The sequence below is a fragment of the Hyperolius riggenbachi genome, chromosome 2, assembly GCF_040937935.1.
Source record: "Hyperolius riggenbachi isolate aHypRig1 chromosome 2, aHypRig1.pri, whole genome shotgun sequence".
Lineage (NCBI taxonomy): Eukaryota > Metazoa > Chordata > Amphibia > Anura > Hyperoliidae > Hyperolius > Hyperolius riggenbachi.
The window spans coordinates 58796392-58868480 of record NC_090647.1 but is presented as its reverse complement, the minus strand read 5'-3'; the positions used below and the strand labels follow the sequence as shown (position 1 = coordinate 58868480).

Sequence of the window (72089 nt, the reverse complement as noted above, 5' to 3'; positions counted from 1 at the left end):
GAAGGGGTCAGGCGGAATTATTGGGGGGCGGCAGGGATTCATTTAGTATACAGCACGTTACTGTCAGCAATTGTCGTGCAGGGTGCCCCCTTGGGGTTTTTTTTTGCCCCAGGACCCCATTTCACCTAGAACCGGCCCCTGCTGGGAGGAGCGAAGGTGGGATGGTATCTGGAAATCCCAACCATTGTTTGTTTCCCCAACACTGATCACCTTTCTAAGGCCACTTTCCAACACGTGTCATGCCCAGTTTGGTAATAAAAAAACAAACAAAAACAAAACATGTATTGCTTTATTAGCATAAGCAGGCAGCTAGGTGGCTAAGTACTTAGTACTCTGCCCACGCAGCGCTGTTGTCCTGTGCCCGAGCCCAGTATAGAACACTGATTAAAAGGCATTTGTATGAGTTCTCTGTTTTGTTGTGAGTTTTCTGTGGGTGATCTAATTTCCTCCCACATGCCCAAAACACAGTGTTATGATGGGAATAGACGATGAGATTTTTCAGCAGATTTACTGCCCGATCGATTTTCCGATAGTTTTTCCAAACAATTTCCATATACTACTGTAAGAAATCGATCACCAAAAAAACGATCAAAAATCAGATCGAACATGTGGGAAATTATCTATCGAACCATCTATCTGCCAAAAAATCTCATGGAGTATTCCCAGCAATAATTTTACTAGCATCCCCCCAAAAATGGCCCTTGCTTGCTGTACAGCGTTACGGACATTAGAGTGATTGGGAATGGTGTTATTGGTTCAGTCATCTTCATCAAATGATGAGAAATATACCATATTTTTCAGACTATAAGACGCTCCTAACCATAAGACACACCCAGGTTTAGAGGACAAAACCCAGGGGGAAAAAATATATACTAAACATGGTGCATCCCTGGTGAAGGGGCATCGTGTGGATTATGCCCTCTTTGTACCTCATGCCGCCTTGTATCTCTTGTGTCTCCCTGTATCCTCCTCTGTCCCCTATGTGTCCGCCTCTGTCCTCCTTGTGTCCCCCTCTATGCCCCTTTGTGTCCCGTTGTGTCCTCTGTTTGTCCCCCTGTGTTCTCCTCTGCATAGGCTCAGTACAGGGTGTCCCCTATATTGCAGCAGGTTGGAAGTTCGTATTGGCAGCGCTCACAAGTCAGGAACTCCCTGCATTTGGACTATAAGACACAGTGACTTTTTACCCCACTTTTGGGGAGAAAAAGTGAGTCTTATAGTCCAAAAAATACAGTAAATGTATATTAATAATAACAACAACTGTAAGCTTAGCCAGGGTTAGGGACTTAGGTGAATGGGATTTTGTACTTTGTGAACTGCTGTGAAATGGGGCCCTAGTCAAGAGATAGATTTTGCCCACTGCTGATGGCTCACCCAGAGCCAGGACAAGGTCCTCCAGCACCCAAGGCTGAGGCACCAAAGTGCGCCCCTCCATCCCTCCCACCCCAGCCGTCACACACTGATTGCTATTAGACTAAGAGGCACCACAGGGCCCACAACCTCCCCAACACCTTAATATCTAGTTATATGGCTTGCAGTCACTGCTATGTATCCCCTATTCTTATTTATTTCTGCTTCAAACACAATTAGGAATGACAGCTGAATGAATTCTGCGCCCCTCCTACACTGCGCCCTGAGGCTGGAGCCTCTCCAGCCTATGCCTCGGCCCGGCCCTGGGCTCACCTAGCTTTTTAGTTAGATTTGGTGGGGCAGGCGTCCACCAGGCCCCTAGACTCTCTCCAGGCCCTAGGCAACTCTCCTTGTGGATGATCTGGCATTGCAAGGTAATGGGGCCTAGCACACTTACAGCGTTGCGTCACACAAACTCTACAACATGTTACTGTCAGACTTCGCTGTTCGCGTTCTCGGTGAACATATGGCGTGTTTAACCCACCCCCTATACATCATCATGGAGCCAAACTTTGACCCCTTATCTCACAGTCAGCAGACACATTTCTCTGTGTGGCACCCCACTGACACCGAGAGCTGTGCACAGTACTACTGCTATTATTGCTACATTAAGTTGCATGCACAGTACCACTCCAGTGCATTATTTGTAGGAATGTAATGTGATTTCTGCCCTATAGGGGTTAAAACCCGACTTTGTGTCAACTCTGTTGGTGGGACTTTTGGCATGGATCCCCCTCTGGCATGCCCCTATCCAGACCCCTTGAAAAAACGTTTCCATCACTTTTGTGGCCAGAAACAGTCTTTGTAGGTTTTAAAATTCACCTGCCCATTGAAGTCTATGGCGGTTCATGTTCACAAACTGAAAATTCGATGTTCGCGACATCTCTAGCGGCAGGGTGGCGCGCATGCGTGGAATATGACAGGGCAACCCGGGAATCCCTGCAACGTAGTTTCTGTCCAGCAGGGAGTATGTCACAGGGGGCGAGGGACGTTGAGGGGTGTGCAGCGCTATGCATATGACCCTGGGACATATGATTGACATTTTGTGCGTTGCCGCGCGATATGACAGGGCGGGGGAACCCCGCACGGAAAACACACAGGCCAAATGTAAAACTGGCCTAAAGTGAACCTGAAGTGAGAGTGATATGGAGGCTGACATATTTATTGAAGTTTAACAGCTTGCCGACTGCATCATGCCGATGGGCGTGGCCACAGCAGCAGCCCCAGGACCGCCTAACACCGATTGACGTAAAGTCCTGGGGCAGCGGTTTGCAGGAGATTGCGCGTGCATCTCCACTTGGTAGGTGGACCTCCGTTCCGCCTTCAGCCTCCCAACGGCAATCGCCACTCGGAGACTGTTAGACGGCAAAACCGCCGTCTAATATACCTGCACAGTGCTGCGATCTAAGGCGTCACACGGCTGTCCCCTACCCCTTGGGGGAAACAGAAGCGATCAGCGGCGGGGGAGGGAGGGAAAAATATTCAAGAAATAGTGTAGGTGGCGTAAATCACTTGTGTGCTGTGTTGTGCAGCCCTACAGTGAGGCCTTAAAGCTGCAGTGGCCTATTTTACAAAAAAATGGCCTGGTCTTTAGGGGGGTTTAACACCGCAGTCCACAAGCGGTTAAACAATACCAGTTGCCTGGATATCCTGCTGATCCTCTGCTTCTAATACTTTTAGGTATAGCTGCCGAACAAGCAGGCAGCAGATCAGGTGTTTATGGCAAAAATCTGACAAGATTTGCTGCGTTGCTTGTTTTAGGTGTGTGATCCAGACAATACTGATGCCAGAATTATCAGCAGAACTGCCCGACAACCGATACTGTTTAAAAGAAAATAAACATGGCAGTCTCCATATACCTCTCACTTCAGGTTCCCTCTCACTACAGCTGTAAGTTTGGAGAGCCCTCTGCTGTTTATAAGCAAGAATTGCATATAAAAACTGCAGCAAAAGCATGATTGTAAATAATAGCGACATCATGCAATAAGAGCAACAATACTACTACAAAATAAATAAAAAGAAGAAAGGAAAATGGAAACTTTTAACAACTAAGAGAACAAGGAGAGGGGTAATTAGCACACTAAACCTGTACCTTTTAACACTTTAAAAATGTGATATCTGCATCCTAAAGCAACACAAAGAGATGAGCAGGAATTCCAATTTTAAGGCAAGTTTTTGCACCACATGAAACCGTTCAGCCCAGGGGTGTTCCACTCATTTTAAAGCAAAGCTTTAGGGTTAAAAAAAAAGTTAGATACCACTGAAGGTTAGATACCACTGGTAGCTAGGTAAGATTATAGGCTTGCCTGAAGAGGTTAGTTTTCAGGTTCCGTCTAAAGACAGTCAGTGTGGGTGAGTGAAGAACACATTGGGGAAGGGAGTTCCAGAGGAGTGGGGAGATTCAGAGCTCGTTTCCACTGTTGCGGTGCGGAATCGCCTGGATTCCACCGCTGATGAAATCGCATGCGGATGCGATTCCCTATGTGTTTTTTGCCGCGAATTCGCATGCGAATTCGCATAGGTGAGGGTATATGTGATTTTAATCATGTCACTGCCTGTGTGAATTTACATTGTACCTATGCGAATTCGCGGCAAAAAACGCATGGGGAAAACGCATGCGATTTCCCTATTAAATACATTGCATGCGATTCGCATGCATTACACTCTCAGGCGAAATCGTTGGCTCTTTTGTGCGTTTTTTCACCGCTGAAAAAAACGCACATCACCAACGCAACAGTGGAAACAGGCCCATCCACTTGCATACCATGTGCGAATCCGCATGCGTTGGACGCATGCGGATTCGCGATAGTGGAAACGAGCCCTCAAGAGAAATCTAGGTGTCACGGAAGAGCCGTGAGAAACGCGGGCGAATTGGAAGGACCATTACAGGAATCAGAAATGACATCCCTAGGGTTTTTTTTTCTTTTTTTTTCTTTTTTCTCTCTGCCCCTCCTTCCACCAAAAGGGCCCTAGCCATCTGCAGAGAGTCCCTGGCTTCAAGCTGTGCTGATGGCCCATCCATCAGGTATAGGTGACAAGCACCATGACAGAAGCAATCTAGAGTGGAAAAACTCAGACACTCGGGCTCCTTCCCCAGCAGGGGAGCCGACATGTGGCTTGCTGCTGCCAGCTGCAAAAAGAACCTCACCTAGGGATGACCTGCTGTCAATCCCAGATGCAGATCATATTCCATAAACTGCTATATGTGTCATATTTTCTGTGTTGCCAGGCTGGCAGACCCTCCAAACTAACAGAGCATGTAGGGCCCTGTCTGGCACTGGTTCTGAGAACATTTCAGAACATTCTGAGGTAAAGACTGTCAGTTAGGCAGTTCGAAAGTGCCCTGATGCCACAGGGGTCCCACCCCTCATATTTGGTATCAGGCTGCTGGGTAAATCGAAGCAGACCTGAAAATATTAGTAAATCTGCCCTGACCTGTACGGTTCTGTGAGATAGAGCCCATATGTGGTTAAGACATGATTTCTGGTCCCCAGGACAAGGGGAGGACTCATCTCATGTTCTAAGGGGGTGTGTGGCCCTGCCCTCACTCCCTCCTACTGGATCAGGGGCATAAGAATGGGAGAGGAGACAAACTCAGTGTTCTCCACCCTGAAACTTCTTGAACTCATCTATGCCAGCTTGAGGATATGCTGGCATCCACCTGGTCTGAACTCTGAACTTTGATTGAAACCAAGAACTTTATGATTCTTCCCACAAAAAGGACATCTTTCCAGGAACTAAGTATTTTTTCTCCCTTCTTTTATTTTTCATACTGGCTATTACTGTTTTAATAATTGTTGATTTTAATAATTGTCTGTATATATTAATTATTTATATTGCTTTCAATAAACCGACGCTATCGTCAGTTGTTGTTCTAGCTACCCTACTATTCAGCACGCAAACAACTGAACCAGACCTCTAAAGAGATGTTACTATTGTTTGTTGTTGGCTAGACAGAATACAGCGTGTTTTAACCGTTTTTATTCGCAGGACCAGTCAGTCAGTAAATCGGGTCCACTGGCCCATACCAGTGGTGGTGGCAGATACCCTGGAATCGTGTGTAGGTTGTAATTACCCATATCTCACAGGCTCCCTTCTGGTTTGTCTGCGGTTTGTCCCAACGGTTCCTGCGCATTGACTGCGACCAGAGTTCGCACGATCCATGCGCTGGCACCGTTTGGAAGGCCATTTGCGGTCTGACCACCAGAGCTCATGTGACACTAGGGATGGTCGGAATGCCAATTTCTGATTCTGCGGTAAATCCGCATTCCGCCATTGCCAATTACCGATTCCACTTTCCGCTACCAATTTCCGCATTCCGATGCGGAATTTCCGCCGGAAATCACGGAAATTCCGCCCGACTTTAACATCGATTTTCTCAAAAACTATAAGGTCTTTTTGAAAACTTTTTTTTGGGTGTTTCTAGGACTTAAAGCTTTGCTATTAACCGCTAAAGTCGGCGGATTTTTACTGTAATGTAAAATGCAGATAATAGGCAGATGCAGATTTCCTGCATTTTACATTACAGTAAAAATCTGCTGACTTTAGCGGTTAATACCAAAGCCCCCTAAAGTCCTAGAAACACCATCAGGGTTTATTAAACTGAATGTTGTGAACAAGATGCAAAAAAAAGTTTTCAAAAAGACCTTATAGTTTTTGAGAAAATCGATGTTAAAGTCGGGTGGAATTTCCACGATTTCCGGCGGAAATTTCCGCTATTTCCGGCGGAAATCCGCCTACCGCACTTGCATTACCGATTTCCGCATTCCGATGCGGAAATGCAATTTCCGATCGGAATTTCGGAAATTGCATTTCTGCGGAATCCGAATGAGCATCCCCAGAGAAATCTTTTATTTGAGAATGAGAAGAGGGGACTAGAGAGGAACTGTATAGGTGGCAATGTTATCAGCTTTTTTTAATATAATTCTACTTTACTAAATATCAATATCAATTCTACTTTATTAACCTCCCTGGCGTTATGATTATTTCTGGTTTTTAGTGTCTGAAAGCAGTGCAATTTTTTTACAACCTTTCAGACCCTAAAAATAACAAAAGTTTGCTTTCCTAAAACAGAAAGAATTTGCGATAATTCAGGTTGGAGTGAGCTTGAGATGTCTCCCAGAGCAACACTGGACCCTAAAAATGACACCGCTAGATAGATCTGTGGCAACCCTGCACATTACACAACTTCTTCCACTAGACATTATCTCTCTGTACTCACTAGAATCCAAAAACCCTATTCAACCCAACCATTTAGCACAAAAATACTTACCGTATATCTATCTAACTGCAATGCTACTTCTCTTCCGCATCTTTGAAAACTTGAACTTTTTTAAACCAGTCACATAACTTAGGTGGAATGAGGTGTCTCCAATAAACCAGTATTAAAATTTTTGCTGCGATAAGCAACTGAGGCATCACTGATTTTTTATATTTCAAAATGGACATTGTTGTACCTTGCAGAAGCACCTTAAGGCTGGTTTCACACCAGGACGTTGCGTTTTAGGGGACGTTATGGTCGCATAACGTGCCCCTAACGCAATGCCTGGTGCTCTCTGCTGTGGACGTCAGAGTGAGCCGTGTTCTGCAGCTCACTCTGGCGTCCGTGATGCCGTGATGCGTACTCTTGGACGCATGCGGCATCACGTGGTCCCGCCGGCCAATCGCCGCAGAGAGCGGCCGCTCCAGGAAGTAAACACTGCACGTCACTGAGTGCAGTGAATATTAATTAGCCATGTGCCTGGCCGCTCTCCGCTCCTCCCCAAAATTACTGAGCATGTGCAAGCAGTCTAACGCGGCTCTGCCGCTTATAGAGTACTGCATGCAGTACGTTGTCCTATGGCGCAGCGTTACTAAGTAACGCAATGTGGGCACTGTGAACAGCCCATTGATTTTTCATTGCTGTGCGGTGGGGTGCGTCACAGGCTGCTCTAACATGCGCCTGTAACGTCCCACTGTGAAAGCAGCCTCAAAGTTGATCATTATTAACAGGGTGGATAACAACCTTACTAATAATCAAAAGCACACTATCCCAAAATTCTCTTAAATGTAGAGAACCCCAAAAGAGATGTAAAAGAGACAGGGGCGTATCTGGGTAATATAGTACCTATGGCAAACACTGAAATTGAGCCCCCTGCCCAGTCAGAGCCCCCTCCCCGATAAAAACAGCATCCTTTCTTGCGTACATGTGTTATGGGTGGGTTTTTTGGCTATGGATACTGCTGAAGTTACTTTTTTGGAAATATCTCATTTATTCCCTCTCTGTCCACTTTTCTAACACTAAGCCAAGTGCACCCTACATACATAAATTAAGTAGTCATAATTAAGTAGCCATATTCCCCAAATAAGAGAATGAATCTGATCTAAGGTCTGAGTGACAGGGAGGCACAGGGGGCAGGCATGGCAGCAAAGAGGAGGGGCAGGCATGGGGGTGGAGCACAAAAGCAGGGATGGCGCCCATGGTGCTGTGGCGCCCATGGCATGAGCCATGCCTGTACCCCTCTAGATACGCCTCTGAAAAGAGAACCCCCTACCACCACATCCCCTCCAAAACCTATCATCCACATCTGGAGACATCAAGGCTAATTTAATAGGCACCCTATACCATCTAGATAATAATTTAAAAATAATCACTTTTGACCTCGCACTCCCATATTTTAGATTTTCGTTGAGGGTCAATCGAGACATCCAAATGCTCCTCCCACTTCCTAAAATACAAAGGGAAGTCACTTACTGCATTACACAATAACATCTTATATATACATCAAAGAAATCCTATGTTTAGGTGCAGTTAAGGAGCTGTGGGCCCTGATGCAAGTTTTACAATGGGGCCTCCCAAGCACTCTATATATAACAATTGATACGGCGCTCCAAAACCTGCCAATAGCAACCACAGTGTCAAGAAGGGGATGGGGGAACAGCTTGTTAATGATTACTACTATTCAAAGTATATATAGAAGTAATTATTATGAGCACAGGACCAATAGAGAGCTAATACTGTAGTTGAGGGAGGGCCCTTCGGGCCCCGATGTGGTCGCAACCTCATGCATTGTGCGGCTGGGGACATACCACAAAACTGTGTGAAACTGCGGTTCTGCGGCAAGATGGGATAGAAGATGGAGGCTTTCATATGGACACGGGGCTATGGAGCAGTCCCACATAGGTAAGTAAATGCCTGCTGCACCACAACAGCCTGCACAGTTAATTAACCTACCTTTAGGCTTCTTTCACACTAAGACGTTGCGTTAGGTGCTACGTTAAGGTCGCATAACGTGCACCTAACGCAACGCATGGTGGTGGTGGCAGAGGACGTTAGCAAAGAGCCGCGTTAAGCGGCTCTTTGATGCGTCCGTGATGCGTACTATAGTACGCATGCGCTGGTGGAGACCACGTGAGCGGAACACTCCGCATCACGTGGTCCCGCCAGTGACGTCAGCACAGTGCAGTGAATATTAATTAGCCCTGTGGCTAATCACTGCGCCTGTGCAAGCAGGCTAACGCGGCACAGCCGCTCTAACGCCATAGCATGCTGCACTTTAGATTGACGTGTAGCGTTACAATGTAACGCAACGTGGGCACTGTGAACAGCCCATTGCAGTTACATTGCTGTGCGTTAGGGAGCGTTACAGGCTGCACTAACGTGCGCCTGTAACGTCTCACTGTGAAAGCAGCCTTAAAGCGGACCCAAACCAAACATTTTTTTAATTAAAAATATTTAGTTGCACCACTCTGACACATACAAAGATAAGTAAACACTCCTTCAAGCCTATGAACTATTTCAGTGCATGCTTTTCACCCTTCTCTTTTCATTACTAGGGTTACTAGGGTTATACAGGTGGCAGCCATTAGCAATTCCTCCATTGCTGGACACCATCTACTCCACCAGTTTGCCAGATTCTGTCCCGGCAATATGAAAGGAAGGGAGGGGTTCCTCCAATAAATGTAAAATATTTTATATTTGTCATCATGCAGCTGAAAAAAGGCTGCTGTTTATTATTATAATTTAGAAAATAGATTTTATTTCTGAAATCTTGTATTTTTAATTTGGGTCCACTTTAAGGGAGGATGTAATGCTGGGAACATACGTTACATTTTTTCACCCAATTTCCCGTGAGATCGATAGTACGAATTGAATCGCAACCAAAATCGGAAGCATTTTTCAGCACACTTGAGCAATTTTATGGGCAGAATTGAGTGTGTTCTCGATCGAAATAGTATTGGACATGTTGAAAATAAACGGTGAAAATTACTACTATCTTATCGTGTGTTGGCGCGATCGATGAAGCGGCTCGATTATGTGTACGATATGACACCACCCTTTCATGATCGCTAATGAAGTCGGAATGAAGAAACGTATAGTATGTTCTGTGCATAGTACTTACGGTTGATAGTAGTCTCAATCAAGACCATAGTCAAAACGGAACAGAAGATGTACACGTGTGTGGACGATAAAATGACCCGTACTGTTGATTTTTGGTAGCCCTGGGATCAGTGAACGGGAACATGGTTCCCGATCACCGATCCGTGTCCCCCGCAAAAAAAACGAAGCGCTCTCACAAGAGGATTCAATTTTTCTGCCCGGAAAAATTTCCGCATCCCCCTTGTACTTCCGCTTAGCGAGAAGCACAAGGAGGGAAAACAGAAATGAAGGTGGCCATCTTGTGGCCAAATAGTAAAACTACATCTACATATTTTTTACATTACAATTTACACATATAACAACATTAAAAATTAACTGTTTATGTCCCACACCAAAATATTACCCAAATAAAAAATTTTATGGAAAAAAAAAAATACAAGAAAAAAAAAGACATAAATAGTTACCTAAGGGTCTGAACTTTTTAAATATGCATTTGAAGGGGGTATAATACAAAAAAAATTTAAATTATAAGCTTGTAAATAGTGATGGACGCAAAACGGAAACAATGCACCTTTATTTCTAAATAAAATATTGGCGCCATACATTGTGATAGGGACAAAATTTAAATGGTATAATAACCGAGACAAACTGGCAAATAAAATACATAGGTTTTAATTATGGTAGCGTGGATTATTTTAAAGGTATAATGGCCGAAAACTGAGAAATAATGAATTTTTTCCATTATTAATCCTGTTAAAATGCATTTATAAAAAAATAATTCTTAGCAAAATGTACCACCCAAAGAAAGCCTAATTAGTGGCGAAAAAAACAAGATGTAGATCAATAAATTGTGATAAGTAGTGATAAAGTTACTGGCGAATGAATGGGAGGTGAAAATTGCTCTGATGCATAAGGTGAAAAATCCCAGCGGGCTGAAATAGTTAATTAAACTTTTATTTAGAGGACAATACAGGTAGTCTCTGACTTACGAATAACCTGCCAATAAGAACGGTCCAAGAAATGTATTTTTTTTTTTTTTTTTTAAGAAAGACTGTATAGTTTTTGAGAAAATTGATTTAAAAAAATGCAAAGAAAAAATAGTTTTTAAACTCGGTAAAATGACATTTTGCTGAGGTACACTATATAGCAAGCTCCAAGTTCTGTATACCCATTTTGTCCACGCAAACCTGTGATCCATCGCAGGGACACTCCGGAAGATTGTGTCCCTGCTTCTGCCAGTGAGCGTGTGCGTCCCTATTGCGTATGTGACATTAGGACATTACATCATCCCTAGGACAGAAGGAGGCACAAAGGTGGGGCAAAAGTGGCACACAGGGAGACACTGAGTGAACAGAGATACAGAGGTGACAGAGTAGGGGGACACTAAAGGCACAGTGGAACAGAGGTGACATGGAGGGGGGGGGGGGGCACTGGAAGCACAGGGGAACAGCGGTGACACAGAGGGGGGCACTGGAGGAACAGAGGAATAGCGGTGACACAGAGGGGGACACTAGAGGCACAGTGGAACAGAGGTGACGGGGGGGGGCAATGGAAGCACAGGGGAACAGTGGTGACACAGAGGGGGGCACTGGAGGCACAGGGGAATAGAGGTGACACAGAGGGGGACACTAGAGGCACAGGGGAACAGAGGTGAAACGGGGGGGGGGGGGGCACTGGAGGCACAGGGGAACAGAGGTGACACCGGGGGGGGGGGGGCACTGGAGGCCCAGGGGAACAGAGGTGACACTGAAGGGGGCACTGAAGGCACAGCGGAATAGAGGTGACACGGGAAGGGGGCACTGGAGGCACAGGGGAACAGAGGTGACACAGAGGGGGGCACTGGAGGCACAGGGGAATAGAGGTGACACAGAGGGGGACACTGGAGGCACAGGGGAACAGAGGTGACACAGAGGGGGGCACTGGAGGCACAGGGAAATAGAGGTAACACAAAGGGGACACTGGAGGCTCAGGGGAACAGAGGTGACACAGAGGGGGGCACTGGAGGCACAGGGGAATAGAGGTGACACAGAGGGGGACACTGGAGGCACAGGGGAACATAGGTGACACAGGGGGAACACAGGGGAACAGAGGTGACATAGGGGGGGGCACAGGGGAACAGAGGTGACACAGAGGGGGACACTGGAGGCACAGGGGAACAGAGGTGACACAGGGGTGACACAGGGGAACAGAGGTGACACGGGGAGGCACAAGGGAACAGAGGTGACACAGAGGGGGACACTGAAGGCACAGGGGGGCATAGAGGAGGTACGGGAACAAATGGAACTGTGTTTCGACGAACCTACAGTCCCTATCATGTTAGTTAACCGGGGACTACCTGTATATGACATTTATGCTTCAACAAAGGAGAATTTAAGGATAGATTCACAGTGGGGCGTTGCGTTTTGATGCCACGTTAAAGTCGCACCGCAAGCTTACAACGCAACGCACCCAAAAAGTGGCAACGCAGCGTTACCGTCGCATACAGCAGATACAGTAAAAAATACAGGCAATGAAAAGTATGCTTCCAAGTCATTACTGAGCATGTGCAAACAGTCCAACGCAGCTAATAACGTGTATAACGCACTGCATGCAGTACTTTTACTTAACGTGCAGCGTTAGACACCAACGCAACGTGTGCACTGTGAACAGGGCATTGATTTTTCATTGCAGTGAGTTATTCTGCGTTAAATGCTGTTTTAACGCGCGACTTTAACGTCCCACTGTGAACTTAGCCTAAGAGGCGATTTTCTACATTTTTGCGCACGACTGATTCAGCGTTTTGCATATTTCACTCATTATCCTTAGTTTTTTTTTCTCTGCGATTTTCTATTGCAATTTTTTGCGTACATACCATGTAAGTTAATTACATGATAATGTATCTGTTTTACTTCAAATTGGAATGCATTTTTTTACACAATATTGCGATTTCTTTTTTTTTTTTGCATTTCCATTGGCTTACACTAAATGCAATTGTGATGCCATTAAACTAAATTAGATGTGCAACGAACGTAAAAACTCAGTAACGCACGCCGCACGCAAATGAGTGTGAACTGCGATTTTTTTTTTTCCTCTTGTCTCTGGTCATTTCCAGAAACTTCTCCCACCAACTGCACCCTCCTCCTCACGGGCTATAACTGCTCTTACCAGACACCATAACAGCTAACTGCTCCTGCCATCCACCTCAGCAGTTACAACTGCCTTTTCTGCACACTTCCCTGAGAGGACATCACTGTAAGCCAACACCTGAGGCCTCCTGTGATTACACCTTACTAAATCAGTGGTGCTGCTTAAGATGGCGAGGCCTACCGCTAGCGGTCTGGTAAAGAGAACCACCCACCGGAGCAGAAGAAAGGGAAGTAGGAGCAGTGTGGTAAGAAGACCAGCCACACGGCATAGAACACCAAGCAGACGGCGCAGAAGATCATCCATGAGGCGCAGTACATCAACCATGAGGCACAGAGCCAGTGTGGCACGAAGACGATCTACACGGCGCAGAACACCAAGCAGACGGCGCAGAACATCATCCGTGCGGCGCAGAGCCAGTGTGGTAAAAAGACGAACTACAAGGCGCAGAACATCATCCGTGCGGCGCAGAGCCAGTGTGGCAAGAAGACGAACTGCAAGGCGCAGAACATCATCCGTGCGGCGCAGAGCCAGTGTGGCAAGAAGACGAACTGCAAGGCGCAGAACATCATCCGTGCGGCGCAGTGCCAGTGTGGCAAGAAGGCGAACTACAAGGCGCAGAACATCATCCGTGCGGAGCAGAATACCAACCACACGACGCAGAACCAGGCGCAGACGTCATCATCTCCATCATTAAGAATATCCGACAATTGGACAAGCTCCTGCCTAGCAACTAAATAAATTCAAACAAGCAGCATCCTTCTGTTCTGTGTTTTGTTATTATACTGTAGATCTAATTTACTGAAACCCCTGATATACAGCACACTAATGTTCATATCCTGGCTTGGATGCCATCATCTGGCATTAGATGTAAAAAGCTTGCAACATTTACCTGGGTTATCTGAAGTCAGTTGAGCATGAGAACATTAATATTAATTTTATTTCCCTTTTTCGCAGATATTAATATTACATTTCTATATTGTGAAAATAAATTGCAATAGCAGAATTGTTAACTAAAAGTTACACTTGCAGCCATAACCGCTCATAAAAAATATCTGATATTTTTTTAAGTGAGCTAGTTTTGCCCATATCAAACATGGCGACCTGTGCCTGGCTCCGGTGTGACGTCCGCGCTGTGCACCGGAAGTGCCTGAAGAGAAGTCTCCGGAGTTGCAGTGTGCTGAGCTTCGGGTTCCGGTGGTGGAGGGACGGGTGCCCCGGGGTGAGTGGCGGCTGGAGGGTGTGTATGGTGAGGGGTGACCGGAGATAGGGAGCTGTATGCGGCATGGGGACGTGTGGTGCTGCCAGGCAGAGACTGCACTCCCATTACTATATCATCATCTTTACAGAATGCCTTCACTGCCTATGGGGCACCGCTAACAGAGACTAGCTGACCACTCACGCTGGGGGTGCTTCACTCCTGGTTCTGGGTGTTACCCCCCCCCTCCCCCCCCCCCCCCCCAGGTTGCCAGTGTAGCCTACAGAGCAGGCATGGGCAGAAGAGAGATGGGGGGGACTGTGGCAGAATCTACCAGAGCTGTACCTCTATGTCCACAGCTAAGCCACTGACACCCAGAGCCTCAAATGTGTGCTTCATAAGTCATACATGACGAATACTGAATTAATAAGGGTAGTTAGGAGGTCACAGTACTGAGGTGTCACAACCTAAAACAAATGAGGGGTATGTAATCCTGGCCCAGAAGGGAACATATTGATATGTTTTATGTATAAAATAGATTCAGGTTCACTTTTAACTTCCATGGCGCCGCAGGGGATTGCATCGCCCCGGGAGGATTTTTTTTAATGAAATTTGTGGTATTTTGTTAAGCTAGCACTTGGCTAGCTAACTATGGTTCCCAAGTCCCTCCGGTCCCCTCCGATTGTCCGCGATCACCTCCGGTATACATACCCCCCAGGGATCCCACGATGGCGCAGCCTCCCAATCAGCACCCAGCTTCGCTATGGGGAGGATCGGAACTGCGCATGACGTCATGTCCGATCGTCACCATAGCGATGAGTGATGCTAATTGGGAAGCTGCGGCGGACGGGTGAGTGTTGCCGACGGCAATCGGGGGGCTCAGACTGGTGCCGGGGGACTTGGGGGCCACAGTTAGCTAGCCTAGTGCTAGCTAACATACAAAAAAAAACATTTCATTAAAAAAAATCCCTCCTGCGGACGCAGCCAATGCATCTGCGTACCGCCAGGGAGGTTAAAGCCAAGGAGACTTTAAACCAAGCCAATGAGCTCATAGTGCATCTGTAATGTTTATATTTACCTCAGTAGGGAGGAGCCTCTGGGTAATCCAGAAACTTCACCAAAGTCCACGACTTTTCTGCTGCTGGTCGGGATACTCTTTCTTTTCCTCGCCGCATCCCCCTTCGTGTTCGAGTGTAGACGCACAGATGGCTGCCCCTGCGCAGGAGCACAGAGCCGCTGCACAAGCCCCTCCATGCTACTGTACAGAAGCAGCCATCTGTGTGCCTGTGCAGTGTGAGCGGCCTTGAGCGACCCTCGACTTTAATGTCAAGGATTATTTAGAGGGTCCCAGCTCAGCTCATCCAGAGGCTTCCACCTACTGAGGTAAGTAACTTTTTGCCCTGTCCTAAATATAGGTACCCGTTGATTAGATGCATCTATGTAAAAATGGGTCATTAATAAGGACTTGCCATTTCTATTAGTGGTCTGTAGGTATTCTAATTGATTGTTTTTCTAGCTCTCCTGGGTGGTCAGTAAGTCTGGTGCTGTGGTCAGATTTTGCCTTCCTCTGAGTGTGTGAAAGTACACTGTGTTTGTGGCTGGTTTGCAAACGAAAAAAGAAATATGACTGTTTGTTTTAGGAACAAGCACAGATGCTTCCCACACATGAGGTCCTAGGGGGCAGTTTATCGCATACATATAATTAAGCCACTGGGACATTTGGGCCCAGGGTAAAGCCGAAAAACATCTCACCCGGCTCCTGCAAAAGACCCGGCACTTTAATTACTATTCTCCCTCCAGGTCGCTGTAGATAGTGCAGAAAGATGTAATTCAGCTTCCAGCTATTGCTGGTGGCCGAATTACTGTGTTTTATAGTAATTTGTGCTCCGTCTTTTGATGGCGCCCAAATTAAGGTGGGTACACACGTCAGATAAAAGTCTTTGGAAAATGAGATCACAGACCAATTTTACCCCCTTCCATATAGTATGAGAGCCATACTCTACACAGTCTATTCTATGGAGCTGAACTCCCCATCAGATAAAAATCTTTGCAAGGTGCTGTACACATGCAACAGATCAGTTCCTGCAAAAGATCTGTTCCTGCAAAATGCATTCATAGTCTATGATATCAGCAGATCCTCATACACACCTTGTTTAACAGACATTCATCTGCAGATCAGATCCACCAGGATGGATCTTCAGATCTGCAGATAATTGTCTGATCTACAGATGAATGTCCGTTAAACAAGGTGTGTATGAGATCTGCAGATATCCTAGACTATGAATGCAATTTGCAGGAACTGATCTTTTGCAGATACTGATCTGTTGCATGTGTACAGCATCTTTGTGTGCAGCATCTTTCAAAGATTTCTATCTGATGGGGAGTTCAGCTCAATAGAATAGACTGTGTAGAGTATGGCTCTCATACTACATGGAAGGGGGTACATTTGGTCTGTGATCTTTCATTTTCCAAAGACTTTTATCTGATGTGTGTACCCACCTTTTACTCAGTGAGCGCCGCTTTAGCCGTAATTCTTATTATGGCCTATGGTGGCGCCAGCTGCGCCGAAGTCTCCATCTCTCTCGTAAGAAAAGCTCTTCTAGGCTAATTCAGTACTGGCGCTCACTAATCGTGTCACAAGCATCACATGACTATAGATGGTGACAGTAGCCAATGGGAGCAGCTTGGCTGTAAGGAAGAGGCAGGCCTGAGTTTTGCTAAATACACATAAGAAAAGGAGGTAGCTTCAAAGCCAATAAAAACTTACACTGAAGTTAAATGTGGAGCAATCATAAGATGGCATCCTGTATAATGCTGTCACAACTCTATTCCTCTTTACAAGATTTGGTTCAATGAATATCAACAGTTTGGAGAATGCAAAGCCTGGCACTAGATGCGACTGGAATTTGAGTGGGCTAGCCTGGATTGTGTGATGCATCCACATGCACTTGCTGGTCAACAGATACCATGCAACTGGAGAAGAGGAACGAGGCACTGTGGATGCTTCTTCACCTTTAATCACCGATTTACATAGACAAATCGGTTAGCAGTGGGGGTTAACAAGCCCGACAGCCGTTTCACGTTGAACCCTTGCTCAGAGGCTGCAAGGATACGAGCCCCTGCAAAAGCGTTTAATGCAAAATGGCTGTCAGGCTTGTTAACCCCCACTGCTAGCCGCTTGGTCTATGTGAATCTGATTAAAGGTGAAGAAGCATCCACAGTGCCACGTTCCTCTTCGGTGTTCTCCCCAGAATTTCTTTCCAGCCGGGTGGCGTGAAAAAGTAGCCGGGTTGGGTGAGATGAGAGAATGCAGGGCCGACGCTTCTCTGCACAACTCTGCTTACAGCAGAGGAGGAGGTGAACTGATGACAGCCGGGTGCTAACCAAAACTAGCCAGGTGGAGAACCGGCTAAAAGAGCCTGGGGAGAACACTGCTCTTCTCCATCCAATTGCATCTTTATGAAAATGTATGTGCATGCTTCCACATAACTGTATGTTGTTTTTCTATTAGCAGTGTAGAAGATGACTACCGCGGCCAGGCCTACGTTTGAGCCAGCCAGGGGTGGCAGAGGGAAAGGCGAAGGAGATCTGAGCCAGCTTTCCAAACAGTATTCTAGCAGAGACCTTCCCTCACACACAAAGATCAAGTACAGGTAATATTACAATGCAGCATTCCTCTCCTGTGCATCAGGCCAGACTCTCGTGTAGAACGCGGTAAGGAAAAAGAATCTGCAGAATTCTGCAAACGTTGGTGCAAGTTCTCTCTGCCTTAGGGCTGGTTCACACGGACGGTTCTGCGGCTGCGATGGGCTCGGCGCTCCTCGTTGTACGCTGTCTGTTCAGATGAATGGACAGCTGTTAGTACGATTTCTAACCGGGTTTTTGTCTGGCTGGTGCTTAGCCAATCCTGGAAGCAACACCATGCGGGGGTTGAAAAGTGCAGCACGCTGGGAAGCCCCGCCGAAAGCCGACAGATGCTTTTCTGCACGCTTGCAGAAAAGCATTTGAAACGATACGTTGGGCTGCCGCGGGCGGCTGGTTCAGATGTTCATATGAACCAGCGCTTAGCTATGCAGATACTGAGCATTGGCCACAGCAGCTCACTTCCTGGAATCTGTCAAAATAATTGCTAAGTGGAAGGTTCTGCTTAAAGGGAACCTTTAGTGAGAAGTATATGGAGGCTGACATTTATTTCATTTTAAAGGGGAACTGAAGTAAGAGGTATACGGAGGCTGCTATATTTATTTCCTTTTAATCAATTCCAGTTGCCTGGCTATCCTGCTGGTCTATTTCTCTGCAGTAGTATCTGAATAACACCAGAAACAAGCATGCAGCTAGTCTTGTCAGATCTGACATTAATGTCAGAAACACCTGATCTGCTGCATGCTTGTTCAGGGGCTATGACTAATAGTATTAGAGGCAGAGGATAAGCAGGAGGGCCCGGCAACTGGCATTGCTTAGATGAAAATAAATATAGCAGCTTCCATATCCCTCTCACTTCAGTTGTCCTTTAAACGATACCAGTTGCCTGGCAGCCCTGCTGATCTCTTTGCCTGCAGTAGGGTCTGAATCGCACACCAGAAACAAGCATGCAGCAAATGTGCTGCATGCTTGTTCCGGGTCTATGGCTAAAAGTATTAGAGGCAGAGGATCAGCAGGACAGCCAGGCAACTGGTATTGCTTAAAAGGAAATACATTTGGCAGCCTCCATATCGCTATCACTTCAGTTGTTCTTTAGGGCTGGTTCACACGGGCGTCTGCTGAGCTTTTGCTTGGCATTGCGTTCAAACGCCAGCGTTTAAACGCCAGCGTTTAAAAGCTAGCTTTTGAAAGCTTTTGAAAAGCGTTCAAGGCTAGCAGTTCTGGTCTCTGCTATTGTTTCCTGGCGTTTACTGCCTCTGAAAGCAGCATGTTGCTTTTGAGACTAGACGCAACGCTGGGATCTACTGCCAGGCTTTCATGAAAGCCTGCAAAAGCCAGCTCTAAACGCTCCCATTCACTTGCATGGGATGGCAGTAGATCCCAAAAACCGCTGCGTCTGAAATGCTGCGTTAAACGCCACAAAAACGCCCGTCTGAACCAGCCCTTAAACCCAGCTCAGCATGTCAGCCAGGCAGCCAGCATTGTTTATAAGGCAGCCTCCGTATCCCATTCACTTCAGGTTCCCTTTAAGTTATTTGAGGCACATTTGAGTATAAATATTCTATAGGCAAGCAATGCGATGTGAACAAATATAAAATAAGCCATCTCATTGTCTTTCGTTGGTCTTAATCTCCAAACCCAATGTTTTCTTATTCGCTTTGGATAGGTTTTATTACTGTTTGTTTCCCTATTGTTGAATATTTTGACCACTTCCTGTTTTCAATGATCATGTTAACAGCATAGGGAAAAAGCTGGACTATCTCCAGCAGAAAGGAAGGCAAAACTTTCCTGTTTTTCAACTGCAGTAAAAATATATAAACCTAGACCCTTTTTGATGATGCACCTGTGAAATGTGCTATGTATTATTTCTCCTGTATTGTGACTGACCTCTGTCCTGCATGTCCAGGCAAACTACCCAGGATGCCCCTGAGGAGGTGAGGAGCCGTGACTTCAGGAGGGAGCTGGAGGAGAGAGAGCGTGTGGCTGTACGGGATAAGAACAGAGACCGCCCACCACGAGGTACCCCTCCATAGCTGAAGCATCAGGCTGACCACATACAATCTTATGCCTCTCCCATAGCATCTGCCATTAGAGAGGAACTATAGGCAAAATAATCATTTTTATAAATAATTTAGTCAGTATTTGCCCATTGTAAAATCTTTCCTCTTCCTGATTTACTTTCTGACATTTATTACTGGTGGCAACATTTTTAGTCCTGCCAGGTGATCTCTGTGGAATATTTGTTTCTGAGAATTCCCGAAGCAAGTAAAAAAGCTTGGTCTCCCAGAATTCTTTTGGGGGAGAATTCTGCATAGCTGAACAGCCTAGGCAAAGTATCACTGTGAGGGCGGGATTATATACCAATATACAATAATATTTAGATACAGGAAGTGTTTCTGATGCTAAAACTATATTAACCCCTTGATGACCATAGGCTTACGCCCCCTAGTGACCAGGCTATTTTGATACAATTTAGGCCACTGCAGCTTTAAGGGCTGGCGTACAACTCAGCACACAAGTTATTTAACCCCCCCCCCCCCCCCCCCCCTTCCTTTCTACTCACGAACAGATCTTTCTGTTCCTCAGGCTCTGATAAATAATAATAATATTAAAATAAACATGTTGGCAGGCAACATGTTTATTTTATTTTTTTATTATTATTATTTATTTATTTGTATATAATTTTTTTTTTTTTTTTATAATTTTTTTTTTTTTTTTTTTTTTTAACCGGTTCAGCGCCGCAGTGCCGAAAATCTCATGCATCCGAGCAACGTTCACCTCCCATTCATTCGCCTATAACTTTATTGCTACTTATCACAATGAATTGATCTATATCTTGTTTTTTCCGCCACTAATTAGGCTTTCTTTGGGTAGTACATTTTGCTAAGAATTATTTTTTTCTAAATCCATTTTAACAGGAAGATTAAGAAAGAAATGAAAAAAAATCATTATTTCTCAGTTTTTGGCCATTATAGTTTGAAATTAATATACGCTACCGTAATTAAAACTCATGTATTTTGTTTGCCTATCTGTCGCGGTTATTTCACCGTTTAAACGATGTCCCTATCACAATTTATAGTGCCGATATTTCATTTAGAAATAAAGGTGCATTTTTTCAATTTGCGTCCATCGCTATTTATAGGCTTATAATTTTAAATAATATAATAACATACTCTCTTGACATGCATATTTAAAAAGTTCAGACCCTTGGGTAACTATTTATGTTGTTTTTGTTTTTTTTTTTTATTGTATTTTTTTGTTTTTTTTAAATAAAAAAATGTATGTGGGTAATTTTTGGGGTGGGAGGGAAACTGCTATTTTCTAATGTAAAATAATGTAATTGTTTTATTAAAAATGTATGTGGGTGCAGTTTACTATTTGGCCACAAGATGGCCACAGTGAGCAAAGTCCTGGATGCGAACTATGTCGCATCCAGGAACTAAAATTCAGAGGAGTTGTTTCCTGGGGGGCAGAAATACCACGCTCTCTGGAGAGAAAGCGTCGGTATTTCTGCGGGGAAGTCAGATCGGTGAATGGGAATTATATTCCCATTCACTGATCTGGGGGCTAGCGGCGGGCGGCGGGTGCGCGCGCGGGAGCGCGCCCGATCGCGCGCACCACGCAGGGAACACAGCAGTGCCTTTCTGGACGAGAAAGCTCGTCCAGAAAGGCCGAACTGGTTAAATACCCATCCCTTCCTCCCCTCGCCAGCCAATCACAGCAATCGGCTTCTGTGCCTCCTAGGGGGACAATCGTCACACGGCTGTCCCCAGTACAGCGCTGCTGTAGATCGCAGCCCTGTACAATGTAAATAGACGGCTAGTCTCCCAGCCTAGAGAGATCTCCTGCAAAACCCCACCCCAGGACTTCACGCCATTTGGCCTTGAGGGGTCCTGGGCCATGCCAATTGGTGTAGAGCAGTTGGCAACCAGTTAAACATAAAAGTAGGTATTCTAAATAATTTTCTGCATTGTACCATATGTCGTTACGGTCCCAAGTCTTGTTGCAAGTCCCTTTTACATTCACTTCAATATCAGTTTTGTGTGTGTTTGATTGCAGATCATTCTGATTCATTTAGGGTAGGAACACACTAGGTAGAATCGCATGTGCGTTTTCCATAGCACATAGTGGAAAACGCATATGCGATTCTGCTTAGTTTGTTCCTACCCTTACTCTTCAAGTTAAAGTGGACCTGAATTCAGAAGTTCCACTGTGCTCTAAAAGATACACAACAGCATAATAACCTTCAAAGAAAAACATTTCTTCTTTACAGCTGATACGGATCCTAAAATAAGTTTCTACTTCCTGCTTTCATGTAAGCAGACATATTGTTGAAGTGTACCAGAGATGGCATACTGGCCCATATTTATACTTACCTGGGGCTTCCTCCAGCCTCATGAGCACTATGGCTTCCCTCGTCGTCCTCCTTGGCCCCTCTGTTCTGGCGCTACGACTGCTGGTTATCTACTCAGTCGCCACCAGTCAAGGTCTTCTGCGTATGCGCGGCACGGCCGTGTGCGCTCCCCTGCCGTGTTCCCATCCCCTGGAGCGTCCTGAGCCTGCGCAGTAGTACGGCACAGGCGCAGAACGTTCCTGGGGACGGGAACGCACGCGTGGTCGAGGCTGCGTCTGCATGGATTAATTGGAATCCTAGCGTCTTAACGGAGGAGCCGAGGAGGGCGGTGAGGAAGCCCACGATGCTCATGAGGCTGGAGGAAGCCCCAGGTAAGTATAAATAAGAGCTAGTGAACTATCTCTGGTTCACTTTAAAGGGCGTTTTGGACGCAACTTTTTTGGGATCTACCACTGTCCCATTCAAGTGAATAGGAGCATTTAGAGCTGGCCTTTGCAGGCTTTCGTGAACTCCTGGTGGTTGATCCCGGTGTCGCGTCGCGTCTCGAAAGCAACATGTTGCTTTCAGAGGCGGTGAATGCCAGGAAATCGGTGTAGGGATCCGAACCGCTAGCCTTGAAAGCTTCCCAAAAGCCTTCAAAAGCTAGCGGTTAAATGCTGGCGTTTAAATGCGGCATCAGGCAAAAGCTTGCCAGACGTCCGTGTAAACAAGCCCTAACATCCTCTCTTCAAATGAGCTTGTCTGCCGTGGCAGTCAGCTGCCGCTATGGGATTGAATAACAACTTGTGCTTGGTCACAGATGAGGGGGAATTAGACAGGCTAAACTCTCTAAATACATACGGGGTGCATTTCTCTGTTTTCCTTTTGTTCTGTGCAAGAGTTCAGGTCCACTTTAAGCTTAGGTTGTCCTCAGATTCCTATTTATTTATTTATTATTATTATAGCTTGGATATAGTGTGGGCTCAATCCTGTGCTTACAAATTGGCTGTTCTGCCATAGTAGTCAGCTGACACAACTAAGGGAATAATTTACAACTTGAGTTTAGTCACAGAGGAGTGGAGATTAGACAGGCTAAACTCTCTAAGGGCCCTTTTCCACCAGCACGTTTGCGCTGGCTGAATCGCAAAAAAGCAAACCGCTAGCAATTTTACAATCGCTACGGTTTGCTTTTTAACATAGGAATCGCGGTAGGTCATTTCCACTACCGCGATTCGTTTTTGACGGGAACGCGAACGCGCGGCGGAGCGATATTTGCCGCGATTTTGCTATGCAGTGCATAGCATAGCAAAATCGCGTCCGCGAACGTCGGGGAATCGCCGGTTTTGCGATTCAGCAATCGCTAGCGTTCAGCGTGAACGCTAGCGACTGCAGGTGGAAAAGGGCCCTTAATACATACAGTGTGCATTTCTCTGTTTTCCTTCTGTCCAGTACAAGAGTTCAGGCCCACTTTAGGGGTTGCTGTCACAATCGACACTCAACAGCATGTATTGTTTAGCAAACTGTTACGCTTTCTGTGCAGCACTCTACTGGCCTTTGTTAGTTGGAAGGTTATGGGGTAAGTTTATGAGAATGAACTGTGCAGCATCTCTCAGCACCACATGCGGTGTGATCAGGCCCAAAGGAAGTGTGAAGCAGGTTTTTACATTTGGTCCCAATCTAGTGCTGCCTTGTGTGATGTATTGGGAGAGTGCTGATGAGCCGCTGAGGTGTACGTCTGTCTGCAGATTGTAGATAGTGTCAGATAGCCCTTGTACAGCTTGTTCTGTATTTAATAAGTTGCTGTGTTTTTTGTTTCAGAGCACACATCATCTGTGTCAAAGAAGCCTCGTCTAGACCAGATTCCAGCAGCTAACCTGGATGCAGATGATCCCCTCACAGATGTAAGGTTTAGCTCTGTCACTTTGATCATTTTGTATTTTGAAATTCCATGTAAACAAGCCTGATCCAATGCTTAAAGGGACTTCGAGCAGTACGGAAACTATGGAAAGATGCATATCATTTTAAAGCTCTCTTTCTCCTCTTTCCAATGATATATAAACCGCCGCCCTACGCCTTTTAGTTTTCGCGATTTTCGCGATTGAAATTGCCGCGGCCGCGATTTCAATCGCGAAAGTAAAGAAAACTAAAAGACGTAGAGCGACGATTTAGGGGTCGTCAGAAAGAGGAGAAAGAGAGCTTTAAAATATCCATCTTTCCATAGTTACGTTGTATTACACAGGGCGACTTTTTCTCAAAGTCAGCAGCTCCATTCAGCAGAAAAAGTCGCCCTGTGTAATACAATGTAACTATGGAAAGATGGATATCATTTTAAAGCTCTCTTTCTCCTCTTTCTGACGACCCCTAAATCGTCGCTCTACGCCTTTTAGTTTTCTCTATTTTCGCGATTGAAATCGCGGCCGCGGCAATTTTAATCGCGAAAATCACGAAAACTAAAAGGCGTAGGGCAGTGGTTTATATATCATTGGAAAGAGGAGAAAGAGAGCTTTAAAATGATATGCATCTTTCCATAGTTTCCGCACTGCTCGGAGTCCCTTTAACATCTATCTATCAATCTATCATTACTTGAAAAGGACTTGACCGATTTGAACGAAACTTGGTACACAGATCCCTTACTACCTGGGATGATATGTTCTGGGGGTCTCGCGTCCCCCCTGCACACCTGGGCGGAGCTACAAACAGCAAATCAGATTTCACCCATTCATGTCAATGGAAAAAATGGAAAAGGCTGCCATTCTCACAGTAATCAAGCCAGAGTCCCCACACTTGGCCACTTGGTGACCGGGGTTACAAATCCAGGAAAAGTGGGTGGAGCATTAGACAGCCAATTAAATTTCAGCCATTCATTTTAAATGGGAAAATGTAAACTGCAGCCATTCTTACACTGCTTATAGCAGGGTTCTCAAACTTGGCACACTTGGTCACTGGGTGAGTGAGATTAAGATTCAGGAAAGTGGGTGGAGCCTACAACAGCCAATCAAAATTCACCTATTGATTTTCACAAACTTGGCACAGTTGGGCACTTGGTGACTGAGGTTGAAATTTCAGGGAAAGTGGGCAGAGCATAAAACAATCAAATATCAGCCATTCATTTTAAATGGGAAACTGTAAACTGCAGCCATTCTTATCCACTACTACCCACTTCAACTACAGTGGGATGCGAAAGTTTGGGCAACCTTGCTAATCATCATGATTTTCCTGTATAAATCGTTGGTTGTTACGATAAAAAATGTCAGTTAAATATATCATATAGGAGACACACACAGTGATATTTGAGAAGTGAAATTAAGTTTATTGGATTTACAGAAAGTGTGCAATAATTGTTTAAACAAAATTAGGAAGGTGCATAAATTTGGGCACTGTTGTCATTTTATTGATTCCAAAACCTTTAGAACTAATTATTGGAACTCAAATTGGCTTGGTAAGCTCAGTGACCCCTGACCTACATACACAGGTGAATCCAAATGTGAGAGAGTATTTAAGGGGTCAATTGTAAGTTTAACTCCTTTTAATTGATCTGAAGAGCAGCAACATGGGGGTTTCAAAACAACTCTCAAATTACCTGAAGACAAAGATTGTTCAGCATCATGGTTTAGGGGAAGAATACAGAAAGCTGTATCAGAGATTTCAGCTGTCTGTTTCCACATTTAGGAACGTATTGAGGAAATGGAAGACCACAGGCTCAGTTCAAGTTAAGGCTCGAAGTGGCAGACCAAGAAAAATCTTGCATAGACAGAAGCGATGAATGGTGAGAACGGTCAGTCAACCCACAGACCAGCACCAAAGACCTACAACATCATCTTGCTGCAGATGTAGTCACTGTGCATCGTTCAACCATTCGGCTCACTTTACACAAGGAGATGCTGTATGCGAGAGTGATGCAGAGGAAGCCTTTTCTCCGCCCACAGCACAAACCAAGCTGCTTGAGGTATGCCAAAGCACATTTGGACAAGCCAGCTTCATTTTGGAATAAGGTGCTGTGGACTGATGAAACTAAAACTGAGTTATTTGGGCATAACAAGGGGCGTTATGCATGGAGGAAAAAACACAGCAATCCAAGAAAAACACCTGCTATCTACTGTAAAATATGGTAGTGGTTCCATCATGCTGTGGGGCTGTGTGGCCAGTGCAGGGACTGGGAATCTTGTCAGAGTTGAGGGACGCATGGATTCCACTCAGAATCAGCAAATTCTGAAGACCAATGTTCAGGAATCAGTGACAAAGCTGAAGCTGCGCCGGGGCTGGATCTTTTAACAAGACGACCCTAAACACTGCTCAAAATCCAGTAAGGCATTCATGCAGAGGAATAAGTACAACGTTCTGGAATGGCCATCTCAGTCCCCAGACCTGAATATAATTGAAAATCTGTGGTGTGAGTTAAAGAGAGCTGTCCATGCTCAGAAGCCATCAAACCTGAATGAACTAGAGATGTTTTGTAAAGAGGAATGGTCCAAAATACCTTCAACCAGAATCCAGACTCTCATTGGAACCTACAGGAAGCGTTTAGAGGCTGTAATTTCTACAAAAGGAGGATCTACTAAATATTGATTTCATTTATTTTTTTGTGGTGCCCAAATGTATGCACCTGCCTAATTTTGTTTAAACAATTATTGCTCACTTTCTGTAAATCCAATAAACTTCGTTTCACTTCTCAAATATCACTGTGTGTGTCTCCTACATGATATATGTAACTGACATTTTTTTTTTATCCTAACAACCAACGATTTACACAGGAAAATCATGATGATTAACAAGGTTGCCCAAACTTTCGCATCCCACTGTACTTCTACACTTTGATTCTTTATGGGAGAAAAGTGCTATAGAAATATTAGAAGTAGTTAGAACCTCCACACGTGTGGTTTTTTTTTTTCACTTTTGTGTGTTGCCCCATTTGCTAAAAATCTGCTTACTTCCTGTGACATCACGGGTTTGAATTTTGAGGTAATGCTGTCAGAGTAAAGAGAGTCCCTAAGTAAAACCCTGACAGTAAGCTTTTACACGTATTCTACATGTGTTTTCATGCAGTCTCTGAGTTTTACCCACTTCCGTAGCCAAGTACGATTTTCCTTTTTTCTACTGGTCATCAGGGACACTGATAAAAGTAAAAACCCTGAATAGGATTTTAACTGCGGTCGGGCTTTATTCACATGGTTTTCTTATTATTAGACATTACTGCTTTATTGGATTTTCTTGTGAAGTTTGTAGAATGTCCTCAGTTACTACAATGAGACACTTCTGCTGTCCTGCTGTAATAAAGGCATCTGAATGACATTTATTGATATTTGCAAAAAAAGTCTCTGCACCTCCTTCTGATGTTCAAATGTAAATAAGCAGAGAGCTTTAACATCTTGCCAGCATACAGGAACAGAAGAAGGGTTGCTCTTTTTCTCTTAAAGTGAACCCTAGGCAATCCTCAGGTAAAATAACACTTACTTGCTTAATTGGCTCCTGACCGGCTCACACAGCTCTGCCGTTATATAGATGGCAGGGCAAGTGATCTGCGGCAGGGAGAGAGCAACATGTGCGGTGGGATGATTGAAATCTACGCCCTGGCAGAAAAAACTGGATCAAAACAGGACGTAGATTTCAATCATCAAGGTCCGGAAGCGGTTAAAGAACATGTGAGGCTAAAAAAGAAATGTGGTTTAACTTACCTAGGGCCCCTAGACGTCATTTGGGTCCCTTGACACAGCTCCGGTCTTCTCCAGGATCCACTGGCAGCCTGTAAGGATCGCCGACCCTTAATGGATTGGTGGCTTTGTGCACCCGCCCTGTGCGAGAGCGTGCCCACTTCACTGGGCGTGTATTGCCCCGCTCCCAATAGCACATTCACAGAAGGCATCAATCCATCAGGGGTCGGCGATCCTTACAGGCTGCCATGCAGGACCCCAGAGAAGACCAGAGCTGTGCCGCGGGACTCAAATGGCTTCTAGGGGCTGGAAGAAGCCTTAGGTAAGTAAAACTACATTTCTTTTTTTGGCCTCGTGTGTCCTTTAACCGCTTCCAGTAGCACCTGCAATATTTACCTTACCTGACTCTAGCGCAGGTGCAGTAGAGCGGACCCAGTCAGACTCAGCTGTGTCTGCCTGAGCCCGATCGGAAAGCCGCTACTGCACTGGAGCCGGGGAAGGTAACTATCTCCATGTCCACTGTTAGGGGGCTGCCAGCGCTGCAACTGAGGGACAGGGGATGCCTCATTAGGATCCAGAGGTAAATGTGGGGGGAGGGGGGGTTGTTACAGGTTTTCCATCTGTAAAAGCAGGGAGTTTCAAATCAGGATACCATTTATTAGCTAACATGGTACAATACTGCTATTACTGCAGTGAGTGATGGAGAAGCTTCTCCTGTTGGCAGCTGAACACTGGTGGTTCTGAGGCTATTTTGGACAAGGGTCACCTCCGCATGCTGCTTCCAGCTATCTATGGTGTTCTGTAGAATCTCAGCTAAGAGCTACTAATGTATTTTGATATTGCTCATTAGGAAGAGGAAGATGACGACTCTGACGCAGACAGCGATGATGATACTGCCGCCCTTCTGGCTGAACTGGAGAAGATTAAGAAGGAACGGGCAGAGGAACAAGCTCGCAAGGTAAGGAGGAGTTTCTGGAATGATGGGTTCTGGTGCTCCTATTCTATATGATTTCATGGTTTATAGCAATATGGATGCTTCCATTCTGTATGAGAAGTATCTGTGAGTTCAGCCTAGGAGCATGTGATCTGCTGCTTAGAATCTGTGTTTCTATGACAATAGCTCACCGTATGCGCAGCAATGCTCTGTTGTCAGGGGTAACCATGCACCAGTCACGGCTTGTCGCTGCTCCACCTCACACATCATTCATTACCGTCCACATATGTCTCATTATTGCTACTGAATGGTGAGACTGCCAGCAGGGGCAGCATTCCTGTGTTTTTTCCTCCTGTGTTTACAGTGTTCAGTGAATGTCGTCGTCATTATGACCTGACTTGTTGCTCTCTAGTAGTGTTTTAGTCATTGTAGTGTTTGTTACATTTTTGTATGGCATTGTCACATATCTCCCAACTTTTTGGGGTAAGAAAAAGGCAAAGCAAGTGGTTTCCGCACATGGGCACTGTTATAACACTAATGCTATATTGCGCACCCCACGCAAGGGTAATTCGGGACCGGACCCCAAATAAACGTCTTCCTCCGAGTTGCTGCACCTGCGCAATATTATGTGGGCACACTCCTGGTGACTGTGGTGCACGCATGCACAGAAGACACCAACCCATTGTGAGTATGCAATACTGCAGAGGCTGCCAGCAGGACCCAGGAGAAAACTGCAGCTGTGGGAAGGGACACGTGACATCTAGAGGCCGGAAGAAGCCCCAGGTAAGTAAAGAGAGATTTATTTCTTCACCTCCTGTGTTCTTTAAAGCGGTATTGTCACCATAAAAATCAAATTTCAACAGCAACTGGTCTGAGTATATTAAGGGATAAAGATGCTAAGCCTGCATTCAAAACTTTCAAAACTTTTTCTGCTGTTATGATTTGGAGTTATCACATACTTAAGGAACACTGGCCCTTTAGTAGTCGTTGCCAAAGAATTGCATGCTGGGGGTTCTTTTTTATCTATAATCTATTCCTCCTCTTCCCTTTATTTCCCTGCCAGCTTCTTATCTGAAACCTAATCCCCTACTCACTTGTGTTTACAAGCAAGGCTGAGGCGACTCAGCGATTGGAGGAGACAAGAAAAAAAGTAAAGGGCAGAAATGACATCACGAGTTAGCCTTAACTGTGGGCAAAAGACATGGCCCCCACCACTAACAGAATTCTCATCATTTACTATATAACATTCACTGAAATCAAAACGTGGACAGTATAATACATGTGTTATGTAAGTAGCTCAAGTATTTATCTACTTATATATGTGTTTTTTTCCCTGGCATAGTATGGCTGATCCTACTGCTTTAAGAACAAACCTACAGTCGCTATCTCTTTCATAGCCCAGGGACTGCCTGTATACCAAAGAATGCTCTTCGCAGTGTGCATTATTGTGTTAGCCATCATAGTAGAAGAGATGAGAAGAACTGCCTACTTTGGCAAAACCTTTTCTATTTTGATTGAGAGATTGTAACAATCAGAACTTACAGCAATGCAAAACACACTGTAAATATTGTAACTCTGAGTAAGCTTCCAGTAAGGCCCCGTTCACACTTGCGGTTGTTTGCCAAACGGACCGGATGACCTGACCGGATCCGGACCGGATCCGGATCGGAACCGTACGGTTCTGATCCGGATCCGGTCAGGTTGCATCAGGTGTTCATCAGGATGCGATCCGGATCCGTTTGGCAAAAGTAACGTAAAAAACAAAAAAAATGTTGGGGTCTGGGAGGTCAGCAGAAGGGGGACCTGTGGAATCAGGCCCTCTGCTGTTTAGCACTCACCTCCACCTGCGACATGCTGCCAACATCTCCGGATCCGGATCCAGCTGTGCTGCTCCACTCCAAAATGCTTGCCCACGTGTCCCCATCCAATATCGCCGCAACAATCCGCATAGGAAGTGGGGTAGAACATCCGGATTTCTCAGCCAGTGTGTTGTGCGCTCTCCGGTTCCCATTGGTTTGTATTGGCCGGATGGTGCAGTCCGGCTCCGCCCCGGATACGGCTGCCGGAGGAGCCGGATCAAAAAATAGCGCATGTTGGAACGGAGGCCGGAGTCCGGATCCGGCCCGGCTCCGGTCCGGCAGAACGGACGCATGTGAACGGACGCATAGGCTTTCATTGCTATGCCGTGCGTCCGTTCCGTCCGTTCTGCAAGCGGTGCGGCTCCGGCACGGCGATTCCGGACGGCCACCGCTAATGTGAACCGGGCCTAAATCCTATCATGTTGCATCCGATAATAATCGTAAACTGCGTCACATCGCTCTGCATGGATTGACAATCGCTCCGTACTTTACAATGGATCTGATTTGCTACCCCAGGAACCCGCAGTATAAACTCTTCTTTGCAAATACAACAGGAACAAAAACAATAAAAACAAGAAAAAAGGTTTAATAAACAGTCTGTAAATCAATGGCTTGGTATAGTGCGGCCGGTTAGAAAGGATTGAGGTAGACGGACCCCTAACTATAAGCTGTACCTTATTGGCTAAGTGAATGTGCTTTCAGGAGTAGTTTTCCTGGGCAGTGAGTTCACTTTAAAGGGATACTTAAGTGAAGGAGGAAAAATGAGTTTAACTCACCTGGGGCTTTCCTCAGCCCCCTGCAGCCGATCGGTGCCCTTGCAGCCCCGCGCTGATGCTCCTGGACCCGCCGGCGGCGACTTCCGGTTTCGCCGTCACCGGCCGACAGGCATGGGAACGCGAGTGATTCTCCGCGTTCCCAGCCTGTATATCGCCCCCTATGCTGCTATTGCGGCCACCTGGCATAGGGGGTGATATACAGGCTGGGAACGCGGAGAATCACTCGCGTTTCCATGCCTGTCGGCCGGTGACGGCGAAACCGGAAGTCGCCGCCGGCGGGTCCAGGAGCATCAGAGCGGGGCTGCGAGGGCACCGATCGGCTGCAGGGGGCTGAGGAAAGCCCCAGGTGAGTTTAAACTCATTTTTTCTCCTTCACTTAAGTATCCCTTTAATTACAAAGTGGTCTGCACACCTATGAACTTAAAGTGGATCCGAGATGAGCTTTTACTCATTGCATAATTGTGTTCCTTTCCTATTGTTTATAGGGCATTCCTCAAGCCAAATACTTTTTTTTGTTTTAATACTCTAATTCCCTATAAACTAAACAAGCCTTGCCCACAGCTTTTCAGAGGGCCTTGGCATTTTCTGACAGTAGCAAGGGCTCATGGGAGCTCAGTCTGGGCAGGAGGAGGCGGAGGTATTACTAGCCAGAAATTTCAGAGGCAGAGGGGAGGAGGAGGGAGGATGCGTTTTTTTTTCACAGGCTAAGCTGAAGATGCAGATAAGCTTGCCTGTGTGTAATGTTTACAAACAGAACATGGCTGCTGTCATTGTATCACAGGAAGAAATCATAAATTGGTGAAGCTGTTTGCAGCTAGATATGCTGCGTAAACTATCTAAACTTTAGAAAAACACACACACACACACACACACACACACACACACACACACACACGTTACTTGTTATAGTTCGGTTTTCATCTTGGATCCACTTTAAGGAGCAAAGACAATGGCATAAACGGGTGTGTGGTCATAAAGACGGACCAACAAAGGTCCTACCATACCAAGTAGAGAAATGGGCCAGCACACCAATGTCTGTTTGCAATCAAAATATATTGTAAATAGCTTGCAGTAAACATATAGATCCAAAATGTTTGTAGTACAAAGCACAAGACAAAAATCAAACAGTGGCTACAACAATGATCTTAGATGCAGCATATAGGTATATACAGTAGGCAAATACAGTAATGTACAATAGCCCTGAAAGCGCTGTTTCAGCAGCAGCCGGAGAAAAGACCCAATACCCTTTGAAAAAAGTACTATTTACCGAAACAGCGCTGTCAGTGCTGTTGGAACTATGCATTAGCTGGTTATTATTATTATTATTATTTATTGTATTTATAAAGCGCCAACATCTTACGCAGCGCTGCACAATAGATAAATGGGTTAACATACAGGTAGAACATACGGAAACTCACAACAAAACAAGATCATGCAAATGATTTGATAACAATACAGTGTCATAGGTCAAAATAGAGACTGTTCGAGTCTACAAGAGGGGTGGTTGCGAGTAAGATTGCATAATCAAGCTGGATACGTTAGGGAGGTGGGCCCTGCCGGAGGCTTACAATCTAAAGGGTGGGGTGGAGACAATAGGTGCGTCTTTTGAGAGGAGGTCTAACAGAACATATTATGGTGCTGGTGTAGGGGGGTATGCGAGCGTTAAGAGGTGAGTCTTGAGAGCTTGTTTGAAGGAATTAAAGGTGGGGGCGAGTCTGACAGCTGGTGGGAGAGAGTTCCAGAGAGTAGGGGCGGCCCTGGTGAAGTCCTGCAGTCGTGCGTGTGACTGAGTTATGCGTGGTGCGACTAGGCGCAGGTCATTGGAGGATCGGAGGGGGCGGGCTGGTATGTGCCTGTGGACCAGATCAGAGATGTAGGTTGGGCAGGTCTTGTGCACTGATTTGTAGGCAAAGCACAGGATTTTGAAATTGATCCTAAAGCTGATGGGGAGCCAGTGTAGTGCTTTACAGAGCGGAGTTGTAGAGGCGCTGCGGTGAGAAGAATGTATCAGTCTGGCTGCCGCATTCATTACCAATTTAAGTGGGTCAGTACGGTTAGAGGGGAGGCCAGATAAAAGAGAATTGCAGTAGTCTAGGCGGGAGATGACAAGGGCGTGGATGAGGAGTTTAGTGGTGTCAGGGGACAGGTAGGAGCGGATCTTGGAGATGTTGCGGAGGTGGAAGTTGCAGGATCTGGCAATACCTTGGATGTGGGCTGTAAAGGAAAGTTCAGAGTCCAGAGTAACGCCTAGACAGCGGGCTTGGGAGGTAGGGTGGATTATAGTATTTTCAATAGTGACATGCAGATCTGGGAGGGGTGCAGCTGTGCAGCTCAGTCTTGTCCAAATTAAGCTTCAGGTACCTGGCAGCCATCCAGGAGGAAATGGATGTGAGGCAGGCAGAGACTTTGTCCATGGTAGAGGAGGAGAGGTCTGGGGTGTGGAGATATATCTGGGTGTCGTCGGCATACAGGTGGTAATTGAAGCCCATGGAGGAGATGATTTTGCCAATTGAGGCAGTATAGAGTGAGAACAGTAGGGGTCCTAGGACGGAACCTTGAGGAACACCAACTGAGGGGTGTAGGAGTGGATGAGGAGCCATTGAAAAATGTTGTAAAGGAGCGGTTGGAGAGGTAGGAGGAGATCCAGGCTAAGGCTAGGTCCTGAATGCCCATTAGCTGCAGGGAGTGGAGGAGGAGGGAGTGGTCGACAGGAGAGGTCCAGGAGGAGCAGGATGGAGTATTTACCTTCGGCTTTGGCAAGGGCGAGGTCATTTACCACTTTGGTGAGGTCGGTTTCTGTAGAATGGGCTGTGCGAAAACCAGATTGCAGGGGATCGAGAAGGGAGTTGAAGTTAAGGAAGTTGGTCAGGCGTTGGTGGGCCAGGCGTTCAAGAATTTTTGAGGCAAAAGGGAGGAGAGAGATTGGGCAGTAGTTGGATGGCAGAGCAGGGTCAAGTGAAGATTTCTTCAGTAGGGGAAGCACAGTGGCCTGTTTGAATACGGAGGGGAAGATGCCGGTGGAGAAGGAGAGGTTGAACAGATGGGTGAGGACAGGGGCCAGATCAGAAAAATGTGGGCGCAGAGAATCAGATGGGACCGGATCTAGGGGGCAGGAAGTGGCAGGTGAAGTTGCCAGCAGCTGGTTGACTTCCTCCACCGTGACAGGATTGAAGGAGGTAAGGGAGGAGAAAGAGGAAGGAGTCGGATGTGGTGGGGAGGCGGGGGCGATAGAGTGGAGGAGAGAAATATCTCTCCGGATGGTTGTAATTTTGTTGATAAAGTAATTTGATAGGTCAGTGGCTGAGAGGGTGGAGGTTGGGGGGGGAGGTGTGGGGTTAAGTAGGGCATTGAAGGTGGCAAAAAGACGACGTGGGTTGGAGGCTTGGGTAGCGATCAAGTGAGTGAAGTATATCTGTTTACTATCAGCGAGGGCAGCATGGTACGTCTGCAACTTGGTTTTGTATCCCAGGAAATCATTGTTGTTGCGGGATTTCCTCCATTTGCGTTCTGCAGCTCGTGTCTCATTTTGTAGTTTTCTTGTGAGGGCAGTGTGCCAAGGTTGGGGGTTGGGGCGACTGTTGGTACCAAAGGTAAGGGGAGCCGCATGGTCTAAGGCTGCAGAGAGGTTACTGTTGTATTGAGCTGCCGCTTCGTTGGGGCAGGTTAGGCTGGGGAGGGAGGAGGAGAGAGACTGGAGGGGTGTGGCTAGTACATTGGGGTCAAGGTTGCGCAGATCTCTCTGCCAACGTCCAGTTTGGGGAGGGGGACAGGGGGTGCTGGATGGAGTGAGGGTGAAGGTGATGAGGTGGTGGTCGGAGATGGGGAATGGTGTAATGTCCAGGGTGGTAAGTGCGATGGCTTTGGAGAAAATTAGGTCCAAGGTATTACCAGCACTGTGGGTTGTGGCGTTAGTATGCTGAGTGAGGCCAAGGGAGCTGGTGAGCGAGAGAAGCTGAGTGGCAGCAGAGGTGGTAGGCTCATCAATTGGAATGTTAAAGTCTCCGAGGATGATTGTTGGGAGGTCAGAGGACAGGATGTGTGGGAGCCAGGAGGCAAGGTTTTCTAGGAAGTACTGGAGGGGGGGGGGCGGTATAGGACTGCAATAATGGCTGGGAGAGGATGGTAGAGGCGGATAACATGGGCCTCAAAGGAGGTAAAGTAAAGAGAAGGGGGAGGGGTAAGGACACGGAAGGTGAAGGATGGGGAGAGGAGTAGGCCCACCCCTCCCCCAGGCCTGTTATCTGGTCTTGGGGTATGGCTGAGGTGTAGACCCCCGTAGGATAGGGCTGCAGCTGCAGGCAGGTCAGAGGGGGTGAGCCAGGTCTCAGTAAGCGCAAGAAAGGTGAGGGTTTTTGAGATAAAGAGGTCATGGATAGTTGTAAGCTTGTTGCGGATAGATCTGGCATTCCAGAGAGCGCCAGATAGAGGGAGAGATTGTCTGAGTATGGGGCGGATGGGAATGAGATTGGGGCGAGAATGTTCGTGGGTATGGGGAGGGTGAGAGGTGCGGCGGGGAGAGGGGCTAGGTTAGTCAATTTTGACTAACAATTGGACTTTTGTGCACTGCCGTTTTGCTCATGCTAGCTTCTCTGTATATCCTGGCTCATGGACTATGTTTTTGCTCGGACACATCCGAGAACACTAAAAATAAAAAAAATCCACTTACCTGCGGTTTCCTCCAGCCCCTGGCAGCCATCCTCTGCCCTCGCCGCAGCTCCGCTCCATGTTGATTTTTCATATTTTTATTGTGAAGTCAGTTAATAGCACAGGGAAACAGTGTTTCACAGCCTATAGCGGCTTCTTCAGCTCAAAATATGTGCCAGTCACAGCAGTTGTAAGGGCTACTTCACACTGGGCGCTTTTTCAGTGCTTTGCTGCTGCTAATGAATCCCCATGGATACATTCACACTGCAGTGTTTGCGATTGCGATCAATCACAAATGTGCTGCATGCAATGTTTTGGGGGCGATTGCTCTGTGATTCTCGTTCTATTAAACGGGAATCACAAGTGCAAATCGCAAGATTTCACCCGCCAAATTGCAATTGCAGACACGAACGCGGTCGCTAGGAAGAGCCCAGAAGAACTAGCCCTAAGGCACACGTGCCGAACTCCAGGCCTGGAGGGCCAGATCCATGCCAGTGTTTAGGATGGACTGAGAAAGAAAGGAATGTGTTCTACCTGATGGACACACCTTTCCTGATTCAGACCCATCCATTCATTTGAGCTGTATCAAAAATGTGTGAGGCTTTCGGCCCTCATAGGACCGGTTTGACATACCTGCCCTAAGGCCTTTTGCTCCCTACATGCGACTTTTTTTTTTTTTTTTATAGAATTTGATTTTTGATTCCGATTTAAAAAAAAAAAAAGTACTGCATGCTGCTACGTTTTTAAAATCGGAATTAAAAATTGGATCATATAAAAAATCATAATTGCATGTAGTGTGCAAGAAGCCTAAGAGCTGTGAGCGTGGAAAGCCCCCATCCCCCCCAGAGAAGTGTGCATTATTTTATGGCGAACGATGGAGTGTAGCAGCGCTCTCACTTTTGGGTGGAGTACACAATCAGCCCCTAAAAAAACAAAACAAAAAAAAAAACAAATCTCAACATGTCTCATGGGCTGCGGAGGACGGGGGACACTTGTGCAGACATTAAAATGTCACCCAATGTGATCATAAAGCATTGTTTGGAGGACTGTTTATCCAAGGTCTGTGCAAGGCTTTGAAAATGGTCTGTCTGCTGACTTATGCATAAAAGTAATACTTGAAATAGAATTGAAAAGCATTATTGGACTAGCAGTGAAGTATTGTCTCCTTTCCGGGACTGTAAAGCTTTATTTAATTACACAGAGGGCACCTTGAGCAGCAGGCATCCATTGTGCGGGAGTGACTGCTTTGTCTAAAGGTAGCCATACACTGGTCGATGTGCCATTAGATCGACCAGCTTACAGATCCCTATCTGATCGAATCTGATCAGAGAGGGATCGTATGGCTGCCTTTACTGCAAACAGATTGTGAATCGATTTCAGCCTGAAACCGATTCACCATCTGCTGAGCTGCTCCTGCCGCCTGTCCCCCCCCCCCCCCCCAGTATACATTACCTGACGCTGGCTCCCGGGCATCTTCTCCGCATTGCACGGCTCTGTTCCGGATCCATTACGGCGCTTCCTGTGTTACTCCGTGACCAGGAAGTTCAAATAGAGCGCCCTCTATTAGAACTTCCTGGTCACTGCAGTGACACAGGGAGCGCCGGGATGGATGGAGCCGGAACAGAGCCGTGCAGCACGGAGAAGACGCCCGGGAGCCAGCCTCAGGTAATGTATACCTGATCGGATCGGCCGCCGCTAGCGACGCGCACTTTACCGGCGGGCGATCGAGGGTAATTTCCCGCACGGCGCGATCGACGGACCGATCCGATTCCGGGAGGGAATCGGATCGGCGGCTGCGTTTAACGCGAACGATTGGCAGCAGATTCGATCCCAGGATCGAATCTGCTGTCGAAACGGCCGGGAATCGAGCCAGTGTATGGCCTGCTTAACACACGCAGCTGCTGTATCTAATGCCAGCATCCTACTCTCCAGAGAGGAACTGTCCTCCAAGCATTCAGTTACACATTCCTCTGACATTCATAGCAATGCCTTTGTAACAGCGTCACACGCTGGTGATTCATGGCTTTCTTCAACTCTCTGTAGACAAACTATTAGATTTTGTGAAATTTCCCGTTTTCACCCTTGTAATCCACCTCGGGATATGTATGAAGAACATCAGGATGCTCTAAATCAGTGTTTCTCAACCTTATTCGGTATGTACCCCTTAAAATAGCTTCAATACCTTCATGTTCCTATTGATCAAGATTTGTTTTAAAGAAGGTTAAGATCCTAGTATATTTTGGTTACCTTTTACTGAATAAAACCTGGTTAAAGAGCAACTGCAGCGAAAATAATGTAATGAATAAAAGTGATTTAATTTTTACAATAATAATTGATAAATGATTAAGTCATTAGTTGCCCATTGTAAAATCTTTCCTCTCTCTGGTTTACATTTTGAAATGTATCACTAGTGGTGTCAGGTGATCTCTGTTGTAGGAGATGCTACTTTTTTTGGCAGTTGGAAACACCTGTTATTTCCCACAATGCATCAAGGCTCCCACAGTGTGATATCAGTACCTAGGTGCGGACATCACACTGTAGGAGGGGTTCCACCTCAATATCAGCCACACAGAGCCTTCTGATGATCTGTCTGAAAAAAGGAAAAGATTTCTCATGGGAAAGGGGGTATCGGCTACTGATTTGGATGAAGTTCAGTCCTTGGTTACAGTTCCTTTTTACAGCGGACCTGAACTCAGAACTTCCTTTTTCAGAAACATCATAAAAATCTTTAAAGAAAAACATTTTTTTGTTAAATCTTACAGAACACCTGCAATAAATCTGCAGTGTCTACTTCCTGGTTTCATGGAAGCAGAAAGGGTTAACATCCTGTGTTTACATATTGGCTGTGGCTGACGAATTCTGGGGCTGACACAGCTGAGAGCTCAAATTACACTTGTGATTACAGCAAGGCTTGGTGTACAGAGGCGCCAGAGTAGAATAAAAACGTTTAAAAACCGTCTAAAAGAGGGGGATGTTCAGGTGGACTTACCTCCCTCGAAAATATAAAACGCAATTGAGTCACAATATATCAATACAAAAATGTTTTTATTTAACTCCACTTAGTGCAACGCGTTTCGCAGATGTGGTCCCGCTTCATCAGGCAAACAGGAGTATAACTCAATGGGTCTAAATGCAGAAGTGAGCACCTCCTGTGAAGAGAGGCGCTCACTTCTTCATTTATACGCCTCTGTACACCAAGCCTTGCTGAAATCTTGATTCCACCCTCGGTGCAGAGGTGTTACCCCTTTTCCTATCTACAGAGAGCGACATCTTAAAAACCTGAGTGGGGTCAGGTTCTAATACTCCCCACCTGCACTTGAAGTGGTTGCCTATGGGTAACCCATGTTTGTGAGTATATCTAAATATCTTGCTTTAATCCACAACCAACTTAACAATACTACACCATATTGGGCTCTCGATTTCTCTTTGTTCTTCCAAGCATACACTTGTGATTAGTCTCAGAGGAGGGGGGAATTAGACAGGTCCTTCTCTCTAAATACACACCGGGTGGATTGTTCTGTGTTTTCTATGTGTCCTGTGCAAATAGTTCAGGTCCTACAGGCATGTGGTGGGACAGCTTTCTTCCTAGTGCAGCAACAACAACTTGGAACTAAATGCTCTCAAAACCATGGAGATGATAATAGACTTTAGGAGATCTCCCCCCCCCCCCCCAGCACCTCCCCTTAACCATAAATGGATCCACAATAACCCAAGTAGAGTCATTCAAGTTTCTTGGGTCCACGATCTCACACAACCTAAAATGGGACAACAACACTGCCACTATTGTCAAGAAAGTGCAACAGAGGGTGTACCATCTACGGCAGCTGAAAAAGTTTGGCCTACCTCAAAATCTAATGGTGCAGTTCTTCTACACTGCAATCATCGAATCCACCATAACATCATCTATGACTGTATGGTTCGGCTCCTGCTCAGCATTAGAAAGGGGAGGCTGCAGCGCATCATCCGATCAGCGGAAAGGATAATTGGCTGTAGCTTACCTTCCCTGCAGGATCTTTACGCTAGCAGGTGCAGAAAGAGAACAACCAAAATTGCCTCTGACCCCTCTCACCCAGCTCACTCCATCTTCCAGCGCATGCCTTCAGGAGTAAGATTCCGGTCAATCGCTACCAAAACCTCTAGACACAGGAACAGCTTTTTTCCTCAAGCGGTAGCCATACTTAATGCTGAACCACGTTAGAGCTGCTAGGACTGAAAGTAATCAGCACAGAACTGAAAATGAACAATTCTCACATTGCTTACTGCCACTATACTTATAATGTCCTTAACTTGTAATATACACACTGTCTGTCCTTGTATTGTTTTTGTTTGTGTTTGTTAAGCAACTGCCAAGACAAATTCCTTGTATGTGCAAACTTACTTGGCGAAAATAAATTGATTCTGATCTTTAGTGCATATACCGTCATTTAGGTATTTTTGTTGTGTTGGAGGAAGTGGGAAACGCCACTTTGAAAGATCAGTTACTGCATGTGTATCCGACCCCAGAGTACTTCCCGGTAGAGAAATATCCATCTGTTGTGCTGCCCAGGGAGTAGTCAGTCCATGACTGCAGTCCTGACCATCCTCACGTGTGTGCAGTAAGCTGAAGGAGCCTCTGGGGGGCAGCATCTTATCTGTGAGAAGTCTATGTTCACTTGTACTGTAAGATGGCTGCTAACCTCTATGTGATTACTTAAAGGAACTAGAACAGAAAGCGGAAGAAGAGCGGATTCGAATGGAGAATATTTTGAGTGGTAACCCCCTGCTTAACCTCACGGGCCCTGCACAGGCTCAGGCCATCTTTAAAGTAAAACGGAGGTAAATATCACAATGTTTGTCTCTATGTCAAAGTGCAATTCCACCTATTGGTGAGAAATGAGCCAACCCCTCAGTTCAGCTTTTTGCATATTCTTAGAATTCATGGCACATATGATCTGAGCTTGCTTAGCTTGTGTATCAGAAATGTAATGCTCAATTTTGCCACATTTTCTAAACTTTGTAAAAATTGGTAGGTTCGCTGTTCAACCTCAGTCTGAAAGAGGCTGAACTGCTGATCCAAATTTCAAGGCAAGATTTTTAGCTTCAGTATGCTTTTTCTAGATCAACATTTTAAAAACCATTTCTGCCGCCCAAATGTGATCCTCAGGTCCAGGCGGCTGCTCTGTTGCGGTGCCGCGCTTCGGCGCCCCCCAGTGCTGTCCGCCGGTAGCCCTGGGATCAGTGAACGATCCGTGTCCCCAGCAGAAAAACCAAAGCGCTCTTTCTAGAGGCTTCAGTCTTTCTGCAAAAAAAAAAGTTTCCCTGTCCTCCTTGTGCTTCCGGTGATCGAGAAGCACAAGGAGAAAAAATAAACTCAAGGTGGCCAAATAGTAAAACTACATCTACATATTTTTTACATTACAATTTACACATATAATATAAAAAATTAACTGTTTATTTCCCACACCAAAATATTACCCGAATTTAATTTTTAATGTAAAAAAAAAAAAACATTAATGGTTACTTAAAGGACTTCCGAGGCCAAAATTAATAAAATCACACTATACCTTTTTTTTTGCAGAATCCACGGAGGACGTCCTGCCCGTCCTCCGCTCTGTTCCGCCATCAATGCACGTCTTATTGTTCCCCTACGGCTCGGCCCGACCCCACCGAACGGGTCGCATGGATGCCACCTCTAATATGGCCGCCGCCTTGCTCCGCGGCTGCGCAGTACGCTTTGTCGCTAGCGCGACTGCGCAGCCTGTGTGCGCCCGCCCGACGTACGCTTGGGGAGCATGCCGGGACCTAGTACGCGGCGGGAGGCGGGCAATAGGCTGCGCAGTCGCGCTAGCGACAAAGCGTACTGCGCAGCCGCGGAGCAAGGCGGCGGCCATATTAGAGGTGGCATCCATGCGACCCGTTCGGTGGGTCGGGCCGAGCCGTAGGGGAACAATAAGACGTGCATTGATGGCGGAACAGAGCGGAGGACGGTCAGGACGTCCTCCGTGGATTCTGCAAAAAAAAGGTATAGTGTGATTTTATTAATTTTGGCCTCGGAAGTCCTTTAAGGGTCTGAACTTTTTAAATATGCATTTGAAGGGGGTATACTACGAACATTTTTTTAATTATAAGCTTGTAAATAGTGATGGAAATATTGGTGCCATACATTGTGATGGGGACAAAATTTAAATGGTGTCTTAACCAAGACAAACGGGCAAATAAAATGCATAGGTTTTAATTATGGTAGCGTGGATTATTTTAAAGCTATAATGGACGAAAACTGAGAAATAATGCATTTTTTCCATTTTTTCTTATTAATCCTGTTAAAATGCATTTATAAAAAAATAATTATTAGCAAAATGTACCACCCAAAGAAAGCCTAATTAGTGGCGGAAAAAACAAGATCTAGATCAATAAATTGTTTAGTGATAAAGTTGTTAGCGAATGAATGGGAGGTGAAAATTGCTCTGATGCATAAGGTGAAAAAATCCCCGAGGGCTGAAATGGCTGACACTAAAGCGAAAAAAAAAATTATGATGAATTGGTTGTGTAGTACGGATAAATACTAGAGCCTAAGTAGCATAGAAAATATTCTCATTTTTATTTTCAGTTATATAATGTTATTTATAACATTGCGTTATTCTCTAATATTTGCAGTTTACACATTACTCAGCATTCTAAATGATTTTACAGAGCAGGCTAGTGAACTTTTAATCCGTCGTCTGGAGAAAAAAAGAAAATACAGTGACCGTTCAGATAACAAGCTTCAGAAGACAGAGCTCTCTGCGACTTTGAAAGTCGTGGAGCTCAGTGGCTCTTTTGCATAGATACCTGGAGATCCTTAACTCTTCCTGTACTGGAAACAATATTAGACTTATGTCTCTGCTCCTAATGTTTTATTTCTTAGCTGTACTACACATACAAATCATATACTTTTTTTTCGCTTCAGTGTCTCTTTAAGCACTTGTGAAAAGGTGGAGAGCCATAATGATTACAGTTGACTATCTGGAATCCGTAAACATACATGCAGTTAGCAGGCAGATCACAGTGATCGAATATGCCAGAAAATCCATCTGTGTATGGCTACCGTAAAACTCATCTCCCAAGTATGGCTCGAAAATGTCCTACACTTTAGTTGTTCCTGCACTCAGTTTCTTCCCATGTCCCAAAAACGTAGAGTGAAGTGCCCAAATTTGGCTTTACATTATGATGGACATATGACTATGGTAGGGATTAGATTGTGAGCCCTTCTGAGGGCCAGTCAGTGACAAGACAATATACTTTGCACAGCGATGCGAAAGAGGTCATAAACAATAAAATAGATGTTTGCTTGAAATACAAGCTGCAAGATCCAAACTGTACGTACTCCGCAAGTTACCACATGTCTACAAGCGCTATGTGATTTCTTTCACTGGGCATGTGCAGTTTGAAACTCGTGCAGTTCACATCGCTCTGTGCAACTCAAAGGAACTTCCTGAAAGGTTGATGAGGTAGGAGGAGGGGGGAAAAGGTAGGATGCAAAGGAAAATGACAGTTTTCTAGGTTTGCGCTGCTCAGTAATGTCAACTTAATATAGGGATTCAGTTGGGTCGCTCCCTTCCAGGGCCGCCTTCAGGGAATAACAGGGGGACTTCTATTTGGGGCACGAGTGAATCTGGGGCCCGGCAAACAGTGCTACACATGGGCTGCCCATTAATGTGATAAGAAGTTCCGGGTGGCTCATCAAGTAGTTAACTTGGTCAGTTATTGATTAAAGTAATTTTGAGATGAATGGGAGAAAGGATTTCTACTTACCTGGAGCTCCTTCCAGCCCCCTGTAGTCAATCAGCTCCCTCAATACTGGTCCCATCCTTTGCTCCTGTGAAGTCCACACAATCCAGGGGGCTGCGGGGCACTGCTCATGCACTGTTCCAGGCTGCCTGCCTCCTCCATCATGCTCCCGTATCTGGGATTGTTCTGCACAAGCGCAGTTACAGTCTTAATGAACTGAGCATATTCAGAATGCTCCCAGCCATGGGAGCGCATGAAAAGCAGTCACATGTACCTTAGTGTATTCAGGCCTTCAAAGATTGATATTCGCCTTGTGGACGCAAAGGGTAGTGAGGGGGGCCCAGTAGGTTTGCACAGTATGGGGCCGGAAATTTCTGATGGCGGCCCTGTCTCCTTCATATATTTTGACAACCAGCCATTGGCTTTCGAGTCCAGACGGACTAAAATTCGGAAATCAAATGAAATCTAATGAGTTCAGGTGTGACTGCGGGATGGGGGGTTAACTTACCCAGAAGTCTTTGGGACAGCGGCAGTTCATTAGGCTTCATATGCGTAATGAAAGACTTCTGGGTATCTTATTCCACACCCCCCCCCCCCCCCCCCACCCAACACCTGAAGTAATTAGACTTCATTTGAATTCTGAATTTGAGTCTGTCTAGACTTGAAAGCCCATCACTTATCTATCAATAGAAGGATAGGGCTGCTCAACACCATGCAATGGTCCACACATGCACTACTACTATAGTCTATGTGGCCTATATAGCTGTACAGGTCTAATTTATCCTTGAGAGCTTCTGATGTATCCACACAAACTCCACTTCACAAGCGATCAGAGGCTTATGCTACCACCACACCCTGTGTGATAAAACTCCACAGATGTGGGTCTATTCAGGCATTGGGAGACTTAGGGCCGTCCTCCACCACTCTGGCTCTAATGCTGGATACTATGACCATTATGTCCCCACACACGTGGATCGTGAGTGTGCCAGTCGGTAGTGGAACGGAGGACAGAGATGGCCAGTAGCCATTTCCCACACATCGGGAACAGTCAGTGTATAAAACTCTCTGTGCAAGTTTCTACAGTAAATTGTGAGTTCAATATTATATTTTTCATAAATCCTCCGGTTTTACACGATGAGAAGTTATTTTATCCAAAGTAATATGGGGACTATCAAAGCCAGCACTTTAACTGCTCTGCAACCGTCTAATGCCGTTAGGTGTCTAGGGCGGTGGGCGGGGATTAGCAGGGAATGCGCGCGTTTTATTAAAAAAAAAAATTAGGGTGTCAGAGCTTCGTGACTAACAAGACTGACTGAACAGAAGTACAAATAGTTTAGCAGATGAACAGCTCACATGAACAAACCTCAGCTGTGTTTAGCCAAAGTCATGCTTTAATCTCTAGTCACCTGACCTCTCTCTGTGCCCCTAGGTGGGATGACGACGTCGTATTCAAGAACTGCGCCAAAGGAGTCGAAGAAATGAAAAAGGACAAGAGATTTGTAAACGATACCCTCCGATCCGAGTTCCACAAGAAATTCATGGAGAAATACATCAAGTAGAGCAGTTTTCTGTGCTCCTTCCAGACTGGACATTTTATTGTCATTCGTGGACATCATTTGACTTTTGGACTGCTTCAACAGTGTGCTGGAACCTCCTCCAGCCAATCAGATTGTCACACAACCCATTGCCCCTCCCCTTGGTTTCTTTGCATATTATTTTGGCTGTATGTGAATAAACGTCTTTTATTTTCTAGCTTTGTTCTCATTTTTCTTGTGGTTTTTTAGAGTGTAGAAACGTATGTCTTGTGTCATTATTAAAAGAACTATACTAATACTATTTTATTTGTTTTGTATAGTTTATTCATTACATACAAGTATTTGTAATATGTACTAAGCAATCTAAAAAAAACAAAACCCTAAAACCTTCTAAAGTGTAATTCTGTTCCACCCTTTATCAAACCCGGCATTTGTGTACCTACCGTATATACTCATGGCTAGGCCACCCTCCATACACATACAAACTTTTGGCATAAAAAATTGGCGAAATGCAGTGATTTTCTGATGGGCAATATAAAAAGTTGTATGACAACTGTGAATAAAACATGTTGGGGGGGGGGGGGGGGGGGGGGGAGGGAGGGGGGAATCTGATAAATATGTTGAAGTGTACACAAAATGAGATACTTGCCTGAAGAGAGCCCCAGAATCCTATTGAGGCTTTCCTCTGTATTGTAATGTCCCCCGTCGCTGAGCGCCCTACCACCCTATCCCCCTGAAGATTAGCAACAAGGCAATGCTAATCAGATCAGGGCCGCACAGCTCCTCTTACTTGTTCATGGCCGCTCAATAGCCGACTGAGCCCGCATGCACAGTAAGCCGGAGCTCCGTGCTATTGCGCATGAGCGGGCGGCTCCCACGGCCATTAATGCGGAAGTGAAGCTGCGGGGGCCCACCCTCTGTAATGTGGGGCTGCCGTCGAGAGGGAAACCTCAATAGGATCTTGAGGCTTCCCTCTCTTCAGGGTAAGAACTTGTTTTGAAGTTTTTTTTCAAAGTGAACCTGAACAGAGTATAATTGTTTAAAATAAACACTTGATGTACCTGCAAATGAATATTACATACTTACCTCAACATCAGTTCCTCTCAGAAGCTCACCATTTTTTTTTAACGATCTCTTCAAGCTTTGACTAAATCTAGTCAGACTTGTCTCTCGAGAAGCTGAATGGTCCCTTTTTCGCTATATCAGTTCCTGTCAGTTATGACTGAAAGGACAACTGATGTACAAGGTAATGTTCGTTTCTTTATGGTTCAAGCAATATTACTGGTTAACGAAGTTGAGACCTGGAAGCTGCTAATGGGTCATTGCAATTTTAAAATGGAGCACAGAAAATTCCACAGTGGACAAACAGGATGTGGGAGAGGAGAAAGAGATTGAAAAGCAGACTACGCGGAAGGTAAGTATGATGTGTGTTTATTTTTCAGCTAAAGAGAACCTGTAACAAAACAAGTTCCCCAGGGGGTACTCACCTCGAGACTCAGGGTCCCAATGAGGCTTCCCCTGTAGCTGCAGGCAATCCAGCGCTGGCTCCCCCGAAGAGTCCTGGAATCCTCCCTCGACAAGCCTGACAAGCGCTGATTTATTTACCTTTCCTGGCTCCAGCGGGGGCGCTGTTGCGGCTCTCCGCACAGAGATAGGTGGAAATAGCCGATCTCCGTCGGGTCCGCTCTACTGTGCAGGAGACTTACACCTGCGCAGTACAGCGGCCTGACAGCGATCGGCTATTTCTGCCCATCTCCGAGCGGAGAGCAGATACTGTGTCCCTGCGCTGGAGCCGGGAAGGTAAATATTTACATCGCCGGCGCTCCGGGAGGATTTTTGCCACCGCCGTGGGACACAGGAGGACGGGGGAAGCCTCGATAGGATCCGGAGGCTTCCCCCACCCAAGGTGAGTACCCCCCAGGGGAGGTTTTCTTTGTTACAGGTTTTCTTTAAGGTTTGCTTTTTGCCTGGTACACACATCCAGTTTTCACTGGTCAGTGACTGACCAATTTTACCACCTCCGTGTAGTATGAGTACCAACAGATTTTGAACACTGATCAAACTCTGCAGGTAAGTTTTCATACTACATGGAACTGGTGAAATTGCCCAATCAAAATTTGACATGTGTGGCTTTAGCAGTGACCAGGTCAGAGAAAATGTCTAGGCTTGTTTCCTGAACACTGTATGGGAACTCTGTAGGAGTTATGGACGTCTGAGTTCACTCTGGGCAGTGTATGGATATTCTCAGCCTAAGCAGTAAGAGAGGTCAAATTGATCTAGATTGCAAGTAGGCAGCCCATATTTCTCAGTTGGTTTTGGGACTACAAATCCCAGCATGCTGCTGGAATAGTAGAGAAGTCTTGAGATGTGCAGCTGTACAGCAGGAATGAGAACCACAAGCTGTCTCCATAGATTGTTCTTTGCAGAATATTTACTACTGTTCCTCTTGTTAAATACCGTACATCATTCTTCTTGATCATGTGATGCCAGCATGTTTCTTGAGGCTAAGTATTCATTTTATTACCCAACATCCACATTGCTCTTGCAGTCATTTTGCCATTTGTATTGACATGACTTCATGGCTATGGATGCTGCTTTAAGCTTACCATATTGACACCTGCCATAGACTTAAAGTGAACCCGCAGTGAGAGACCTATGAAGGCGGATATATTTTTTTTCCTTTTAAATAATGCTCACTGCTTGGATGTCCTGCTGATCCTCTGCCTCTAATACATTTAGCCATAAATCCTAAACAAGTATGTAACAGATCAGGTGTTTCTGACAAAAACCTGACAAGATTAGCTGCATGCTTGTTTCAGGCCAGTGAGGTAAAAAGGGAGTCGTGTGGCCGAGAACATTTGATGCCGCCATAGACCATAACGTGAATTAGAGCTATAGTGATGCTCAGTGAGTAAAGGACAATAAAAACGGCACAATTGCATCTTACCCCCACTGTATGACGCCATTGAGGGGGAATAGTAATAAAGACATCTGGGATATTTGCCACCTCAGGGTGAGCTGTTTTATGGCTTCACCCTGCACCCAAATTTCTTGGCGCCCTTTTTACTTGTATGCTTGTTTCAGGTGTGTGATTTTTAGACACGACAAGCCAGAAAGGTCAGCAAGGCTGCCAGGCAACTGGTATTGTTGGGATATAAATATGGCAGCCTCCATGTCTCTCACCTTGTGCTCCCTTTAGGGCAGCCTTTCTCAACCTTTTTACCCTGGAGGAACCCTGCAAATAGGTTTTGGATCTCAAGGAACACCTGCAAACATTTTTTTTTTTTTTAATCTCAAGGAACCCCTGCATTTATTTTGCAGGAGGCATAGACTATAACCTCCTGAGCGTTAGGCCTCTTGCACACTGCAAGCGATTCAGATTCAGATTCTGTTTTTTAATCAGTTTTTACATCCGATTCAGATTCTGATTTGCAGTTTGCTCCCTGCACACTGCAAATCGGAATATGAATCTGATGTAAAAACTGATTAAAAAGCGGAATCTGAATCGGAAAGCGTGCAGTGTGCAAGAGGCCTTACGATGGTCAGGAGGTTTTGCATTGTCCGTGACGCCCCCCCCCCCCCCCCCCGCGCTTTAAATGTGTAATCTAGACACTAGCTAGTACTAGGCTAGCTAGTATTGTTTGCTGGCACCTACGTAACCTCCCAGATCCCCCCAATCACCTGCTGGATACATTACCATGCCGGGATCCTGCGATAGGCGCAGCCTCTCCGCTCAGCTCCAGTCTTCACTATGGGGAGGATCGTACATGACGTCCTCCCCATAGTGAGGACCGGAGCTGAGCGGGAGGCTGCGCCTATCGCGGGATCCCGGCATGGTAATGCATCCAACGGGCAATTATGGGTGCCGGCAGACAATACTAGCTAGCATCTAAATTACACATCTAAATAAATAAAATCATTCCGGCGATCCCTGATGCGCAGCAAAGCCTCTGCAGCGGCATGCCCGACACAGTTGTCAGGCATACCGCTACAGAGGTTAAAGAATACCCAAGGTGACATGAGATAGACATGTGTATGTAACAGTGCCTAGCACACAAATAACTATGCTGTGTTCCCTTTTTTCTTTCTCTGCCTGAAAAAGTTAAACATGAAGTATGTAAGTGGCAGTTCCTGTCTGAGTCAGCACTGGGTCAGACTACAGTGTGACCCTCACTGATAAGAAATTCCAACTATAAAACACTTCCCTAGCAGAAAATGGCTTCTGAGATCAGGAAAGGGATAAAAAGGGTCAATAGTTCATAGATTTTAGCCCTGGCATACTTCAATGAATGTGTCATTGAGCACAAACAATAAAAGAGTAAAAATGTAAAAAGTAGATTTAAATGTAAAGTAAAACTGTGGAATCTCTTAAAAAGTAATTTTTAGGAGAAGCAGGATAGATACAATTGTTTATTTCATTTGGTTATTTTCACCTCGGTGTCTTTTAAAAGTAGGTGAGGCAGTTTATGTCACTACTCCCTATTACACTGCCACTCATACTGTCTCTTCATCGTAGAGCTTTTTATTAATGTGCTCATTATTATTCTGACCCCCAATTTAGTGCTTATTGTTACAGTGCCCCCTATTATAATGTGGTCTATTATAATTCCCCCACGATGGGGGTAAAATGCCAGGAAACCCCTGCAGAGTCCTCCAGGATCCCTGGTTGAGAAAGACTGCTTTAGGCTGCCACTTAATGGTACAAGATTTTCCTCAGATGTGATCCTTGATCCGATTTGCGGGATTGTAAGTAATTGGAAGGTAATTATCGATGCTTCCCATAAATGGGTCGATTAGGGCACTATGCGCCTATGCAGATGTGAATGGAGATCTTCCATGTGCCACAGGTGGGATTTCCCCCCAATATGTGCTTTATTTCCCTGGTGGTATCCAAAAATGTCATCCTGGCGGATCAGGTTTTTAACCAAGAAAGATTTCTTCCTTGTAGCAGATGGTTGGTTGGTTTTAGTTGTCTCACTGGCACGTGGCATGGGTGGTGGACATGCACCCCCCGCATGGAGTGGCCTCTGAGCATGGTGGTTGCTGTCCTTAGACGTGACGAGACCTGCCCGCTGATGTCACCACGTGTAAAACATGACATGCGTGGTGTTCCAAATTCTGCCATTTATCTGCATGTAATTGTAGCTGAATGGTGCTTGTGGCCATTCTTTTAAACAATGCACAGCGCCTGGCTGTCCTCCTAAACCGCTACCTTTAATACATTTAGCCAAAGGCCTCAATTCACTAAGCTTTTCTCCTGTCTTTAATAACTCTTCTAGAGTTGTTACCATGGTGATAAGGCATGTAGTATTCAGGAAACATTTTACCTCAGGCAAACCTAAAGTTAACTCTTCTGTCTTTAAGTTAACTCTTCAATCCTTAAAATAACTCCAGAGTTAAAGACAGGCTGTTTATTAACTGCATGTGAAAATAACTACAGAGGAGGTAAATTAACTACAGAGGAGGTAACTTAACTACAGAGGAGGTAACTTAAGGAGTGAAGAGATAAGATAACTCTCTCTTATGTGGAGGTAAGTTTTCTCTTGCCTTATTATCTCCAGCATGATCTTAGTGAATTGAGGCCATAGACTCTGAACAGGATACATATAAAATCGCCGCCGGGAGATTTGGGCGCAGGATACAGCCGGTATGGCTTATCCTGCTGCTGCACAAGTCCCGGCCGCGCTAAATACTATTCCCCCTCCAGGTTCACGTGGATGGTGGGGAATGATGTAATTCGGCTATTGCTGGCGGCCCAATTACAGTGTTTTAAATGTAACTTTAGCTCTGTCTTCTGATGGCGCCGGAGTTACTCTGTGTGCGCTGCTATAGCTGTGATTCCTATTATGGTCTATGGTGGCGCCGCCTGCACCCAAATCTTCCTGCGCTGTAATTAAAGCGCTCACCTGAACAAGCATGCAGAGCAGATGTCTATGACAAAAAAATCTGATAAGATTAGCTGCATGTTTATTTCACATGTGCGATTCAGACACTACTGCAGCCAAGTAGATCAGCAGGGCTGCCAGGCAACTGTTATTGTTTAAAAGGAAATAAATATGGCAGCCTCCAAATATATCTCTCACCTCAGGTTTCTTTTAATGTAGTCATTTGATCTGAAGAAGCTGAGCTTTGGAAATGAACAGCAGCCTGTATGGAAGGGGGCTGCTGCGTCCTTTAGTGTCACCCTTCTGTTTAGACTGCACAGGGTGGAGCAAAGACTGAACTCTGCATAGATTGCAGTCAACAGCTGTGGAAGTCTGAGCCAGAGGCTCCTGGCTAGCTACTTCAAAGGGCATTTGTCAAAGAGAACTCTCTGCTTCTGAGTGCCTACAGTGGGAAAAGTGGAACCTGGTGGGTTTTAGTAGTTTTATGTGTTTGTGTTTAAATTGTGTATTTTACATATGAAGAGGTGGAGCAGAGGTGGAGCAGAGGTGTCAAACTCAACCACACGTACGGGGCCAAAATCTAAATAGTAGTCTTAGGGCTCATTTCCATGGGCAGTTGAGCAGTGTGCTCAGCAAGCAGTTACCAGGCAGCAGCAAGCAGTCCGGAAGTTTGAGAGGCTTTTCACTGCCTATCAACTGCTCGTGGAAAAGGGGCCTGAAGGTGTCCATACATCTATTGACCATTAGACAGATCTCTCTCTGATTGGAGAGAGATCTGTTAGCCGCCACAAACCACAGGCCGATTCCCAACCGATTTCAGCTTGAAATGTTTCAGCAATCGGCCTTGTAACACCGCCTTGCCTGCCCCCCAGGTGGTCTCCCCTAGTATAAATCTACCCCCTGTGCCCCTGCATTAATACATTACGCTGCCAATCTAGCATGTCGGCCTGACATCTTAAAGCATATCCGAACGACACATTTGACCAGTTTCGGCCCAAAATTGGTCGAATCGTCGTTCGGGCATGCTTTTGGCTTAACCGGTTTTCATCTGTTAATGCTTCCAGTCTCCTCTGATCTTCCGGATAGCCACATGCTCTATGCTGCATACCGCCGGCTCTGAATGCATGTCACGTGATCGGGAGCTGGAGGTACCAGTGCGCTCCTCTGGATGGCAGTGTGTTGTCATTCTTTTACTGCTTACAATACTGCACATTTGAAGCTCTTGGTCAAGGGCTACATAAAATGGCTCAGAGAGCCACATTCGGCTTATGGGTCTTGAGTTTGACACCTGTGAAGTAGAGAAATAGCGTTAATAAATCTTACAGAAACCTTCTCCTGTGTGTTTGCTCTGTGCAGCAGGTGTTGCAGGACCATTGTCTCGGGACGGAGAGCCACAACCTGCTGCTTCTTTGGCTTCTGTATTTCTTGGTGTTCCACCTGTCTCCCAGGAAGAAGAAGTGAATTCCACCAGGCTGATCAGCAGCAGCTGTGTCCCTCTTTCTTCTGGAAGATGATTGGTTCGTGAGGCTGTGTGGAAGCCATCTGAGCATCTCGGAGTGTAAAGGGAGTTTCCTGGAACCCCAGTTACCTGACCAACACGTTCCTCCAGTCACCAGGGCCTGGTGACGAGCTTGTGTCATCTGCATCACTGCTTACGTTAGGAGTTTCAGCGAAGTAATGTGCAAAATATCTGCAAAGTATCGCAACCAATCCCTAAATAACGGAGGCGGGCTTTTGTTCTTTGCATTTCAAAATAGCATCTTTCACTACCTGCCTGGAGACCACCACAAAACAAAAATACTTGAGAAATACTATGAGAAGCCTCGGATTTAAGCTGATATTTTGGGGGCCAGTGACCTCAATTCCAATGAAGCTGATGAGGTTAATACTCACTGACTCGTAAAGATGGCTGAAAAGATGCTACCAATTCAAACTTGCACTCAAATTCATTTCCTGCCATTTTTGATTGGTCCAGTTACAGGCTACATTATATGTGCATGCACATTATAATTATTGGCTTTACATGATTGGCCCAGTTGCAGGCTACATTATATGTGCATGCAAGTTATAATTACTGGCTTTACATGATTGGCCCAATTGTGGGCTACATTATATGTGCATGCAAGTTATAATTACTGGCATTACGTGATTGGCCCAGTTGCAGGCTACATTATATATGCATGCAAGTTATAATTACTGGCATTACGTGATTGGCCCAGTTGTAGGCTACATTATATGTGCATGCAAGATTGCCCAGTTGCAGGCTACATTATATGTGCATGCAAGTTATAATTACTGGCATTACATGATTGGCCCAGTTGTAGGCTACATTATATGTGCATGCAAGTTATAATTACTGGCATTACGTGATTGGCCCAGTTGCAGGCTACATTATATGTGCATGCAAGTTATAATTACTGGCATTACGTGATTGGCCCAGTTGTAGGCTACATTATATGTGCATGCAAGTTATAATTACTGGCATTACGTGATTGGCCCAGTTGTAGGCTACATTATATGTGCATGCAGGTTATAATTACTGGCATTACATGATTGTCCCAGTTGTAGGCTACATTATATGTGCATGCAGGTTATAATTACTGGCATTACGTGATTGGCCCAGTTGTAGGCTACATTATTTGTGCATGCAAGTTATAATTACTGGCATTACGTGATTGGCCCAGTTGTAGGCTGCATTATATGTGCATGCAGGTTATAATTACTGGCATTACATGATTGTCCCAGTTGTAGGCTACATTATATGTGCATGCAGGTTATAATTACTGGCATTACATGATTGGCCCAGCTGCAGGCTACATTATTTGTGCATGCAAGTTATAATTACTGGCATTACGTGATTGGCCCAATTGCAGGCTACATTATATCTGCATGAAAATTATAATTACTGGCATTACGTGATTATACGATTATTACGTGGACAACTTTTTCAGTTCTAGAAGTCGTTTTAGCAAACTCGCCTGGTTCATACCTAGAGCGCTTTTGAGTGCTTTTAAAAGTGCTATTGTTTCGAAAAGCGCTTGGCTAATGTCTTTCTATGGGCTAGTTTACACCAGAGCGATGTGATTTTTTTCCCAAATGCAAACACGGGTCCTGCAGGATTTTGGATGTTATTATTTTTCAATGTAAATTGTAGGAAAACTGTAAAATCGCTGAATAGAATGAATAGAATGATTTTAAAAGCAGGTTTTTTTTGCCAAAAGCTGTTCACTTCCAGGTCAAAGTGTACTTCCTGTTTTGCCACAAGAACTACAATAATCGCTAATCATCAATAGAAAATCGCTAGGCAAATGTCGGGAATTGCTACAAAAAGCATTTGCGATTACGCTTAGCGATTTTTGGAGTGAATCAGCCCCCACCGAGCATCACCTTCAGTTATGATGAAGAGGAGATTCCTAAACTTTATCAAGTATGGGTAATCAACATACTTCCACCAACATTCCTGCAAATTGACATTTATAATGCTAATTGTTTATGTTCCTGGCTGAAGGTGTGTACTTTAACCACTTAACATCTCAGTCGTTTTCAGCTTATGCATCCGAACAATGTTCACCTCCCATTCATTAGCCTATAACTTTATCACTACTTATCACAATGAACTGATCTATATCTTGTTTTTTCCACCACCAATTAGGCTTTCTTTGGGGGGTACATTTTGCTAAGAGCCACTTTACTGTAAATGCATTTTAACAGGAAGAATAAGGAAAAAAAAATTCATTATTTGTCAGTTTTCGGCCATTATAGTTTTAAAATAATACATGCCTCCATAATTAAAACTCACGTATTGTATTTGCCCATTTGTCACGGTTATTTCACCATTTAAATTATGTCCCTATCACAATGTATCGCGACAATATTTTATTTGGAAATAAAAGAGCATTTTTTCTGTTTTGCATACATCACTATTTACAAGCTTATAAAAAAAATAGAGAAATATTTCATCTTTACATAGATATTTAAAAAGTTTAGACCATTAGGTAAATATTTATGTGTTTTGGTTTTTTTTTGGTTTTTTTTTATTAAACATTTTATGTGGGCATTTTTGGGAGGGTGGGATCTAAAAGTGTTTTATTTGGGGAAATATTTGTGTATTGTAATGTTTTTTTACATTTACTTGTAGTTTTACTTTTTGGCCACAAGATGGCAATCTCGAGTTTGTTTACATGACGTCACTCTAAGCGTACAATGTACGCTTAGAGGGACACAGCTTCAGAAAGAGCGAAGCTTCAGAGAGAAGCTGTCGCTTTTTCAGCGGGGGAGAGGAATCAGTGATCGGGCTCCATAGCCCGATACATTGATTCCATGGCTACCGAATCCGCTGCCGGGAGTGCGCATGCACGCGTGCGACCGGCCGCGGGAGCGCGACCGGCCGCGGGAGCGCGCCTGTCCTCCTTGACGTTTTTATACGTCAAGGAGGACAAAGTGGTTAAAGTAGGTAAGGATGATACAACAGCACTGTGTGTTATTGATAAATGGTGTCAAATGCCCCCTTTGACACATTGCATTATTGAATGAAACTGGGGACCCCGGCTGTCGTGCGAACCAGTGTTTGTGATTTCAAATGCCCCCTTGCCCTGATTAGGGATAGTTGTTGTTTCAGTTTGACACAGAGAGTCTTTCAAGAGGGCTGGGAGTGGCCATCTGTGTCGTACAACAATCCCTTTACATGGTCAATGGGATGCAAATCATCCTGCATCAACTTGGAATTAGAAATATTTGCATCGCATCGGCCATCCCTATTCACCACCAACGTACAATGTTGTTTTATCTTGCTTACTTAGATGTTCAAAATGAAATACACATCTTCAGCTGGGAACTTAAAGCAGCCCCAAAGCAAACATTTTTTTAATTCAAAATACTTAGTTGCACCGCTCTGACACATACAAAGATAAATAAACACTCATTCAAGCCTATAAGCATTTCAGTGCATGCTTTTCACCCTTCTCTTTTTATAACTAGGGTTATACTGGGGGCAGCCATTAGCAATTCCTCCTTTGCTGGACACCACCTACTCCACCAGTCTGCCGGATTCTGTCCCGGCAATATGAAAGGAAGGGAGGGGTTCCTCCAATAAATGTAAAATATTTTATATTTGTCATCATGCAGCTAAAAAAAGACTGATATTTATTATTATTAGTTAGAAAAGTGTGTGTGTGTGTGTGCTTGCGTGCGTGCGTGTGGGTTTAATAGGTCTATGGGCAGGAAATGGTTAAAGGACACAAAGAGGTATATGGAGGCTGCCATATTTATTTCCTTTTAAGCAATACTAGTTGCCTGGCAGCCCTGCTGATCAGCACGCAGCTAATCCAGTCCAATTTAAAGGAAACCAGAGCCGCTATAAAATAAAAGTTTTATACATACCTGGGGCCAGAGATGGGCTTCCGACTAATTTTGAGTAGCAAGCTAAACAGAATTTAATAATGAAGCGCTGATTAATCAGCTGTGACCGCGGGTGACGAGGGGTTAGCGTTCCCAGAAGTCTGTGCAATGGTCTGCGCTCCATTACACATCGTAGAACAGTGAGCCGCATTCCACGACCACGCTTCCTCCTTTAAGCCGGAAGCGCGGTAGTGAGTCATGGAATGCGGGTCACTGTTCTCCTACGATGTGTAATAGAGCGCAGACTATTGCGCAGACTTCTGGGACAGTTAACACCCCCCCCCCGGTCACAGCTGATTAATCACCGCTTCATTATTAAATTCTGTGTAACTTGGTACTCGAAATTAGTCTGAAACCCATCTCTCCTGGGGCTTCCTCCAGCATAGTGCGCACGAATCACTCCCACGCCATCATCCTCACTCAGTCTTCTCCCTCTTCGGTTCCGGGTCCTGTAAGTTCTGCCAGTCATCGGAGAGATATGTAGAGAGCGCACCTCTCTTGCGCAGACTGGCTGCCAGTCTGCACGAGAGAAGTGCGCTCTCTGCATATCTCTCCGATGGCTGCAGGAAATAAATATGTCAGCCTCCATATCCCTCTCACTTCAGGTGTCCTTTAAGTGGATTACCTGTACTTATACAGTAAGAGGAATCTCCCACCTTCATTAGAACTGAAGAAAGATGATCTTCTGGCAGGGGCAAACTTATGATTATCAAAGGGGGTTATTCCTGAAAGGTCTCCCTTGGCCACGCACAATTCAGTATAATATTATGGTAGGACATAATGCTGGGTACACATAATGCAATTTCCAGTCCAACAACAGAATCGATCAGGAGCAGTTTGGATACAGATAATAATGAGGACAGTCGACATTGGTAATGAAGGGGAAAGTGAATCATTCACACAGCAGGACTCAGGGCTGTGCTCATATTTGACTCTGTTAAGTTCCCCAGAGCTGCTCCATGCTCTGTACACACGCACACTGCTGCTCCATCCAAAGTCAACTGTAGGGGGCAGTGCTGTGAGCTGCAGGATGCATGCAGATATTCTGGTGTCTCAACTTGTGCCTGGCCCCAGACACTGCACCGGCCCTGGCCTGAGGGGGGATTCTGGGCAGCTGTAATCCCCCCCTGCGTTTGCCTATGTTCTAGAACACACAAAGTTTCCTCGTTCTTTTAGGACACATCAGTGAATGTTAGCAGCCATCTGAGCCTCATTACCCTGCCACAAGCTTGTCTAGATTACAGACAGACATCATCCTGGACTCGATGTTTGATCCCTGTCAGTAAGGTTTTGGCACTTTTAACATGGGCATCACTGTGCTTTTAATACGAAAAGGCCGTTCAATATACAGTATATAAATATAGAGTTTGTTAGTATTTGATGCATTGTGTATCTGAATTGTTATAAGATGTATTCCTGCACTTGCAGTGTACTTTGTCTGCCTTGTCTGTGTTTATTTATGCTCTCAATATATACAACATATATTATATTACGTACTGTGTAAGTGTCTTATAGCATATTTGTAGCCACAAACAATAAATGATTTATTTAACTACTTCAGCCCATAAGTGTTTTCACCTCTAGGACAGAAGCAATTTTCCCTGGTCAGGAATCCTTCCATTTATTCTCCAATAATTTTATCACTACTTATCACACCTAAATGATCCATATCTTGTTTTTTTCACCACCAATTAGGCTTTATTTGGGTGATACATTTTACTATGAATTATTTTATTCTAAATGCGATTTAACTGGAATAATAAGAAAAAAAAATCATTAAAAATCCATACATTTTATTTGTTCATTTGTCCCGGTTATTGCCAGGTTTAAAATATTTCCCTAGTACAATGTATGGTGCCAATATTTTATTTGGAAATAAAGGTGGATTTTTTCAGTTTTGTGTCCATCCCTAATTACAAGCCCATATAGGCACAAGATAATAGTAACATACCTTCACAACATACATATTAAAAAGTTTAGTGCCTAAGGTAACTAACTACTTTTTTTTTTAACCTATTGGGGACCGCCGCAGGTTGAATCAACGCCCGGCAGGTGGTGGTACCCTTCTGACCGGACGTTCATTCATTGTCCGCGCTAAACCACCGCTCCCGACGCGATCGTGCGCACCCGGAGGGGGAGGTTAAGCTGTCATTCGACAGCTGGCATCTCCCCCTAGTGATCAGCAGCCATCGCGTATGGCTGCTGATCACGTGATCACTACGATCGCCGTCGGATCGTAGTGATCACTCTGACAGCGGCAGCGGCAGGGGGGAAAAGAAGAGGATCCACTCACCTCCCTGCCGTTCCAGCGACGATTGGCGCCCCCCTCTGCTCTGGCCGGCATCTCTGTTCCGTCTGATGTCAGCGCCGGGTCCCGGCTTGATGACGTCATCAAGCCGCGACCAGACCTGAGCGTCATTTGGAGCGGAGATGCCGGCTGGAGAAGAGGTGGCTTCTGCGGCTCATCGCTGGAGCCTGGAAGGTGAGTGATGGTTGCCAGCTACAGGGGGGACACTACAGCCAGCCACAGACGGGATCCGGCCGCCTGACCCCCCCCCCCCCCCCAAAACGTGCGCCCCCCCTCCACCGCAAAATGCCCTGGTCCTTAAGGGGGGGTTAAGCGGCCGGTCCCAAAGTGGTTAAACTGTGATTTATTTATTTATAAGGTGGTTTGTTGTTTTTTTTTTTAAGCTACTGGGCAGGGTGGGGGTCAATAAATTTTTATGCAATGTGTATTGTGTTGTTTTTTTTTATTTCTACTTTGGTTTTACTTTTTTATTTCTACTTTGATTTTTGGCCACTAGGTGGGGCTAAGCACTTTCCTGGTAGATACCATTTTTGTTTTACAATTTGTGGATGTACATTTTCATGAACCAAGATGCCTCCTGATTGGAAGCATCTTGATTTATTCACAGAGGTTCATTTGCCTCGGGGTGAACACTCTTCCGCAATCGATCCCCTGTAATAGCGGCGGGGATGGAACCACCTGCACACGCAGTCATGCGTGCGCAACAGCCGCAACAACGCTGGATGGATATATTTGTCCAGATTAGCTTTGAGCGGTGACTTTTGGACAAATATATCCGCCATATTGGCTTAATTTAAAGTGTACTAAAGCTGTGAAAAAAATGAAAAAAAGAAGAGTGAATACTCACCCACAGCTTCCTCCTACAGCATAAACCTGTCATCGGCTCAGTCGGGTCCAGTCTGGGTCTTCTGCGCATGCGCAGTAGATCCGGACTGACGTGACTGAGCCTATTACCGGGGCTGATCACAGGACGGCATGGGACTCGGACAAGTTTATGCTGCAGGAGGAAGCTGCTGGTGAGTATCAAATCATTTTTTTTTTTTTTTACAGCTCTGGTTTACTTTAAAGCAGGTTTGTCAAACTGGTCCTACGAGGGCCGAGATCCTCACACATTTTTGATACAGCTTAAATTAATTGATGGGTCTGAATCAGGAAAGGTGTGGTCCATCAGGTAGAACACATTCCTTTCTTTATCAGTCCATCCTAAACAGTGGCATGGATCTGGCCCTCCAGAACTGGAGTTCGACACGTGCTTTAAAGGAAACCTGTTAGCGTAAAGAGAACCCGATCTGAAGCTGCGGTTCAGAAACACATACTTGCCTAAAGAGAGGGAAGCCTCTGGATATTAATGAGGCTTCCCTTGCCACTGCCTGGGACCCTCCAGCTGATAGGGGCCAATATCCTCTTCTGGCACAACCGTGGCCACGCTGCAGCCGCTCGACCAAGACTGCGCATGCGCAGTAGCATGAGTGGCTCTGGCGAAATGCGCAGGTGTGGCCGTAATTGTGAAGGCAGGGCCGGATTTATGGGAAGGCCACCAAGGCCCAGGCCTTGGGTGGCTGCAGCCCCAGGAGCACCTGGATGTGAAATAGGCCTTCTAGGCTCACTAGCAATAAGGCTCTGGTAATGCCACCTTATCGATGACCTGCTCGTTGGACACAGTCAGGACTACAGTTCCCATGATCGCTGGTAGTGACTGTTAGCTGCTCATACCCAGGTGATGATGCAGAGTCCTGATAGCTGATGCTGCTAGCTTTTGTGCGACTGCAGAATCTCAGGAACTCCCATTGCCATCCCAAAGCAGGAAGTGCAGCCATGTTTAGGACTCCCATAGCTTCCAACTGTCACTTTTTGGGAACCAAATCCTTTTATCCCCCCTTCAGGACTGATGTACAGATCTATGTAAATATAAACATCTTTCTACTAAACTTTATTTGCATCCCTAAAAGGATATCCAAGGCAGCTGCCTTTTAAAAAAAAAGAAGTAATTACTTATTTAGATGCATAAACTTCCTAGGACATGGTCTGTGCCATCCCTTTCCCCTCGTTTTCCTCCAAGAGCTTGCTAAAGTGTCCGGACTGGGCCCCGACTCTTCCTGGGTCGGCAGCCTTGATCCGGAAGCAGAAGTCTGCAGTCGTCTCGTCTGCATAGTTCGCATGGCTGCACTCTCGCCTAAGCAAGTCGGAAGCCCTTTGACGCAGCATCCTCACTCCCATTGGTCTGGGAGCAAGGACGCTCTCAAACACACTTGCAATGCAGTAGCCAGAGGTGCCCCCTGGTATTAGGTAGGCTCCCAGTGTAGGTAGCCACAGATACCCCCCACTAAAGGCAGCCCTTGTAGAGCACTCCCAGTATTAAAGGGGCACTATGGTGAAAAATTGTAAAATTTAAAATATGTGCAAACATATACAAAGAAGAAGAAGTACATTTTTTTCCAGAGTAAAATGAGCCATAAATTACTTTTCTCCTATGTTGCTGTCACTTACAGTAGGTAGTAAACATCTGACAGAAGCGAGAGGTTTTGGACTAGTCCATCTCTTCATGGGGCATTCTCAGGGATTTATTTATTTTCAAAAGCATTTAGTAAATGGCAGTTGCTCTGTCCAACTGCCAAAAAACTGTAGCGAACAGGGAAGCTGGCCAGCATCATTTACATCCTTTTTAGGGTATATCTTTATAAAGAATAAAAGCCTTGCTGAGAATCCCCTATGAAGAGATGGACCAGTCCAAAACCTGTAACTTCTGTCAGATTTCTACTACCTACTGTGAGTGACAGCAACATAGGAGAAAAGTAATTTATGGCTCATTTTACTCTGGCAAATACGAAGTACGTTTTTTACAATGTTAGCACATATTTTAAATTTTAAAATTTTTCTCCATAGTGCCCCTTTAATTATCCATAGAGAGGGCCCCCCTAGTATACATAGCCAGAGAGCGAACACTGGCAATTCAGTGCAGGAGATTTGGGCGCAGCCGGCGCCACCATAGACTGTAATAGGAATTACAGCTATAACGGCACACAGTGAGTAACTTCGGTGCCGTCAGAAGACAGAGCTGAAGTTATTTTTAAAACACTGTAATTCGGCCGCCAGCAATAGTTGGAAGCCGAATTACATCATTCCCCCCATCCATGTTACCTGGAGGGGGAATAGTAATTAATGCCACCGGGACTTGTGCAGCAGTAGGATAAGCCATATCGGCTGTATCCTGCGCCCAAGTCTCCCGGCAGCGAATCCTCTCGTATGTGCCAAAGATGGCCTCAGCAGCAAAAAAAAAATGGTATTCAAACATAAAAAAATAGCTCTGCCATAGGCCATAGATCAGGTAAAGGGCAGGATGTGGCCAAGTCAGATGTAAATCAGTCTTCACACTTGCATTCACAGCCTACACTTGCAACAACCCATAATACACAGCAACCAACTGCCAATTAAAATGGAGGCTGCTACTGCTCCAAAAATGCTGGGAAGGGTGCCTGACTACCTATCGTTTATGGACATCTGGCACACATGGCACAGAGGAAAATATACAGGATCATGTCAGTTCATTAAAATGCTAAATCATAGCTGCATCAAAGAATTCCAATAAGCACCTATGACACATAAAATGACCATTTGTTACCCATCATTATTGCTAACCGCAGCTGCAGCTTATGTAGTAATATAGTAAATGAACACTGGGTGGCACTGTAGCAACACTCTTACTTTTATGAGGTAATATACAGACTACCCAGCACTCTATACATAGCAAATGGCAACTACAGTGTCAGAGGTGCAAGACGGAGGTGGGGAACAGCTTGTTAATAATTACCACTATACAAAGCATCTATAGAAGTTGAACTTACCCGGGACTTCTAATGGTCCCCTGCAGACATCCTGTGCCTGGGCAGCCACTCACCGATGCTCCGGCCCCGCCTCCAGTTCACTTCTCGAATTTACGACTTTAAAGTCTGAAAACCACTGCGCCTGCGCGTCCGTGTCCTCGCTCCCTCTGATGTCACCAGGGACGTACTGCGCAGGTGCAAACTGTACTGGGCTTGCGCAGTACGCTCCTGGTGACGTCAGTGGGAGCGAGGACGCGGCTGTGCAGAAGCAGTGGTTTTCTGACTTTAAAGTCGGAAATTCCAGAAGTGAACCGGAGGCGGGGCCGGAGCATTGGGGAGTGGCTGCGCGGGCACAGGACGTCTGCAGGGGACCATTAGAAGCCCTGGGTAGGTTCAACTTTTTTCCCCCCGACCCCTACAGTAGTCCTTTAATAAATGGGTAGGCTGGAAAATTTTCAAAACATTAAAATGCTCGTTTAGATACATTTTTTTTTAAAGCCGTGTGTTTGTTTCAAAATACAGTATGGCATAAAAATCTACATGCATGGCCAGCATTCCTTTGTAGTTCTTTTGACTTGGGCACTACAGTATATGACAAACAATAATGACATTGCATGTATATACAATGCACGTAATAGTGTAGAATTACAACAAACCAGTGTTATAAAAGTTTAGGAATATTTATAAAACAAACCTTAAGTGAAAATAAACTTATTAAATACAGTATTTGTATGTGTAGTTCAGCAAAGTCCTTATCTGGCACCCACGGGGAATGGCTGACCAGATAAGTGTGCTTTCTGGTTGTTTGAGACTGAATGTTAAAAATAGGCCTAGTTAATACAGAACAATCCCCGACTCTGTATACATACCATGAACTCTGTATTCAATATTAACCACTTCACCTCCAAGGGTTTTTTCCCCTTAAAAAAAAAAAAAAAAAAAAAAAAAGTAATTTTCACCTGTCAGCGCTCCTTCCATTAAATCACCTATAACTTTATTACTGCTTATCACAACGAAACAAGCTATATCTTGTTTTATTCGCCACCAAATAAGCTTTCTTTGGGGGGTACTTTTTGCAAAGAATTATTTTATTCTAACTGCATTTTAACAAGAAAAAGGAAAAAAAACGGGAATAAATATTTCACAGTTTTCAGCCATTATCGTTTTGAAATAATAGACGCTATCGTAATTAAAACCCACACATTTTATTTGGCCATTTGTCCTGGTGATTGCAATGTTCAAAATTTTTCTCTAGTACAATGCATGGCGCCAATCTTTTATTTGCAAATAAAGGTGCATTTTTTTCAGTTTTGCGTCCATACCTAATTACAAGACCATAATTTATGTAGTAACAGTAATATACCCTCTTGACATACATATTATAAAAAGTTGAGTCCCTAAAGTAACTATTTATGTATTTATTTATTTTTTATAAAAAAAAATTTGGGGGGGGGGCGGGGCAACTATTGGGGAGTGTGGGAGGTAAACGGTTAATTTAAAAAGTAAACATATGTATTATTTTTAAAAAAATGTTTTTGGATGTAATTTTACTATTTGGCCACATAGTATTACTACGCAAAGAGGAAGTTATGCATGGATGTGTATGTATCGGTTTTGGGAATGAAGGCGCCATCTAACAGACGGCAGCGTTCATTTACACGGGAACTGAGTTCCCATTCATTGATCTCCCGGCTATTATTATTATTATTATTATTATTTATTAGATTTATATAGCGCCAACATATTACGCAGCGCTGTACAATAAATAGGCTTACAGACAATGATAACAGGGTTGACAGAACAATACAGGTAACGGACCATAGATACAACAATACAGGTAATAGCAATAAGATACACAACACAATGCAGATAATAGTACAATGCCAGATCATAAACTGGAATGGTAGTGGTAAAAAATTACCAGTTCCAAATTCTGGGTAAAGTGCACACAGTCAAGTATGATACACAAGGGAAGAGGGCCCTGCCAAAGGCTTACAATCTAGAGGGAGGGGCTGGTGACACAAAAGGAGGGGGTGCATCAAGAAGTTATTGGCAGAAAGGATTAGGGTAGTGTCGAGTTGATGTAGGCCTCCTTGAAGAAGTGAGTTTTGAGTGCTTTTTTGAAGGTGTTGAAGGTGGGAGCAAGCCTGATGGGCAGCGGGAGAGAGTTCCACAGGATAGGGGCAGCTCTAGTGAAGTCCTGCAGTCTGGCATGGGAGTGCGAGATGCGTGGGGTGGTTAAGAGGAGGTCGTTGGAGGAGCGAAGTGGGCGGCCAGGTGTATATCTGCTGACCAGGTCAGAGATGTAGGTTGGGCAGGACTTGTGTAAGGATTTGTATGCCAAACATAGGATCTTGAAGTTGATTCTGAAGTGAATTGGAAGCCAATGAAGGGATTTGCGTAGGGGAGTTGTGGAGACAGAGCGGTGGGAGGAGTAGATGAGTCTGGCTGCTGCGTTCATGATGGATTTTAGGGGGGCGATGCGGTTTTGAGGAAGGCCTGACAAGAGGGAGTTGCAGTAGTCCAGGCGGGAGATGATGAGGGCATGGACAAGGAGTTTGGTAGTGTCTGGGGTCAGGAAAGGCCGGATCTTGGAGATGTTGCGTAAGTGGAAATAGCAGGCTCTAGCTACGGTTTGGATGTGGGAGGTGAAGGAGAGGGCCGAGTCTAGGGTGACACCCAGGCAGCGGGCTTGTGTGGTTGGATGAATGATTGTGCCATTGACAGTGACATAGAGGTCAGTGGGGGGTGAAGCAGCACGGGGCGGGCAGATTAGGAGCTCAGTCTTATCCAGGTTTAATTTTAGGAACCTGGCAGACATCCACGATGAAATAGCTGAGAGACCAGAGGATACCTTCTCCATGGTGGTGGTGGAGAGGTCAGTGGTATGGAGGTAAATCTGGGTGTCATCTGCATATAGGTGATAGTTGAAACCCAGAGAGGAGATGAGTTTTCCTATGGAGGCGGTGTAAATGGAAAACAGCAGGGGACCAAGAACAGAGCCTTGGGGGACCCCAACTGAAAGTGGGAAGGAGGTTGAGGAGGAACCATTGAAGGAGGTCTTGAAGGAGCGATTTGAGAGGTAGGAGGAAAACCATGCTAGGGCACGGTCTTGGATACCCACAGATTGCAGTGACTGGAGTAGCAGGGAGTGATCAACAGTGTCGAATGCAGATGAGAGGTCTAGGAGGAGAAGGATAGTGTATTTTCCTTCGGCCTTGGCAAGCGTGAGGTCATTGACGACCTTGGTGAGGGCAGTCTCGGTGGAGTGACCTTGCCGAAATCCTGATTGTAGGGGATCAAATAGGGAGTTGGAGTCAAGGTAATGGGTCATGCGTTGGTGGACTAAACGCTCTAGGAGTTTAGATGCAAAAGGGAGTAAGGAGATAGGACGGTAGCTGGATGGAAGTGAGGGGTCTAGTGAGGGTTTTTTAAGTAGGGGAAGTACAGTGGCCTGTTTGAAGTCAGAGGGGAAGGTACCCGTAGAGAGGGAGAGGTTAAACAGAGTGGTGAGGACAGGAGCCAGAACAGGGAAGTGAGGACGGAGGCATTTGGATGGCACAGGGTCTAGGGGGCTGGAGGTGGCAGGAGAAGTGGCTAGGAGACGGCTGACTTGGTCCTCTGTGATAGGAGTAAAGGCAGTGAGTGGAGGGTGGGGTGGGGAATAGGTATTGGTGGGGGAGGAAGAGGTGGTGGAGTGGAGGCATGAGATTTCCCGTCGGATGCTGGCTATTTTGTCGGTAAAGTGGGTGGACAGATCAGTGGCTGAGAGGGCGGAGGTGGGGGGAGGAGTGGTGGGGTTAAGGAGGGAGTTGAAGGTGGCGAAGAGGCGCCGAGGGTTGGAGGCTTGGGATCCGATCAAGGCAGCAAAGTATTTTTGTTTAGCATCAGTTAATGCGGTATAGAACAGCTGCAGGTTGGCCTTGTACGCCAAGAAGTCGGAGTTGCTGCGGGATTTCCTCCATTTGCGTTCGTAGGTGCGTGTCTGTTTTTGGAGGTTGCGAGTGTGTGCATTGTGCCAGGGCTGGGGGTTGATGGGACGGCTGGGGCGGAATGTGGGGGGTGCAGCAATGTCTAGGGCTGCTGAAAGGGTCTGGTTGTATTTGGCCACAGCTTGGTTTGGGCAGGTAACGTTAGGGAGGGTGGATGAGAGGGAGTGGAGGGGGTTGGCTAGTGCAGTTGGGTCTAGGTTATGCAAATCTCTCTGCCAACGACCTGAGGGTGGAGGAGGGTTGGGGGAGGATGATGGGGAGATGGAGAAAGTGAGAAGGTGATGGTCGGAGAGGGGGAAGGGTGTGATGTCCAGGTTGGGGAGGGTGGCTGATTTTGAGAGAATCAGGTCGAGAGTGTGGCCAGCGCGGTGGGTGGGGGAATTGGTGTGTTGGGAGAGGCCAAGGGAAGTAGTGAGGGAGAGCAGTTGAGAGGCTTCAGGGGAGTAAGGACTGTCCATGGGTATGTTGAAGTCCCCAAGTATGATTGTGGGGAGGTCAGAGGAGAGGATGTGTGGGAGCCAAGAGGCCAGGTTGTCCAGGAATTGTTTAATGGAGGTGGATGGGGGGCGGTAAAGGACTGCGATGACTGCTGGAAGGGGATGGTAGAGGCGGATAACATGTGTCTCAAAGGATGTAAAGTTTAAAGAAGGGGGTGGCGTGAGGACACGGAAAGTGCAGGACGGGGAGAGGAGCAGACCCACCCCTCCCCCAGACCTGTTTTCTGGTCTGGGGGTGTGACTGAGGTGAAGTCCCCCATAGGAGAGGGCCGCTGCTGCAGCAGAGTCAGAGGGGGTGAGCCATGTCTCTGTGAGGGCAAGGAGGGTGAGGGAGTTGGAGAGGAAAAGGTCATGGATTTCAGTGAGTTTGTTGCGGACTGATCTAGCATTCCAGAGGGCGCAGGAGAGAGGGGTGGTGTGCTTGTGAGAGGTCTGGATGGGAATGAGGGAGGAGAGGGAGTGAGTGTGGGTGCGGGAAGGAACTGTGAGGGGGGTGGAGACATGTTTAGAGTGGGGTGTGCATGGAGTCAGTGATGGAGTGGTATGGGAGTTGCGTGGGGTTGGAGGGTAAAATGGGAGGGTAGAGTTACATAAGGTGACCTTATTGAGGACTAGGTGGTGAAGGAGCAGGTGGAGGAAGAGCATATTGTGATATGTAGATAGTGGAGGAAGAGGTGTGCAGAAAGGTGGAGGAGTCATGGAGTTTGAGAGTAGGGAGAGATGGTTTGTGTAGGCCGAGATGTTTGGCAGTGTTTAAAGTTGTAAATAATGCAAATACCTTAGTGACTGCTTAATGCTGCTGGATTGCTGGTGAATTCTGGTAAATTCAATTAGTAAGATCCTTAAAGCGATCCTTAAAATGCGAGCCGACAATCGTCAAAGCCGATTACACAGCATCCTTATGAACATCCACACAGCCCTAATGTTTGAATAAGATTGGTCTAGAGACCATTAGCCTCCACTACAATCAGCTGTGAGCTGGACAGGAAGTTGACCAGCATGGGGGTGGACTATGCAAATACTTAGAGCTGGGTGGATAAAGAGGTGTGAATCAAGCAGACAGTAAGATAACAATAGCTTGGGGGGGGGGGGGAATACAGGTAAATGCAAGCAATTTAGATAATTGCTAATGAGCTAACGAGCGACAGTAACGAGCTAAGGGGGCGAGCGGGAGTGCACAGTGGGGAGGGATGTAGTAGCTACGCCCCTGCAAGAAGTTATGGGAATTTGCAGGGACATATTTACTCATCCCGGGGAAGTGGTTAAAATACAGTAATTGAAAGTATATTAACCTTGTGAGGGCCATGGAATCCAGTCTTTAAAGAGAATCTGTACTGTGAAAATCTTACATAAATAAACGTATCAGCCTGTTTGTAGTCTTCTCCTAGCCCCCTCTGTGACATTTTTGTTGCTCCCCACTGCTTTCTTGGTGATAAAATCACAGTTTTATTCATTGTGTTTGTAAACAAAGATGGCTTTCAAACAGGAAATACATCATCAGAGCAGGTGCCTGTTTGCAGAGGCTCCTCTCAAACATGATTTGATTGCTGGAATGTTACACCACTTGTTGCCTTAGCTGCTTGTCTGAGCACTGAACAGATCTTTCTGCACTCACAGCTGTTCACAAGGTCACAGCTCCTGAGCCTGCCTGTGAGCAGAGACCTTGTCTGACTCATACACACAGAGCCTGCAGGGGGATGGAGGAGGTGTGTATAACTTCTCCCTATCACAGCAGAGCAGTGCATTCCTCTTTGCCTCGACAAGGCTTGACAAAGGAAAGAAGATTAGATTTATTACAGAGACAGTGCAACTAGAAAAGGCTGCAGCACGCCAGAGCACATTAGAACAGGTGTAGGAACTTATAGGATAGAAGAAATAAGGCTGAACATTTTGTTACAGAGTCTCTTTAAGCACAGCAGATAAAAGACAGTAATGCCTCAGCGCACCAACGGACAAAAAGGATGGCTTTTCCTGCAAGTGTGCCGCCGCCTCAGCGAGCCAGGCCAGCCGATAAAATATGTGAAAGGAGCAATACAGTACCTCTTCCAGCCGTGCGGGTGGTTGTTAGTACCTCTCTCTGTGCAACAACAATCTTACTGTAATCCCGATATCCAGGAGCGCGATGCCGCTCAGCTCAGCGTGGATGGAGTCTGACCATGTTATCCCCTGGTCAGCTGATACCCGAATTTCCTGTTGCTGGCTTCCTTGCGCTCCAACAGTGGCTCCGTCCCAATGGCAGTGAAGGCAGCAGCGGCGCTTCCTTAATACAGCGGGTGCTGGTGCTGGATCCCCAGACAATAGAATCCAATCATCAAAGTAGAGATCTGAAACCTGATGTAGCTGACACAGATCTCTACTTTGACGATTGGATTCTATTGTCTGGGGATCCAGCACCAGCACCCGCTGTATTAAGGAAGCGCCGCTGCTGCCTTCACTGCCATTGGGACGGAGCCACTGTTGGAGCGCAAGGAAGCCAGCAACAGGAAATTCGGGTATCAGCTGACCAGGGGATAACATGGTCAGACTCCATCCACGCTGAGCTGAGCGGCATCGCGCTCCTGGATATCGGGATTACAGCAAGATTGTTGTTGCACAGAGAGAGGTACTAACAACCACCCGCACGGCTGGAAGAGGTACTGTATTGCTCCTTTCACATATTTTATCGGCTGGCCTGGCTCGCTGAGGCGGCGGCACACTTGCAGGAAAAGCCATCCTTTTTGTCCGTTGGTGCGCTGAGACATTACTGTCTTTTATCTCTACGTTTGGGGCTTGGGACTCGCCCCCACCTCTTAGCTGCATACCACTCTCATAATTTTGCGCTGCGTCCTATTGTCACAATTTAAGCACAGCAGAGCCTACAAAAAGCCTAAGAAGTTGCCCTCCACCACTGTACTGTACTGCCGGCGATTTGTTCTGGTTGGCTGAGACTTCTGGTTAGTTGAGTTCTGGATAACTGGGACTCCGCAGTACTTGGTGGTAAATAAAACATTAACATAGAAATGTTTTTATTTTCAATTTAATGGCTTAATTTATAAACTATTGCACCACACTGTCACAGCTGCTGCTTAGAATCCACACTCTGCCTTGTTGAGCTGAAAAAAAAAAAAAGACCCTCTTAACTTTCCAGCACTAAAACCTTATCAGAAGCCCTTTCCACACATACAGGAAGTAGTCACAGCTGTACTGCCCTTCTCCACACAGTACAGGAAGCAGTTGCAGCTGTACTGCCCTTCTCCACACAGTACAGGAAGTAGTTGCAGCTGTACTGCCCTTCTCCACACAGTACAGGAAGTAGTTGCAGCTGTACTGCCCTTCTCCCCACAGTACAGGAAGTAGTCACAGCTGTATTGCCCTTCCCCGCCACACAGTACAGGAAGTAGTTGCAGCTGTACTGTCCTTCCCACCACACAGTACAGGAAGTAGTCGCAGCTGTACTGTCCTTCCCACCACACAGTACAGGAAGTTGTCACAGCTGTACTGCCCTTCTCCACACAGTACAGGAAGTTGTCACAGCTGTACTGCCCTTCTCCACACAGTACAGGAAGTAGTTGCAGCTGTACTGTCCTTCGCACCACACAGTACAGGAAGTAGTCGCAGCTGTACTGCCCTTCTCCACACAGTACAGGAAGTAGTTGCAGCTGTACTGCCCTTCTCCACACAGTACAGGAAGTAGTTGCAGCTGTACTGCCCTTCTCCACCACACAGTACAGGAGGTAGTCACAGTATTTTTATGCCATCTGCTCTTAGTTTAGGCTCATTATTGGCTACCAAAACTGCAAGGAAATTAAATGGAAATGAAGCAAGAAGTTTATTGTACACTGCTGCTCAACGGAGCTTAGTCTACCAATAATACGACAGAAGTGAACAAGAGTAAGTTTAAATATTTATCTTTATTTTTTTACAAAAAAGGCTTTCATTATAAAAATAGATTTGAAAGTTGTTCAGAGAAACACTGGATGCGTGCAGAGTAAAAAGCAAAATGGCAGATATGACTCAAAGCAAATCTGTAGCGTGGAGGGGGTTAAAAACAGACTACTCGCCTCAGTAGTGGGATCTTCCTCTACCCCTCCATTGCTGCCAGGGACTTTCTTTTTCTTGTGACAGCTTATTGGTCCGAGTACAAGCTTTCTGTCCTGGGTGTGCATGAGCAAACTCTGCACATGCCCAAAAGATTAAATGCATTTGTTGTACAGAATTTAAAAAAAAAAAAAAAAAGTACAACTTTGTTCTACTGGGCATGTGCGGATCTTTCTCGCACATGCCCAGTGTGGAGAAGCTCAAACTCAGATGATAGCGCGGCCACAGGAAGCATATTCTACAATTGTGTTGAATATGCTTGGAGGGTGCTTGCGCTGGAACAAAGATCAATGGAATATCCATAGCCTTCCCACTACTGAGGCAAGTTTATTTTTTTTTTCTTTTACCTCAGGTATTCTTTTAAGCTGATAGAATAAGCAACAGGTCACCACAGCTAGTACTATTTTCCCGCGCAGTTACATCGCAAGTGACACAGAGGAATATTTGCACCAATACACATTGCCATACTGTTATTGCATATACATAAGATACATGCGATTCACAAAGCTGTACAAAACAAAACACTGAAAATAAAGCTTGCCTGCACACACAAAAACAAAAAAGTTTCTGGCTTCCAGTGTGTGTGTGTGGATTGTGTGACTGGCAATGACCATTTGTTACTCTGCAACAAGCGGCTTCCTGTATACACACACAGCTACACAGCTCAGCGGAGGGGTTCAGTGTAATTGCAAGGGAGAAATATCCACATGGATCTGTAAAACAGGACCCTCCTAGCACAAATAGGTTACTTCCGAACTAGCTCATCCTTTACATTAGAAGATACATTAATCTGGCTGACAAAATGGCAGTGCAAATACTTGTAGTGTAATGGGAGACCGCTCTTAACCAAAGGGAGCAAAGCTCCTCAGGCAAGGTCTCAGACACACCCTCTTGAAAGCTTGTGCAGC

At 45.6% G+C, this 72089-nt stretch overlaps 1 protein-coding gene across 2 annotated transcripts; it reads left to right on the top strand.

Annotated features, from left to right (window-relative positions):
• The first annotated feature begins 14027 nt into the window (after nucleotides 1-14027).
• Nucleotides 14028-45421, top strand: CWC15 (CWC15 spliceosome associated protein homolog). 2 transcript variants are annotated; one of them, XM_068264918.1, is made up of 7 exons: nucleotides 14028-14111; nucleotides 17602-17740; nucleotides 19636-19748; nucleotides 23881-23963; nucleotides 28561-28668; nucleotides 40620-40738; nucleotides 45099-45421. In XM_068264918.1, the coding sequence occupies exons 2-7, from the start codon at nucleotides 17610-17612 to the stop codon at nucleotides 45226-45228; spliced, it is 684 nt and encodes a 227-aa protein (XP_068121019.1). In that variant the 5' UTR covers nucleotides 14028-14111; nucleotides 17602-17609; the 3' UTR covers nucleotides 45229-45421. The 2 variants fall into 2 exon arrangements, with proteins under 2 accessions (XP_068121019.1, XP_068121018.1); XM_068264917.1 differs by having other exon boundaries at nucleotides 17599-17740.
• The last annotated feature ends 26668 nt before the right edge of the window (nucleotides 45422-72089 follow it).

Bases quoted from the DNA above. Each gene is read 5' to 3' on its own strand.
- CWC15 (XM_068264918.1), top strand. From the start codon at position 17,610: ATGACTACCGCGGCCAGGCCTACGTTTGAGCCAGCCAGGGGTGGCAGA. The intron at 17,741-19,635 runs GTAATATTACAA...CTGCATGTCCAG, and splicing joins CACACAAAGATCAAGTACAG to GCAAACTACCCAGGATGCCC. The intron at 23,964-28,560 runs GTAAGGTTTAGC...ATTGCTCATTAG, and splicing joins CAGATGATCCCCTCACAGAT to GAAGAGGAAGATGACGACTC.